Genomic DNA, 60,948 nt, shown 5'->3' with positions numbered 1-60,948 from the left:
AATCTGCCCCCAGGGTCAACCACTGATTTAGTACATGAGAAGGGGATGGACCTGTGCACCAGCACACTGACACCCCGCGCATGGGTCGAGTACGTGGAATGATATTCATGTGAAACCCATCCCTTTCTTAGCCAATGAATATTATCTTTCACCATGTGGGTCTCAGACATACACAGGATAGCCGGGAGAAATTTCTGCATATTAGTAAATATAGCACATCTCTTATTTGCATCCCCGAGCCCCCTAACATTCCACGCTACAATATTAAGTGATATCGCCATAAGAGCAGACTAAAAAATGAGAAATCGGAACATACTCCACTCCCGAGGGAGAGAGGCAATCTCCACCATCCCTCAGTACAATGAATTGGGCGACACGGCTGACGCACCTCACATCCCACAGAACAATTAGGGAATACAACAACAAACGAAAAAAACAAAGGAGGGAGAGGGAGCACTGCACACCAGTGCACAGCGCCCCTACCCCCAAACACAAGTGTAACTTGCACATTTCTCTCAAATAGAGAGAATCAGGGCTAGAAAACTCGCCCAGAGTCCATGCAGGGAGAAGGGTCCACAGCTTGTCACTGTAACGAGTGTCCACAGCAATCCGGTCAGCTCCCGCCCTGAATCCGAAATGGAATGAACAGTAGTAATTATACCAGCATAGCGTCCTAGACAAAAAGGAGTAACAACACCTGGTGGCGAAAAAAGGGAGAACTTCAAGTATTCTTCCTCCTCATGGACCTCTCATTAATATCCAGCCAGGACAGCGCCATTCCCGCCGTATCAAAAAAGTGCGTTTCTCCATTCACATCAATCCGCAGTCTAGCAGGGTACATCATGGAATATGTCACCTGTAAGTCACGTAGGCGTTTTTTAATCTCAATAAATTGCGCCCTTTTACGCTGCACCTCCAGGGAAAAATCAGGGAAAATGGAGACTTTCCTCCCATTAATAGCAAGTTCCTTAATGTCTCTGGATCTGCGCAGGATAGCATCTCTATCTTTAAAGTGTAGGAGCTTAAGCAAGATGGGACGCGGGGGTGCTCCCGGCGGGGGGGCACGCGTAGGGACCCTGTGTGCTCTCTCAATAGTAAAGAATGGGGACAAAACATCTTTACCAAAGGTGTCCATTAGTCATTTTTCAAAAAAGCCAAGTGAGTCAGTCCCCTCCGTCCTCTCCGGAACCCCCACCAGTCGCAGATTACTTCTACGGGAGCGGTTCTCTAAATCATCCACCTTGTTCAGCAGTATTGTAATATTTTGCGTGGCTTTTCCCAGCTCCCGTGTTATTGGTGGCAATTTATCCTCCGTCGCACCAACACGCTCCTCCAGTTCCCCCACCCTGGCAGTCACCCCTCGCAGCTCTTGTTTAATACAGGCCATGTCCTTGGTGACAATCTCCATTTGATTACTTAGAGTGGCCAGTGTGGTATTGCAGGAGTTAATTGCTGCAAGGATTTCTCCCAGTGTGGGCTCAGCAGTCACAGACTCCGGCTGCTCCCCATCCCCCACTCCTTCCTCCTCCAGCACAGGCCCCTGTGTCTGCACATGTTGGGCTGAAGGGGGGCCCAGTTTACTCACTGTTCCCTCCCTGGAGAGATGATCCTCCAGCTCCATGCTGCATCCAGCGTCTGCCTCAGTCTGTGCACTGGGCGATCGAGCAGCAGCAGGAGGCACCCTTGCATATCGTTCCAGCCTGCCAGCAGCTCCCATCGCTCCACTACCAGCCGACTTGTTGTTTGCTGGTGCCATCCTGGATGTAGCAGAGGCGCGCCCCGGCGTCTCCTTATCTTTTTTACTGCTGCGGTTCGACATGGCCCAAGGATCCTCCGCCGTCTAAACGCCCAGGGAGATATTGCAGCCCTCCAGGTCAGTGGGACTCGTCAGCAGTGCCGGTAATCAGGATTTATTGTCGGATCCGGGCAGGAGCTCTCTCACTCCACGTCCTCCCTACATGAGGTCCAGGCCACGCCCCCAGAGACGCACATTTCTAACAAATAGGATCAATTTCAGTATCCGTCAGATTGATCTTTGTGTTTGCTCCCACTGCTTTTTTTATTTTAATTTTGTTTCCTCTTCTTTTGTCTTGGTAAAATAAGGATACTTTCCCAAGAGACCTTTCTTTTCCAATAAATTTTTATTGGGTTTTATGAAATTTTTAGGGTTCGGGTAAATATAGGAAACAATAGGTAGGAAGGAAAGGTATAAAGGGAGAGGAACAAGAATAACTAGGAAAAAAGAGGGAAAAGGGGAAAATTAAAAAAAAACCCTATGAAGATAGAGAGACAGGCCCCAAGAGACCTTTCTGCAGGTAAGAATCCACAACAAAATGTGTTGCAGAAATGGCGCTGAATTTGCTGCACGTTTTGCCTATTGCGGTGGGTGATATCAGTAGCATATTTTGACATGATACAGATTTTATATCCACTGGGGCAGGATTGATGAAATGTAATTCAGAACACTACTACTGTAATAGGCAGTGGATTTCCAGCAAGCAAATAATCCACAAAGAGAGATCCTCTACATAATATCCCTGTAGGCCGCATGGAAACAACACTCATTTCCTATAGTTGAGTTTTCTTCCAGAAAAATGTTGCATATTGAACTAATGGCGTCTAACCATAAAGCCTTTACAGGGAAAGATTTTATAACTTGATTTTTAAAGTTTATCATGTTATCTTCCCAATATGCCTTAATATGGCATTACAGGAGGAGGTTGCGGCAGAACTTTGATTACCCCAGTGTGATCACCCCCTTCCTTCTCAGGGCTTTGTTCTCAGTAATTCTATAACTCAACTGTCTGCTTCAGTCCACACGATCACATACAATCCAGGATGTTCCATTGGACTGCAGCTGATTATAATGAATCAGTGCTATAAAAAGTGTGGGTATAGGCCGAGCCTTATTCACGTCAGTGTTTGTAAGCCAAAATCAGCTGTGGCTCCAAAACACAAGAGGTGTAAATCTTGCAATTATAGTTTTTCTCTCTGTAGGTTCCTGTTTATGGTTTATAAACATTAATGGGAGAATACTAAATACTGGTCTCTGAATGATGCACCAAGTGCCTGAACTTGATTTACACAGTCACTCTGTGCTGGTAGACGCCCTTTAACTCCAGATGTTGTGAAGTGTGATCACATTAATTGTGAAACATTTGTAGTAGTCATTCCTTGCAATGAAAATTAACTTGATACCCCAAATTTCAGCTTTGCTACAGGAAGACCTGCTCAAACCATTTCAGTGATCATCTTGTTTTCTACGGAGAAAGTGTTAACAAGGACAAGGCAGCTGATATCATTCTGTTATGCTGATTGAATTACAATATCAGACTTGATGTCTTTAAAAGGGAACTGGTGCTTGTATCCATTGTTTTCTTCTCTTAACCATGGTTACTTTCAGAGGAACACATGTAGTTATCGATGCTTTGCTCCTAAATCAACTATTGGATCTTCAAAGTGAGAATTCAACTGCTGTGAATAAAGCTTCAGGGTACCTAAGAAAATCTAGAATGTGCTAGGACCATTTCCTAAAGAGGATTCAGCTATGGTATCTGTTTTGCACCAGTGCAGAGCTTACTCAGAGCAGAGACAGATGTCAGTGCATCTGCACTCACAGTGAGATGGAGGCTGACCTGGTGTCAAGAAGGGCAGCAAAGAAGCCACTTCTCTCCAGGAAAACTATCAAGGACTCACATTCTGGGATTGGATGTTGGTAAAGTTATTTTCTCTGTTAAAGCCCCTTTCAGACTGGGACATCATGAAGAATGATCGAAGAAGAAAAGGTGATTGCTACCGTGAGCCTTGTATGTTGTGCCAACAGTAAAGCATCCTGAGGCCATTCATGTGTGGGGGCTTTTCATCCAGTGGCGTGGGATCACAATTTTGGCTAAGAACACTGCCATAAATAAATAATGTTCGCTAAACATCCTCTAAAAACAACTTATACCAACAATTCAGGAGAAATTTGGTGATGAACAATGGTTTTCCAGCCTGATGTAGACTGTGTCACAAGGCAAAAGGGATAGCTAAGTGCCTTAGTGATCAAGGTATTGAAATGTTGGGTCCATGCCCACGATACTCACCAAATCTCTATCCCTTTGAGAACCTGCGGACAATCCTCTAAAAGTGGGTGAACAGACAAAAGCAGAGAAATTGTGATAAATTCTAAGCACTGAGTAGACAAGAGTGGGACCTCATCAGTGATGATTTGTCCCAGAAGTTGGTATCTCGCATGGCAGGGCACATTGCAGAAGTCTGGAAAACGAAGGGGCAACAATGTAAATAATGAGACTTTTCACAAACTTGATGTATTTGGCAATAAAAGTGTAAAAACTTATGAAATGCTTATAATTGATAAAGACCTGATCAGAAAACATTTGCACACTAAGTAAACAGATGTTTCTCTACGTAGTTTCGTAACAGCCTTTATTGGAAATGTTAGGACATAAAGGGACAGAGTATTGAGATGCTGGACATTAAATGTTTACAGTTCATATATATATATATATATATAAAAAAAAAAAAAACTTGAGATAAAAATTACAATCTGAAAAAAAAGGCCACAAGGAAAGGGTTTTATCCTGATTGCCATTTCCCGAGCTCTGGCATTTAAGGCAGAGTCTGGTTACCTGAAGAATTTCATTATTCAGGACAGCATAAACCAAGGTTGGTTACTCATCACAGGTTTACTGTACATGCAGATAGAGGGTTAGAAATGTATTTACATCTCTACATAGTCATATTGCATTATGCGACCATTTCTTCTTTAGTAAGGAGAAGCTTGATTACAGAGGCACCAACAGGCCCATCACTGCTTTGTGTGCTTCACATGCAGAACAATTGCTTATAACCTATACGACTAGACATGATGGCCAGATCTTGACCTCCATAATGATTGCATCTGTTCCTATAATGGGGCTGCAAGTTAGAGCCCATATTACACATCATCTGGGTCTCATGCAGTTTTACTGAACCATATATATCAATACGGGCATTATGCACCATGGATAGCATCTGAATGAAACTTAAGCCGGGGTCATCTGAGCGTATGTTCTCTCGTGCGAGAGAATCGGGGTCGATTATGCAAATTACACTCAGCTCACACTCTGTCAGAATTTGAGTCGAGGGTCCGTGTGCATGAGAAAATCACAACACAGGTGCAGAGGAGACTGAGAGAGTAATTTCTCAATCTCCTCCATGGCTGACGTCCGCAGTAATCAGACTGCACTCTGATAACATCCGAGTGCCATCCTCTGTGTCATCAGAATGTCGAACATCCTCTGATAAGGAGTTATCCGAGCATGCTCGTGTGGTAATGGAGTGTCTTCAGCGTGCTCGAAAAATATGTTCCAGTCCCCAACGTGGCGGCATGTGTTTTGGATGTTCAACAGCTGCAACACATGCAGGGATTGCCTGTTTGTTAGACAGTCCACAAGTGTTGCAGCTGTCGAACAGCCATGAGATATGCAGCTGCAGGGACTAGAACATATTTTTCGAGCACGCCGAAGACTCTGTTAGCACACGAGCATGCTCGCCCATCACTATATGTCGTCTGTGTGTCTGTTTTTATCTTCACTGGGTCTTCAGTGTTTTTCACGGATATAGAAAGAAAGAAATGACAAAGCTTCTAAACTTTTAAGAGCTCCTTTTCCTTCTAATTCAGGTGTAAGAAAATGCATCAGAGTTCAGGTGACACTGTTATATTGCAAAAAATATTGGTATCAGCAGTAACATAAAATTTGGGGCCAAATAATACCTAATAACTCACCGCACCGTAGTGCTGCACAGCGAGCTGTCCGACTGCTTCTCTTGTGTTAGAAATGATCACATAACATGGCATTATCATTAAACCTCAGTGAACAAATCAAAACTGCCCCAAAGGAAAAGTAATCTGTTACCTGTGGTAGTAATGATGACTTCAACTTACTGATGGCTATTACAGGTCTAATAAACTGCGATGTGTTCTTTCATATTTGGCTTACATAAGGTCCTATAGTCGGTGAACATCTTGCCTTTTTACCTTTGCGCTGATTACATTTTGTGATTATAACGCTCTACAATATAGAGAGGAAGTTGTTGCTTCCTGTACTGCGTCAACAAGCAGAATAGCCGGTGCTGACGGACCGAACATCTGATGTTCATCTATCATTGCGGTCCTTTTTTATTTAAAAAAAATATATATTTACATAAAGACTTGTAAGCTGTCACGACCGATAGGTATTATCCCATATTGCAATTATAGGACCTTTCATTTTACTTTAACCCTCCATTGACCAGGCCTGATAGGGGTTGTCTTGTTACACATTTTATTGGCCCAAAGGCTTGCAGACTTATAACAAACTGAGCTTTTACTCATGCTCCCAGGGTCGCCCCTCCATTTCGATATGGACTAATAAATAGGATTTCCTTTATCCTTCCTTAGTTGTCCAATAGTAGCATCCATTACAGCTGTGAAAAAGAGGAGACAGAAGTGGTGATAATTCTCTGCTGTCGTCTCCTCTGTGACCTCTCTATTACTTCACTACTTCTTGTCTTGGGGCGAGCAGAAAACATTTAACGGGAATCTGTCAGGTCCCCTGTGCCCCCAGCAGTTGTATCTACATACCCGGTATACCCTGTATACCCTGCCTAACAGTCCCTTTATTACACTACACACACAAAAAGATCTTTAGAAATAGTATTTGTAAAATCCATCAATGATATGTAAATGAGGCATTTGACAACTTGATGAGGCATTAGTGTCCCCAGATTAGTCGGCACACTTAGCGTGTTATCATGCCCCTATAGGTGTAACGTGACTTACAAGCACCGGTGTCATCGCCAGCGCTATACATATCTCTTTCCCTCACGGCACTGATCCTCTGAAGCCTGGTGTACGCGTGCCAGCCTCAGAAGAGTTGTACTGCGCATGATTGGAAGAGCAGAAGACTTCCGGATGCCTTCTGTTTCTTTTTTCTCGCACCCATTGGCTTGCGTAAACGAGTCTCGCCCGATATACGCTGCCACTCTCTGTATGCTGCAATTTTTTTCCCATCCAGATTCTAGCCGAGTAAAAAAAAATCACAGATGAGCACTGAATTAGTGAATAACATTAGTCGGAGTGCAAAGCGATTATATTTTTTTTTTTTAGCAGATTGCACTTATCCGATTTTTATACAAATGATTGAGTCCTTTAGAAGTATTTCTGAGGTTAGGTAGTCAGTGATTTCTTTATGTTCAGATACCCGAGCTAGTTTCTATCATGATAATAATGATAATGATGGCACACAATATTATCACACTGGCATGCCTTCATCCTGCAAACTGAAAGTAGAACATTTCTCCGAATCACTTATTTTTACAGATAAATAATACAGATTTGCATTTGTCAGAATGGCTGCTATGCATGACTTTAGAGTAGGTCTGTCACCAGATTTAAAAATATAATAAATATATATACACACACACACACGTGCTTCTCACAAAATTAGAATAACAAAAGTCATTATCTCAGTAAATTAGAATACTTTATAACACCAGCTTGAAAAATGATTTTAAATTCCAAAATGTTGGCCTACTGAAATGTATGATCAGTAAATACACTCAGTACTTGGTCGGGCTCCTTTTGCATTAATTACTGCATCAATGCGGCGTGGCATGGAGGCGATCAGTCTGTGGCAGTGCTGAGATGTTATGGAAGCCCAGGTTGCTTTGATAGCAGCCTTCAGCTCGTCTGCCTGCATTGTTGGGTCTGGTGTCTCTCATCTTCCTCTTGACAATACCCCATAGATTCTCTATGTGGCTAAGGTTAGGTGAGTTTTCTGTCCAATCAATCACAGTGATACTGTTGTTTTTAAACCAGGTATTGGTACTTTTGTCAGTGTGGACAGGTGCCAAGTCCTGCTGGAGAATGAAATTTCCATCTCCAAAAAGCTTGTCGGCAGAGGGAAGCATAAAGTGCCCTAAAATTTCCTGGTAGATGGCTGCGCTGACTTTGGTCTTGATAAAACTCAGTGCATCTACGGCCTGTTTCACACATCCGTTTATCCCCATCAGTCAAAATCCGCCATTTTGCAAAAAAAACAGATCCGCCATTTTGATTGGCGTATCCGCTTTTTTTCCCATTGAGTTGCATTACCGGCGGATCTTGACGGATGGCCATCAGTTGGATCCGTTTTTTTGCGGATCCGCCAAAATTTTGGCGTCCGCCGACATGCCTGGACGGACAATGCAACGTTTTTTCGGGCGGCAGGATCCACATTTTACATTGCGCATGCCCGGAGGATTTGCCTCGGCCACAAATTTAACCCTAAACCCTGTTCTGGCGGCTGATAAAAAATTCTCTCTCTCTTTAAAATTCTTCCGTTAAAACTGTCCGGTGCCAAACGTTGTGGTCAGGACAGGAACGGATCCGTTGTCCACCATTTTAGCGGATTTTAACTGACAAAAAAAACTGTGAAACAGGCCTACACCAGAAGATGACATGGCTCCCCAAACCATCACTGATTGTGGAAACTTCACACTAGACCTCAAGCAGCTTGGATTGTGGCCTCTCCACTCTTCCTCCAGACTCTGGGACCTCCAATGACTCCAGCAGCAGTCCACTCCTTGTGAATCTCCCAAAAACTTTTGAATGGCCTTTTCTAAACAATCCTTTCAAGGCTGTGGTTATCCCGGTTTCTTATGCATCTTTTTCTACCACACTTTTTCTTTCCACTCAGCTTTCCGTTAATATGCTTGGATACAGCACTCTGTGAACAGCCAGCTTCTTTAGCACTGACCTTTTGTGGCTTACCGTCCTTGTGGAGTGTGTCAATGACTGCCTTCTGGACATCTGTCAAGTCAGCAGTCTTCCCCATGACTGTGGAGTCTACTGAAACAGACTAAGGGACATTTTTAAATGCTTAAGAAGCCTTTGCAGGGTTTTTTTTTTGTAAATTATCTAATTTACTGAGATGATGACTTTTGGGTTTTCATTGGCTGTAAGCCATAATCATCAACATTAACAGAAATAAACACTTGAAAGAGATCACCCTGTTTGTAATGACGCTATAAAATTTGAGTTTCACTTTCTCTTCCCATCTTAATAAATGAGAATTATCAGATAGTGCTTGTAAATACAAGCCATTTTGCAATATACTGCTTATTAAAGTTTTATGCCGTTCTTGAGACACGAACAATTTTCTCTTCTTTTGTTCACAGCTCATTGCCTTGGAGACTGCTCTTTGATGCTAGACAGTAGAACACACACAGTGCTTACAAGCTCTTTTCTATTGAGATTGTAAGTGCTGTTGTGAAGCACAATACTTAAAATCGAGGCAGCAGTGGTGGTCAGTCTCTTAGGCAACGAGACTGTAAACAAAATAAATTTTTTCACATCTCAAGAATGACTTAAACTTTTAATAAGCAGTAAATTGTAAACGTGCATGTATTTACAAGCACTATCTGACAATACCCATATATGAAATTTAGAATAATCCTTTAAGTATGTATTACAAGTGGATCTGTCACCAGATTTCACAATATAAAGTGCAATATATTATTAAACATACTGTCATTCATGTCAGAATGGCTGTATAACCCTTTTTGATTAGTTTTATGCTGAGGATGTTATGAGTCCAAGTCTTTGTGAATCCAAGTCTAGATGAGTCATAAAATGCTCATGTAATATGACATGGGGTTTATAATAAGTTCATCAGGTTTATTTAATATCGTATGTAGGCTGTATTGTGAAATCTGATGTCAGATGTTGTAAAGTAGAGGAGCAGCACATGCATGAATCCATAAAATTCATATTATTCTGACACTCATGATCAATTTGTTACTGCATAGCTAGTGAATGTGGCATAACAGTCTAGTGAGAGAACATACTTTTACTTTCATATGTATAGAGAAGTAAAGACAAAAGGGGGAAAAGATAAAGATATAGGATCAGAATCCCTTGGCACCCTATCTGGGTCGTTTTAATCGGTCTAACTATTGTTCTTGAAAATTTATCACATTTAGGGTAGTTTCACATTTACGTTTAAGGCCGCAGCGTCGGGCTGCGCACGGCCGCCGCTAAGCCCCGCCCCCTGCAGCACCTCCTCCGGTAGCTCCGCCTACGGGCGCATGACGCTGCATGCGTCCTGCGTCCCCTATCTTTAGCACTGGGGATGCAGGCTGTGCGCAGGTATGCGTTTGGCGGTGCATGCGTCCTTTTGACGCTGCGCCGACCAGCGCCAAACGCAACCTGTTGCAATTTGGTGCGGTCGGCGCTTCAAAAGGACGCATGCGCCGCCAAACGCATACCTGCGAACGGCCTGTGTCCCCAGTGGTAAAGATAGAGGACGCATGCAGCGTCATCCGCCCGTAGGCGGAGCTACTGGCGGAGGTGTGGCAGGGGCGGGGCTTAGCGGCGGTCATGCGCAGGCCGTCGCTGCGGCCTTAAACGCAAATGTGAAACTACCCTTAAAGGGGTTGTCCGGCTTTAGGGCACAAGCCTGCAGTCACTTCTATGTAACTGCAGACTTGTGAATCTTCACAGCGCATGCACTGCTCGTTATGAGGATTCCCTGGCGCCAGAAGCGGGTGGTCATGTGACCGCAGTTATGTGATTTACCATGATTTATTACATGATCTTGATTTTTCTAGAAATAGATGACAACGGATGCTGCATTAATTAATGGATCTGTTGCTCATTGACTCCAATGTAAAAGAAAAACAGATCTGGCAGAGATCAGTAAGTGAATAACGACTAAAAGGTTATCAGTACAACTTTTTTCTAACGAAATTCCGCTGGATCTGTTCTAACGAATCATTACTGGACATACAAACATGAGCCTAATGCTGGACATCCCCTTTAAAATGACATCTAGTCTAGTTTAACAAGAGTACCTGGAAATGTACTGATTGCATTAGTGCCTACTGTCTGATGAATGCTCCGAGCAAGACGGAAACGGATAACGGTCAGTGCTGCAAGATAACACTGGGATGTGAAGTTCTGGATACTGAAGATGATGCTTTTCTAATATTCTTCCAAAGTCTGATAACGTTTAGTGGCTCGATGCCATTTCACATTTGTTTTGCTTTCATTTTGCTGGGTGTTCATGTAGAAGAGGCGTCAGCCTGTGTAATCCAGTCTAGGTCCTTACACATTAAAGCTGTGAATGCATCTCATCCCTGGGTAATGTGGTTTCCCTATTCTGAATATAGTTAGAAGAAAATGCCAAAGCAGAAAAAGGACGTTTCTAAGGAGGACAATGGAGATCCAATAGGCCAAGGGACACAAGGAAGCGCAGAATTCTCCTGCTGGTACTACTGTCCACAAATCATTGCTAGTAAGATCTTCGTCTGGACCTTACTATTTGTCCCCTAGTGGAGGAGTGCCATCTAAGCTGGTCTCAGACCCCACTGAAGAATCCCGAGAGGAGCGCCCTTGCAAGAAGCGGATAATCTTCTCAATGGTTGCATCCTGGTACTCATGTGACCACCTGAGGGGAGAAGAAAGATACTTCTAGATGAATTAGGGATAGCAGAACACAACCATTATTTTGACTTCTTTTTTCTTATTTATGTAAAGCCACCTCCCCGATGCCAGGTGATAGGAAGCAGTAACACAATGGTGAAGTTATACTAAGGAGGTTTTCTCTGTGAGACGCTGTATGTTTATATGGAGATGCTTTCGCACCATGACCAGATGCTCTGTGGTCCTGCTTTAATATATCAAATTTAAGAAATTAAATTTCCGTACATTGATCCATGTCTCCATACCTTATATGTGTATTTTGTGAGAAACACGAGGAGACTAAAGCAAAAAAAAAGTGTTAAAAGATCACACGTTACTGCTAAAACATGGCGTCTCAATCTTTTTTTTTAACTCGGACCTCACCAGCCAGTAGGGATGCCAGGGCCTCTCTATTAGCTGTAGCCATGCCAAATTTTCTCTTAAATAACAATGATTTGGCTTAAATGTGTCTGCTGGGTACTAAAATAAGCACACAAGGAATCCCTTATGTTGCTAAACCAGAGACTGATGAAGTTGGAGGTGGAAAAATTGCATCAATATGCATGAATCCATTGGAAACTGTTATATGTGTGCCCTATAAGACTTTTTCTCCCCCCTACACTACTGACAAGGGGGAGACATTAAGAGGACCTGTCACTTGTGATAATATGCAATTACTTTATCTCATCTAAGGGTCCCATTTCACATAGCGACGCACCAGCGATCCCGACAACGATACGACCTGGTAGGGATCGCTGGTGCGTCGCTAAATGGTCGCTAGTAAGATGTCAAACAGGCAGATCTCTTCAACGATGCACCAGTGATCCCGACAACGATACGACCTGGCAAGGATCGCTGGTGCGTTGTCACATAGCAGCTATTCTGATGATTCCCGCCTGCGTCCCTGAGTTCTGCGTCGCCAACGAGGTCGCTTGTCGGCGTCAAACACAGCGATGCATGCTGGCCAGCGGGACGCCGACAATGAAAAAAGGGCCCAGGACATTCGAGCACGATCAGCGATATCCAGCGGTGGGGCCGGTCGCCGCTATGTGTCACACAGTGGCGGATTAAAATGAGGTCATTCTGGGTGCTAGCCCAGGGCCCAGTGGTGTGGGGGGGCCCAACAGCCCAAGGAAAATTGCCCCATTATAATCCACCATCATAGCTCCACGCCCCCCCATGTACCGACCCCTTCCTCCCCCTCCCAGACCCACCGGCCACCGCAGCGCCAGCCCCTCACTAATAAATCCCTGCTCTGTGCGCACAGGAACTGTGATGAGGTCACAGGAGGGGAGGAGTCAGGGGTTACATGATCAGGGGCCTTTCAGTGGAAGCCCCTGATCATGTGACACCTGACTCCTCCCCTCCTGTGACCTCATCACAGGTCCTGTGCACGCAGCCCTCAATGTATTGTATGTGGGACTGCTCTGCTGTGCTGGTTGTCATGGTGCTGGATGAGGAAATTATGTGTGGGGTCAGGAGGGGTTTACAGGGTAAATGTGTGTGCGAGGTGTACAGAGCAGAGCCACGTGTGTGCAAGATGTATGGAGCAGAGCCGCGAATGTGCGAGGTGTACGGAGCGGAGCTGCACGTGGGCGAGGTGTACAGAGCAGAGCCGCAAATGTGCGAGATGTTTGGAGCAGAGCTGAGCTGAGCATGTGCGGAGCAGAGCCGCGAATGTGCGAGGTGTATGGAGCAGAGCTGCGCGCGTGCGAGGTGTATGGAGCGGAGCCGCGTGTGTGTACGAGGTGTACGGAGCGAAGCTGCGTTTGTGTACGAGGTGTACGGAGCGAAGCTGCGTGTGTGTACGAGGTGTACGGAGCAAAGCTGCGCGCGTTCGAGGTGTATGGAGCGGAGCTGTGTGTGTATGAGGTGTACGGAGCGGAGCTGTGCGCGTGCAAGGTGTACGGAGCGGAGCCGTGTGTGTGCGAGGTGTATAGAGCAGAGCCGTGTGTGTGCGAGGTGTACAGAGCAGAGCCGCATGTGTGCAAGGTGTACAGAGCAGAGCCACATGTGTGTACGAGGTGTACGGAGCAAAGCTGCGTGTGTGTACGAGGTTTATGGAGCGAAGCCGCATGTGTGTACGAAGTGTTCGGAGCGAAGCCGCGTGCGTGTACGTGGTGTATGGAGCAAAGCCGCATGTGTACAAGGTTTACGGAGCAGAGTCATGTGTGTAAAAGGTGTACAGAGCGTGGCCGCGTGTGTATAAGGTGTATGGAGCAGAGCCGCTTGTGTACGAGGTTTACGGAGTGGAGCCATGTGTGTGCGAGGTTTACTGAGCGAAGCCGTGTGTACGAGGCATACAAAGCGGAACCGTGTGTATGAGGTGTGTGGAGCCATGAGTGTACAAGGTGTATGATGTGGAGCATTCATACCTCCCAACCGTCCCAGATTTTGAGAGTCTGCCCCACTGCCCCGACCGGGAGCTTACTTTTCCCGCGGACACAGGAGTATACGGCGGAGCCTCGAGGAGCACTTGAAAACTCGCACGTGACATTCCATCGGAAGTGACGTGCTGGAAGCTGACCGGATGAGATTGTGACAGAACCATGGAGGCACTTTAGGGAATGCTTCAGATCATCACCATGTCCTATGTCCTCTTCCGACAGCACGGACAGCAGGATCGCCTTGGACTCGGGGATGTCGGCCATGTGAGTGGATCATGATATGTCCTGCACCAGGAGGCTCAGGTGAGCACTACAATGTGAGCCGGGCTGGTATAGTATCTTTATAGAATCTTTCCCCTCTTTCCTTGTCTTTCTTTCTCTCTGTTCTTTCCTAAATTCTTTCACTTTCTGTTCTTTCTTTCCCCTCTTTCTTTCTCTCTGTTCTTTATTTCCCCTTTCTTTCTTTTTTTCTCTCTTTGTTCTTTCTTTCAACTCTTTCTTTCTCTCTTTGCTCCTTCTTTCCCCTCTTTCTTTCTCTCTCCCTCTCTGTTCTTTCTTTCCCCTTTCTTTCTTTCTCTGTTCTTTCTTTCCCCTTTCTTTCTTTCTCTCTCCCTCTCTGTTCTTTCTTTCCCCTCTTTCTTTTTTCTCTCTCTGTTCCTTTTTCTGTCCCCTCTTTCTTTCTCTCTGTTCTTACTTCCTTTCTCTCTGTTTCTCTCTTTCTTTCTCTCTGTTCTTTCTTTCTCTCTCCTTCCTTTCTCTCTTTTTTCTTTCTCTCTCTGTTCTTTCTTTCTTTTCCTCAGTACCAGTCAGTGTGCCCACAGTACCAGCCACTGTGCCAACAATGCCAGCCACTGTGCCCTCAGTACCAGTCAGTGTGATCAGCAGTGCTAAATGGGTGTGGTTGGGGCGTGGACATGGGTGTGACTAGTTGTGAAATGGGTGTGGTTGGGCGGCCGGTAACCAATCATCATAGTGGAAGTCATCTGTTTCCATCAACTTTGTTATATGTGGGCAGTGGGCACATCTAGTAAGGTGGGCACGAGATGGCGGGTCTTGTCACCTCTGCCTCACACATATGTTACTATGAGGTGTACTTTATTCCTGCCACATTTCTTTCTTAGCCTACCGAGAGAAATGTTTTGACCAGTTGAAAGTTATACAACCTGAGGATTGTGCATGTGTGCGCTGCCCGCATATATATATATTTACTTACTCCGACCCCTATATAAACCCTGCCCCTCCGACCGCCGTCCACTTTTCCATGCTCCTGTTCCAATCCTGGGGTCTTTTTTGGTCCCCCTTTGGTCCTCCACATGCTGAACATCTGGGACATGACTAATGTGCGCTTGTTCGTCGCCAGATGCAGCGTCGTGTCCAGTGTGTGAGGAGACGGCGATTTGTCTCTGGCGTTAACCCCTCTGCTGACATGTTGGGCACAGCCTGTGACGAGGAGCGTCTCTTCCTGTGTATCCGGCCACAGGCTGCACATTGTAGGCTGCTTCTTCTATCTTGGGAAGTTCATGAAGCAAAAGCCTCTGTGTGACTCATGTGAAGTAACTTGTCTGACAGGTCATGGGTCCAGGTCAGCAGGTGATTGCAGACTATTAGGGTGAGTGCACACGCTGCGGATTCTGCTGCTGGTTTTTTCCCGCGGAAACGCAGGTAAAACCGCAGGTAAAGTGACCTGCGGTTTTGCTGCGGTTTGGCCTGCGGTTTTGCCCTGCGCTTTCACACCTCTACTATGTTAAAGGTGTTAAACCGCAGCAGAATCCGCAGAAACAATTGACATGCTGCGGAAAAAAAAATGCAGCTTTTCCGCAGGTAAAAAACGTGAGCACTGCGGTTTTGAAAACCCATAGGCTAACATGGTGAAGTACCATGTCTGCGGAACTGCTGCAGTTCTGCAGGGCCAAAACCGCAGCGTGTGCACATACCCTTAGCTGGTTTCGATGTTAGGTACAGGTGAGTCAGGACTAGATGTTAGATGGAAACCTTCCAGTATTTGTAAGGCCTTGTGCACACGCTGAGTATTTGGTGAGTTTTTACTTCAGTATTTATAAGGCCTCGTGCACACGCTGAGTATTTGGTGAGTTTTTACCTCAGTATTTATAAGGCCTCGTGCACACGCTGAGTATTTGGTGAGTTTTTACCTCAGTATTTATAAGGCCTCGTGCACATGCTGAGTATTTGGTGAGTTTTTCACTCAGTATTTGTAAGGCCTCATGGACACACTAAGCATTTGGTGTTTTTTATCTCAGTATTTGTGAGGCCTCGTGCACACGTTGCGTATTTGCAGAGGTTTTTTTTTACCTCAGTATTTAACCCCTTCCCGCACCGTATGTGTCTTGAAAACTAGTGACTTCCCGACCCCGTCACATGACCGGGGGGTCAACAGAGTCTGAACAGCCTGGGGCCCTGGCTTCCCTTAATCCACCCCTGGTGTCAGATGTAGCGAGATCGCTGTTGCGTCACAAAATCGGTGACGCATTAGCGATCTCGCTATGTGACAAGGGGCCTTAAGCACCACTGTTCTCCTGAATCCGGTGTTTTTCTTTTGTTCCTGTTCCTCTCTGTTCCTGAGATATGGCCTCCTATTCCCTGCATATAAATCTAGGCTTGTTATCCAAGGCAGTGTGGTCATCTAGAAGATGCACACAGAAGAATTTAGTGCCACGCCTCGGTGGCTAAATAGATTAGCGTTATATGCAGGGAAGAAGAACGGAGGGGCGCAGGAGTAAAAGAGAAACAACACCAGATTTAGAAGGACAGTATCACTTAGACCAGGGAAAACAATTACATATTTATGGCAAATGACAGGTTCTCATTAAGCAAGAAATACGTCAAAATATCATATGGTGCTGATATACAATGTAATGGGGAGACAGAGTAGAAAATATGTTAACCATAGCAATCACTTTACACCCATAAAGCAAAATTGTCTATAAATGCTCAGAAGGAATTGCTTTGTCCACCACTTTAGCACAAAAGATCTAAAAAAAAAAAAAAGGTTAAAATAGGTTTCCCGTTTTTGGAAAACCCAACTCCCCTGGCTGCAGTTTGTTTTGAGAAGACTCACTGTGCTTTACTGCCCTTCCACAGATCCAGGCTGTCTCTGCCACTGCTCCAGGTGTCTGATTGTCTGCAGCGCTGACTGTCATGCCATCTGCCATCAACACTGCAGACAATAACAGACACCGAGAGCAGCATTGGAGACTCAGCGCTGGATCTAGGGAAGGTGAGTAAAGCATTTCATTTGTTTTCAAGCAAAATGTAGCCATGAGAGAGGAGTTTTCTGAAATTAGAACACTCCTTTAGGCCAAGTGCACTTGGCGTCTTTTAAATACCAGCGCAGTCGCCACATTTTCCCATGTGAAGCCGCCACCAGCGGTTGTTTTATTGGAGGGCTCTGCCGATGTCTTTTACTTTCTATTGGAAGGTGCCCAAAGAATGAGCATATCAGTTCTTTTAACTGCTGAACCCTGTTTTCTGAACCCTGAAGCCTTTAAAAGAAGTGTTATAAGAAGAATATGTGCACAACAATGTCGTTTTGAGATTTCTGTGCATTATATTCATTTTATGGAGCGCTTTTGCTTTTTCGCCACTTTTGGAGAGGATTCCGGGTGCAATCTACCTGAAAGGACATTGTGTGTGCAAATAACCTTAGGCTCTGTGCTCACAGAGTTCTTGAAGAGTTTTTGCAGCAGAAACTGAGTGGGAGCTCTACAAAAGCCTCCTCACAAATCTGAGTTTCCTCTAAACTTCCTCTCAGAAAATTCAACAAAAAGACTCTGCTCACATAGTCTTAAGGCAGATGTTTATGCTTGTGTGTCCGGCTTTATTATATGGAGTCGCTATGAATTATTTTCTATTTTTAATAATGTCTTGGAAATCTTTAGTGTGGGAAAGATTAATAGTAACACTTACTTGATGCCATTGAATTTTAACACGGCTCTCATATCCTCAGGGAGGTCCATTGGATTCGGCCATTCGAAGTGATCCGTGACCGGCACGATGTTCTTCCCACAGTTGAGTGCTGTGACAATCTCCTAAAACACACGTGTACATAATTCACATGGTATAAAGACAAAACAAGACAAGATGGGTCAAGACAAGATGGCGGCAATCCTGGTTCTCATTCTTGAGGACTTTTTCTTAGGCTAGGTGCACACTGCATCTTTGTACCTAGCCTACAGTGTTTGTCGGGAGTTTTTCATAATGTACAATGTAACCTCACTATAGGCAACCATTCACGAGGCAGAGGATGAAAGTGTGTTTTTCAACCTCTATCAGATATGCATCAAATAATTGTGTTTAGCTAAAAAGGAAAAGGCAACAGATTGTGCATTGTTATACAGAGGGCCACTGTGGTATACATGATGGACGTATGCCTCGGCATTAGAGTTGAGCGACTTTGGTCGGATCGGGTTTCATGAAACAAAATTTGAGTCGGATGAAACTGGTCCGACTAGGGCAAAAAAAAAGTTGGCGTTTCGTCCGAAACCCGACCCCAATGCAAGTCAATGGGAAATAAAAGTTGGCATTGAGCGGATGACATTCATCCACTCAATGCCGACTTTTATTCCCCATTGACTTGCATTGGGGTCGGGTTTCGGACGAAATTCCGACTTTTTTTGCCCTAGTCGGACCAGTTTCATCTGTCTCAAATTTTGTTTCATGAAACCCGATCCGGCCAAAGTCACTCAACTCTACTCGGCATCTATTCTGACTGTGACCAATGTTGGGCGTTTACCTCCTGAGCGTATGAGGCTGATGGAGCGTATGAAGGACTCAGCATTACATGCACATAGCAGATTTCGGACATAACTTTGATCCCTTATTTTCTGCTGCACTTTGTACAATATGTCTACGATACAGCCACGTGGGCTCATCCTGGACGGCATTTCCGTCATTAGAAGAGTGCAGTGAACCAGCGCTCCCATAAGGGCTCACAATGAGACTGAACATCCTCTCCATTAGCAACTCCGCAACATTAAGATTTCATCTGCAAATACCCAATATAATATTCTAAACCCCACTAGCAACAATAAGTAAAACATCGGCAGTATGTTACAGATGTCGCCATGTTCGGCGTAGCTCCAGTGAAATGTAAAAATGTCACCTTCCTCGCAGATCTCGGGGCCTTTCAGTTGTTCCTTCTGCAGATCACTCTGCCTTCCTAGTTCACTAAATAGGAAGTTATTATTGTCTGCATGTTACAGATGAGGTCTGTCTATAAGCCTTCTAGCTCACATTACATTAGCTGCTCCCCTGGCTCAGTGCTGATGCTGCTGTGATCCCTGGCAGTATCTTTCTACAGACATCTTGTTGGTCCATACTTGGGTAAAACCCTCTTCACTCCATTGACCTATGCTTAGGGTGTACATGCTTGGTGCATCCATAAGGCTTCATTCACCCAACAGAGGCCGACAGAATGAAGTAGACCACATTAATCTATGAAAAGAGGTGTAGAAAGAAACATACACCACGCAATAAAAGTTTCTTTAAAATGTAACCCTATGGGGTGTATCTGCCGTTATAAAGGCATTCGGTTAGCGGTGTATGCAGTCTACAACTGTTCCTATGAGAGATGGAACAATTTTTAAAGCAAACAGTTGACGGTAATGCTCAGCTTTATTTTCGGAGGTTCATGTTGGGAGATGTTTCCAGCATACGAGCCCAGCTGAGGCTGAAACATAACACTTACTTTGTGCACCCAGTCCTTGCACTCATTGTCTCCCATGCATTTATCCAAAGATCCGGCAGAGAGGACTAGGACAAAGTTTCTAGCGCTGATAACACTTTGTATCAATTTGTCCTCAAATTTTCCCGCTTCCAACTTCTCCACATCAATAAAGGCACTGAAGCCATGGAGGTACAAATGTACTTTCAGGAGACTGTAAGGATGAAAGACAGTTAGTAATAGATGCATTACAGTTCTTTACCATCCAACGCAAAATCCCACAGGCAGATACCGTCCTAATTGCTGGAAATATTACACTACTATTATGTATGATGTTTATTGGCTACTATTGACACTATTGTATATCTACAGCTATGAGTAGGAGAATTCATAAAAGCCCATCAGTCTTCTGAGTAAAAGTCATCTACCTACTCGTAGTTAAAAACTTGTTCAGACGTTGAATTTTTCCCATGTTTTTTTCCATGTGTTTTTGCAGAGAAAAAAAACGCTACAGTTTACAGTAGCAGTAAAGTGAGTGAGATTTTTGAAACCTCACACTGCTTGTTTTTTCCTTGCAGATTTGAACTTCCAAAGCAATTTTTTACATTTTCAGCATGTTAATTCTTTCATTGTTTTTGCAACATTTTTCACCCCTTCAGATGAATGGGTTAGATACTGAGTAGCAGTGGAATCGTACCCCTACTGATCTAGTAATGGCAGCCGAACCAAAAGGCCATCAATTTTAAAGGACTGAAAAGCACCTTGGACCAGATTCATTAACGTTTTCACGCCAGAATTCTGCTGTAAAACATTTTAAAATAAATTGCTAAAATTTTCCAAATCTTCACGGGGGAATGGTGGGTGCAGGAAACCACAGCTTGTCTAATTCATAACGAGCTGTGGCGTTCCCTACTCCAAAAATCTTACTCCAGTACCTGCACGGAGGCGCACACCACTTGCCAGATGCTCAATATTCATGAAGAGGCGTCCGATTCCAGCAAGCCCCCTCATCTAGATTGGCGTGAACAACTCCAGTCTTTATGAATCTGTCACCTTGAATCTATACATTTAACTACAAATATAGCACCTGATTGCAATATCTATTTTCAATGCTAATGCAAAGGAGATACTGTCAGAATCCCCCCAAAAACCCTGTTTCGACGGGAACCCCTAGAGAGCCATTCTCTCAGATATGGCCAAAGGAGTTGCTGTAGACAGTCTCTGACTTCTATCCTGGCAGTATTCGTCATATCTAGGCATGCACAAAAGTGTGACTATGTTTTTGTGAATGTCTCAAAAAGATGAATACTGCCAGATTTGAGTTCAGAAAGTGTCCATAGTGACTTCTTCCTCTTAATTTACGTGAATGGCTCCATCCGGGTATCCTTGGAATACATTTTCTCACAGATTCCAATGGAAAGCCCAATGTAGTGCTTAGCGGAGAGAACTGTGTAAGCATGCACGTGGCCTAATAACTAATATATGACGTACCTGGCCAGCTGAGATCCTGTACTCCTCCGATAACTGATGAAAACATCCGGGCCATCATAGCTAGATTTACCCACACTACATGGTAGTGGCGAGTGCAGCATCTCTGAGATACACAAGAAAGATATGTCAGCTTATCAATCAGCGTATCTGCACCAGTGTTTATAGTGATTGCTCTAGACGTACATGTGTCCACCTTTAGTTAAACTGTCATTTTGGTGACTTTTCACAGTAAGCCTACACAAACGTGTCGTGTGTGTACATCAGAAGTAATACTATTGCATTGTATTTTTTTTTATATTAGTGAGTACGTGGTGGCCATAATATTGCAGAATTGTGGGGCTGAAATATTTTCTATTAGGGAGCTGCATTATACGCAGAGGGGCCTGCATTATAATCTGAGGGGTGGCTGCATCATACTCTATAGGATAGCTGCATTATACTCTACCAAGGACTATGGGTGCATTATACTATATGGGGCCTGCATTATACTCTATCGGACTGCGGGCAGTGCATTATACTATTTGTATTATATGGGACCTGCATTATACTGTATTGCGGACTATGGGGAATGCATTATACTATATAAAGAACTATGGGGTGCATTATACTATATGGATGACTATGGGGAGTGTATTATATGGAAGACTATGTGGAGTGTGTTATACTGTATGGAGGACTATGAGGAGTGTATTATACTATATGGAGGACTATGGAGCACATTACACTATATGGAGGACTATGGTGCACATTATACTATATGGAGTACTATGAGGAGTGATTTATTCTATATGGAGAACTATAGGGCACATTATTCTATATGGAGGACTATGAGACTCACTGTACTATATGGAGGACTATGGGGTGTGCACCATACAATATAGATGACTATGGTGCACCTTATAGTATACGGAGGATTAAGGGCTGCATTATACTATGTGGAAGACTATGGGATGGATTACACTAAACAAGCAAAATGCTGCTTATTCATCGAGTGATTTGATTTTTGTCCTGGCATAAACAATCATTGTTCTCAGGAGCACTTTGCCCGGTGAAAACTGCAGATATGCTGCTGATACTGTATGTGGATATACTGAGTTCTGTCTCCATCATTGTTCCTTAGTCGATGTAAAGAGATCCTGGAATAAGCATCAAATGACTTAAATATTGTCGATCGCGCTTGTTTAGAGGCCTGTAAATGCAAACAAAATGTTTCTGTGTGATGGTGTAGTGCAATATGTAAGCATTAGGAGCCCCACTTCAAACTTGTGCCCAGAGCCCCACTTTGTCTAAAAAAAAAAAGCCCTGCTGTACAATGTATATGTGAATCCAGCTCTGGGGTGAAATAGAAAATTATTATAAAGAAGTAGCCTTTTCCTTGTGCCTTTCTGCCTTCTAACTGCTCCTCCTCTCTCCATAGATTTAAAATGATAGAAACTGTAACTGTATCCCTCACTGATCTGGAAACTTCTCCTCACTGGATATGGATTTCAACAGAATATGCAGAGTGAGTACAAGAGACGGAGGAGGGAGGGTGGTAAAGTGGCGGATAAGTGGAAAAATTGTTTTTTTTTTTTCTTTTATTAAGATATACTACAAAGTCTCTCATCTTCTCTTAATTGATTTTATTCTAAGTAAATTGAAATAGGGGCACGCTTTCACAAATTGTACAAACATACACAATTTGTTATGATACCAATTCAATGCAATCTCATGCCCATCCAGTATAAAAAAACATACTGCAATTCTGTAACAAACATGAAAAAAAAGACTACCGGAAGCTTTGACTGATGCCATCCTTGTGTCATCCATCACCTGAAGGTTATCGTGAAAAAACGTACAATAGTGGTTCGCGCCATATATCCCAGTATAGACATCTGTGAACATCTGGCCAAAAGTACTGGGCAATATAGTACAGCATGCTGCGCCGTCATACCCACTAAGTTGATGGACAACAGGACAAAACCAACACACCCCATTATGGTTAGTTGGGTCTTTCTGACTATGCTGGTGGACGCATGATGGGCAATTATGCCAAGTAAATTAATGGACACATAATCTGCCCCCCCCAAAAAAAAAAAACAGCAAAAAAGGCAGGAAAAATACAAAAGCAGGAAAAACACAGCAAAATCTACCTTTTTGGAAGCAGCTTCTTTACTGCCAAGAAAGCAGATTTTGCCTGCAGAATAAAATGCCGCAACAACGCAATGTGTGAACATAGCCTAATAGAAGCAGACAACCCCTTTAACTACAGTAAAAATTATATACAACCTACAAAAATAGACAGAATTGAATAACAGCGCTGATTATGCGAATGCTGATAATGTGTCTAAAGAGCTATGAAATATAAGTGACTGCATCCTGCTGAAGCACAATGTCATGAATAATTACCTAACTGCACAAGAGGAGATATCTCCCGAGATCGCTGGCTTCAGGTAATCGGATGTGATGCTACCCGGCAGACCATAATAGGTACATCTTGTACAATAACCAGACAAGCAGAAAAGCTTGAATGTAGACGATACATGCCGACAAGGCTTATACTGACCAATATACACATGTGGAAAAACTGATGGAAACATTCTGCTCCGAAAATCAGCTTTTTTTTATTATTATTATTTGCATGAAGTCCATAATTTTTTATTGGCTAAGCCCCCAAAAGCAGCGTTTATGAAAGGGTAGACCACTGATATGGGCCCACCATCTGTAGACGTTCTGCACTCTAAGCTAATAAATCCAAATCAGAAGCTCCTTCTCTCTTACCTTCCACAGGACCAGTGGTGACGATGGTGCTTATTTTTGATATGGTGCCACTCATACCGGCTGGTAAGGCTAACCCATATATGCAAAGAGGAAAGAGAGCAACAAGGGGTGGGGGTTCTCTGAGGAAAACTCGCATATGGGTTGCAGTAGGCTTCAGGGATTGCAGCTGGTGGCAGAGGGTACACTCCAGCTGGGTGTTTCTTTTTCGGCTTGCTTTATTACTATCATATTGCAGTGTACTCGCCTGTTATATACGCTAATAATTTCTGATACAAGTGAACAAGCATTATGTTAATATTCTATTTGGGCAGCATGGTGGCTCAGTGGTTAGCACTGCAGCCTGGGGACCTGGGTTCAAATCCGACCAAGGACAACATCTGAATGGAGTTGTGTGGGTTTTTTTCTGGTTTTCCCCCACACTCCAAAGACATACTGATAGGGAATTTAGATTGTGAACCCCAATGGGGACAGCAATGATAATGTCTGTAAAGCGCTACAGAATTAAAGGTGCTGTATAAGTGAGTAAAATAAATAAATATTTCTATTTACTGCTGAAACAGGCGACCCTTTTGGCATGTAAATATCAAGACACTCCTTGATTAGGATGGCTGGGGATGCCAATCTCTGTGCTAAACTTATTAAAAAAATACAGTTTATGAGCAATAAATAAAGATGATATCAATGAATATTATAGTATAAACATAGCGGCTGGTGAAGAACTCACCTCTGGCTGCTGTGAGAATACGGACACGGTGAAAGCCCGTTGTGATGTGACAATCCTCCTCGAGCTGCTGCTCCGTCACGTGATGAAGGAAATTGCGATCGATGCCACAAGTGACCAGATTGTAAGTATACTGCCTGAAGCGGGGCTCCACACTGCCGAGCCAATCGGCCAGGTTACTGCGATCACACGTCGAGTAGTTGGCATATGTTTTTAGCTCTACCAGCTCCCTCAGAAATCTATAAAAAAAAAAAAAAAAAAAAAAAAAGGTAAGGAACGGGATTTCAGCGTTTCATACATAAGTCTCAAAAGTTCATTCAGCCGGTGGTGGGGAGAACGGGATCGGGCACCAAAATGTCAGCATGTCCAATCCTTTGATATCAAAGTATATAAGCTACAGCCCACAGTCCCCTCACAACTGAGAAGACATATAAATAAAGCTTGTATGTGTACGAGATTGAGTAAAATAGCTGTTACATAGTTCAGTTGAAAAAAAGACATATAGCCATCTTTGACCAAAAAGCTAATTTTTTGTGTACTTGTTACAAGAGTCCATTGACGAGAAGCTATTCACAAATGGGACCCCTAGTAATCAGCTATAGTCTCTGGGCAAATGTGGCAGCAAGTGGTCAGTTCATCTTGCAGCTCTACCACAGGAAAAACAAGGCATAACACAGACACCGATCAAAGTGAGTACATCGTCTGCGTAATGTAGGACAAGAGCAGCATGGCGGAAGGGCAGAGATCCTAGGTGCAGCGTTGTGCCACTTAGGCTGGTTTCACATTTGCGTTAAAACAACGCTGCGCCCTGCGTCGTTAAGCCCCGCCCCGAGCCGGCTCCCTGCCCGCCCCATCCGGGATCACCGCCTACTTTCGCATTTGCACGCATGCGATCGGCGCACCCTATCTTTAGCATAGGGTGCGCAGATCATGCGCTGCCAGTGTGAAAGTAGTGTGCTGCGCACTTTTGACGGTGCGCCGTGCGCGCCGAAATGCAGCATGTTGCATTTCGGCGCGCACGGCGCACCGTCAAAAGTGCGCAGCATGCTACTTTCACACTGGCAGCGCATGATCTGCGCACCCTATGCTAAAGATAGGGTGCGCCGATCGCATGCGTGCAAATGCGAAAGTAGGCGGTGATCCCGGATGGGGCGGGCAGGGAGCCGGCTCGGGGCGGGGCTTAACGACGCAGGGCGCAGCGTTGTTTTAACGCAAATGTGAAACCAGCCTTATCTACCAGTTCTCTGAATGCTGAGCTCTTTATAACCGACTGATTGGTAGCTTTCTGTGTTCACTGTGCATAGGCAGAATGCTGCCAATCAGAGGTGGGTTATATACAGCTCATGAACATGGAGGATTATATGGCAGCAGTTTTAATAATCCTCTAGCGATAATCTCTCAGATTTGTTGGCAAAAACCTAGTGACAGATTCCCTTTCTCTATCACGATGTACGATAGTTAGTTCTCTAAAGTACGGTACGGTAGTTTGCAATCTAAGATTTTTAAGTCATTTTCTGAAGAGTCAGTGGTATTGACTGTAGTTATGGGGCCTGAACGACGCAGAAGCAGCTGCTTTTCTATGGTGAATAACAAGAAGGATAATTTAAGGCATCTCACCATAGACGCTCGAGGCATGCAGGGGCACACAACTCCGTTCTGACCAAACAGGTAAGTATCCAAAAGAATCAAGAAGAGTGACTCCAGCTTCTTATAAAATGTGACATGTTATCTAGGCAAAAATTTTAAAAAAATGGATTCCCTGTTACTCGCGGGAAAAAACTGCAGCGCGTTTCAAATGCACTCTGGCGTTCTTTGTGTGAGCTGAATTTCAGCATATCCCATTTTTTTCCCTTGAGTAATATGGAATCCATTTTATTGTTTTTGTATAAAGTTTCACATTTTATAAGATGCTGGAAGCACTCTTCCTGATAATTCTGGCTTTTTATAGTGTGGTCTCCTCATTTACACCAAAAGACAACATATGATAGAGGTGATGGATGCAGCCGGCCGGACACTCACCTCTTGCGCGTGATACTGGAGGTCATGCCCAAGTCTTCTCTTAGATCTATTTCACTTAACCTCAGAAGTAGATCACCATCAATCTGATGGTCCTGTTGTCACCAAGCACAATGTTAGTTAAAAACTTTTCTACATAAAGTACAAGTATATCTGTTATATTCCCACAACTTACTAAAAATGTCTGTGAAAACTTGTTGAAGCCAATCTGCTGCAGCCAGTGTTGTACTTCCAATGGTTTCCAGTTGGGTACGGAACGTGCAATGCGAGAAGGGACCTCTTCACCAATCATCTGGAGGGCTTTTTTGGCCAAGGTGGAAACGGTACAATCAACAGAGTAGCATACGATTCGCCTTAAGCTTTGTGCTGCTCCAATTTCACTGAATATCTAAAAAGTGAGACAATAAATCCAGTGTGGACCACGGCTATTAGTTTCTAAGGAAATAATTGCACATTACATTGTGTTATTCACATTTTTGATTATTATTTAATTTTAACAAGTTATAATTTCTAAGGCTATGTTCACACGTGTTTTTGCTGCATTTTTTTTTTCTGCAGGAAAACTTGCTCTCTTGGCACTAAAGAAGCTGCTTACAAAAAGTAGGTTTTGCTGTGTTTTTCAGGATCTCAAAATGCAGCTTTGCTTCCACCACAGAAGCAAGGACACAGGTCACCAATGCAAGACATATGTGAAACCCAAAACCATTTTTGGAAAATATAACAGTAGGGCAAGGTGAATTGGTCAGGAATAGTTTACCTAAAGGGGGTTTTACACATAGCGATATCGCTAGCAATATCACTAAAGCGTCACCGATTTTTTGACGCAGCAGCGATATTGCTAGCGATATCGCTATGTGTGATACTTACCTCTGACCGGCTCCCCCACTGTCTGTCGCTGATCGCGCGAGATCGGCCGGGTCCATTTCTCGTCGGGCGCTTCATGCTGGCGCCGACGAGCGACGCGTGGACGCGGGCGGGAGGACGTCAACATCGCTGCGTGTGAAAGGTAAGTAACGACCGCTGCTGCGCCGCTACATCGCTGGAGAGATCTGCCTGTTTGGCAGTTCACTAGCGACCATTTAGCGATGCACCAGCGATCCTGACCGGGTCGTATCGTGGTCGGATCGCTGGTGCATCGCTAAATGTAAAGGGGCCTTAAGACACTGACAGGGAATGGAGTTTGTAGGACACTGTTTACTTTCACACTTTGGTTGGCCACAGGCATTGTTCAATTTCACACCTTGATCAGCCAATGTATACAGTCATGGCCAAAAGTATTGACACCTCTGCAATTCTGTCAGATAATACTCAGTTTCTTCCTGAAAATGATTGCAAACACAAATTCTTTGGTATTATTATCTTCATTTAATTTGTCTTAAATGAAAAAACACAAAAAGAATTGTCCTAAAGCCAAATTGGAAATAATTCCACACCAAACATAACAAAGAGGGTGGACAAAAGTATTGGCACTGTTCGAAAAATCATGTGATGCTTCTCTAATTTGTGTAATTAACAGCACCTATAACTTACCTGTGGCACCTAACAGGTGTTGGCAATAACTAAATCACACTTGCAGCCAGTTGACATGGATTAAAGTTGACTCAACCTCTGTCCTGTGTCCTTGTGTGTACCACATTGAGCACGGAGAAAAGAAAGAAGACCAAAGAACTGTCTGAGGACTTGAGAAACCAAATTGTGAGGAAGCATGAGCAATCTCAAGGCTACAAGTCCATCTCCAAAGATCTGAATGTTCCTGTGTCTACCGTGCGCAGTGTCATCAAGAAGTTTAAAGCCCATGGCACTGTGGCTAACCTCCCTAGATGTGGACGGGAAAGAAAAATTGACAAGAGATTTCAACGCAAGATTGTGCGGATGTTGGATAAAGAACCGCCACTAACATCCAAACAAGTTCAAGCTGCCCTGCAGTCCGAGGGTACAACAGTGTCAACCCGTACTATCCGTCGGCTTCTGAATGAAAAGGGACTGTATGGTAGGAGACCCAGGAAGACTCCACTTCTTACCCCGAGACATAAAAAAGCCAGGCTGGAGTTTGCCAAAACTTACCTGAAAAAGCCTAAAACATTTTGGAAGAATGTTCTCTGGTCAGATGAGACAAAAGTAGAGCTTTTAGGGCAAAAGCATCAACATAGAGTTTACAGGAGAAAAAAGAGGCATTCAAAGAAAAGTACACAGTCCCTACAGTCAAACATGGCGGAAGTTCCCTGATGTTTTGGGGTTGCTTTGCTGCCTCTGGCACTGGACTGCTTGACCGTGTGCATGGCATTATGAAGTCAGAAGACTACCAACAAATTTTGCAGCATAATTTAGGGCCCAGTGTGAGACAGCTGGGTCTACCTCAGAGGTCATGGGTCTTCCAGCAGGACAATAACCCAAAACACACTTCAAAAAGCACTAGAAAATGGTTTGAGAGAAAGCACTGGAGACTTCTAAGGTGGCCAGCAATGAGTCCAGACCTGAATCCCATAGAACACCTGTGGAGAGATCTAAAAATGGCAGTTTGGAGAAGGCACCCTTCAAATATCAGGGACCTGGAGTAGTTTGCCAAAGAAGAATGGTCTAAAATTCCAGCAGAGCATTGTAAGAAACTCATTGATGGTTACCGGAAGCGGTTGGTCGCAGTTATTTTGGCTAAAGGTTGTGCAACCAAGTATTAGGCTGAGGGTGCCAATACTTTTGTCCGGCCCATTTTTGGAGTTTTGTGTGAAATGATCAATGTTTTGCTTTTTGCTTCATTCTCTTTTGTGTTTTTTCATTTAAGACAAATTAAATGAAGATAATAATACCAAAGAATTTGTGTTTGCAATCATTTTCAGGAAGAAACTGAATATTATCTGACAGAATTGCAGGGGTGTCAATACTTTTGGCCATGACTGTACTTTGTACACTATTCTAATTTAATTAAACTGTACTAATCCTATTAAATTGTACTAATCCTAAACTGCCAGTCTCATCTGACATGAACATCAAGATATTATGATTTAAAGTTAAGAAAAATCACTAAAATAAATGGGTTTCACATACTGCTGTACCTGCTTTTTTTCACTAAAAACACCGCAAAATGTGATACCTGCGTTTTTTGCTGCGATTTTGCAGTTAGCGATTGCTTTCTATGGGTGAAAAAACGCTGAAAGAAGTGATATGCTGCATTTTGCAAAAACCATGGTATTGCACAAAATACTGAGGACAAAAAAAAACAAACTGTGTGCATGAGATTTCTACAATCTCATAGACTTTGCTGGTGCTGTCAAACATGTTGCATGTCTGTGCGGTCAGCGGGCACGTCAAAATGCCGCATGCGGACGCATCCGCATACAACGCATGTCCCTGGGTACCCAATGTTAAAGATCGGTATGCAGGACAATGCAGGACGCATGCAGAAGTAGTCAGAGCGTAGGCAGAGCTTAAGGGAGGACATACGCAGCCATCCGCAGAGCAGCCATATGCAAGTGTGAACTTAGCCTGACTTACAGCCGGAGGTGCGGTTACAGCCACCGCTCTGTATAGTCAGCGGTGACTCAGAGTGGTGTCTGAACCCACATGACTGAAACCCGAACGATGTCGGGGGAATAAAGTTAATTTTCTCCCCGAGCAGGTTAAGAATGCCATTAACCTGCAGATTAACCCCATATCTGCAGGTTAATAGCGTTTTTGTGACAGGTTAATTTTAAGGCCCCCATATATACTAGAAAGTTGTCAGCCAAACGATTGACTCCCCCTCACGCAGTCTCCATTGTTCTCTATGAAAGTCATGGCCAGACTCCTCTTTCAGCAGGCTATTCCCACAGGAACAAAATCAGCCGTTAAAATTCCAAAGGTCGGATTCCCATACACATTAAACTCATTAAACTGGCCCATTGATATCAGCGGTTTCGGCTGACTTTAGTCTAATGTGTATGTAAGAATTTTCCCTCCTGCACCCTTTGAAAACACACGAACACTTGCTCAACCCAAGCATGCACGTTTACGGGGCGTTCGGAAGTAGTACATGTTAGCCAAACAAGCTGTCAATCAAAAGCTATCTAAGACGATTGGACAACTTTTAGGCTGGGTTCAGACAAGCGTATTTTTGGTCTGTGAGCTGCCCATGTGTAATCCACTGCAGGGATTATTTAATTTTTTTCCATTTATTACTTAGTCAGATGAGCAGTGAGGAGGTTTTCTAAACATGTAGGTAGGAGATCAGTAAAAACTACAACCAGGATAGCTGATAAATGTCTGATTGCTGATGCTGAGCCTTGGTTCCTTCTCTTTGAACGGAGCTGAGGTTGAGCATGCGCGATGCGCCCCACCACTTTATTTTAAAGGTTTGTGACCCTGACAAGACAGCAGTGCCCAGCGTTTGGTGGCCTTTGTATTTGAAATGGTGCATCACCTCGCACGCTCAACTGCCATTGTAGTGATTAGTAGGGGTTGTCAAAGTAGGACCCCAAAATGACGGATCTTATCTCACTCAACAATTATCATCCAGAATTGTCTGTAAGCAGAACCCAACGATATCAACGGGTTCGGCCAGCTAATTTGTATGGGGGCTTTATCTGCATTACTTTTATGTAACTCTTGGTATCATTGATTCAATGGTTCTGGTAAACATAAACTAAATTCACCTTTGTATTCTTGTGCTGGGATTTAATAGCAGCTTCGACACATAAGTAGAAGGCAGCAATGCACTGAGCTTCCAGCCGTGTGCTGTCCAGCAGTGGCACCAGACGCTGAAGGTCGCCAGCCGTCCTTCCTTGTGTGTTATCACTATTGCTCAGAATACAATGGGCATACTCCTCAGGATCCAAGGAAGAAATAAAGGGTTCAACCAATGCCAGTGTGCCAGACCTTTCTACCTCCTTCTCAATTTCTTTGTTCGTTGCTAATACGGTGATTGCCAGACAAGCGTGAAAACGAATCTGCTCATCTTCTTTTGAGAACACTAAAGGGAACAACCACTCAGCCGTCTTTCTCTCAGTCATCAGCCTCTGATTAGAAGGTCCACCATACATAGCACAGTTGGCCAGAGCCATAGCACAATGTCTCAGCACTACTGGATCAGTCCATCGACACCAAAAAAGGATTGAGTCCAGACCCCCATCATTTATCAGCTCTTTGCAGGTTTCTTCGGAGTGTTTGAACATGTGCTCAAGGACGCCGGAGAGGTGTCGGGCAAGTCTTGGGTCATCTCTTTCTTTTGAAATGTTTAAGATAACGCCCAATCCAACACGTGCAATGCGATCTCTGCAAATAGAGTAACATAAAACACATTGTATACAAGAACTTCATCTTCATGTGCTATGAAAGGGACATTAAATGCCTAAGTGGACTGTAAAAGTGTCAAAGCAAAACAACACAAGACTGCAGGATTGCGATAAGTAACATACAAGGGTGGACTATAGACATAGCTGCCCGAGATCTCAGGGGGAACCAGGATGCTGGGCAGGCAAGAAGTGCAAGTGTTCACATGTCACTATGGGGCTCTACAGCAGTGCTGCCTGCTCTGCCACCTGCTTTTACATCCACCCCCCCACTCATCACCACTGGGACCCCCTGCAGTGCTGCCTCCCTATACATGCAGAGGTGCTGTCAAAGTGGATTGATGCCTCATGGGTGAATTAGCCAGAATATTGGCTTCACAACAGGGGTACCAGGAGGTGATAATCGTGGGGGAGGAGAGGGTGGCCGATTCAATAGTTTGCTATGGGGACCTGGCTTATCACACACATGGTTTGTTTGGAGGTACAGATTAGGCAGCATTTAGGGTACGACAATCTAATATGTTTGGGGACACTGGCTGACTGATGGTTGGGAGAGATCTCGATAACATATGTCTTATGTCACGACAATGGCTTACCCATAGAGAACACAGGGGCGCATAGACGAGCGAGCACTCCTGTGTATGGGAATTTCGCCTGAGATTGCTGTCAGCCAGACGATCGGCAGAAGCATCTTTCGGCCAGCAGCCATTTAATGTGTATAGCCAGCCTTACAAACACAGATTTCTGTCAAATTAGGCCAATTTTACAGATGATGAAATTAGTCTGAGTTGTGTTGTCTTTACTTGTACAAAAGTCTGTCCAATTTATGTTCAATCAGATCAAAATTGGTCTGTGTAAATGACCAATTGATCTGATTCGAGTGTGCCTTACCTGCCATAAAATTCATGTGGTGTGCTTAAAAACCTGTCTGCCAAAGATAACAATTGCAACATGTAAGCAGATATTTGAAAGACAGCTGACAAGCAAGAAGGTTTACTTCTAGGACAATCTGAACAGACGAAAAAAATCTGTTCTTGTGTAGGGGACCCTATACACAACAGACAGCTGTAGGCCGAAGGATGGTCCCAGCGTTCAGCTAGCTTTATGTTCTCTATGAGAGCTGCTGGCAGACTACTTCTTTGGCAGTTTATCTCCCCCCGAAAACAATGGGATTGCTGGTCCAAAACCAGACATGCCAGATCTTTATATTCCACAACATCATCTGCTGTGGAGAGTCAGAAGGTCTCCGTGAACTTTAGATTGTCAGTCAAGTCAGCAGGTACCGGTGAGACTGGACAATGTTAGTCTATTGTGTACATATGGCGGTTTTAACGGTGCACATAACAATGGCCGGTTACCCTGAACAAGCATTTGTAAGCACCCGTTTCCCAATAATAGTCCCATGTAAACAGGCTGTCAGTCACTGACAAAAGATTTAAATAGTTGTTCATTGGGTGAAATGATTTGTAAGCTTGCTTAAAAATCCTAGTCCTGTGTAAACATGTGCCGCCGGGAACAGTGAGAGTCTATGTTCACAGAAGGGATCGGCTCGTCTAAACAGGCTAATAAATTACCAACTGGCAAATATGTAGCTGATCAGAAGTCATTTAACGGTCACAGGTTGTGCAGTGTGAACGCACCCTAACTCAAGCCAATTAGATCATCTGTAAGATTGGTCTGATTTTTCCGAAAAATATAAGTAAAAGTAACTTTAGCCATTTACATAAACAGATCTTTTCGTCTTCCTCATATATTGTATTCGACATAAAATAAAACTTCCAATTCCTGATAATGGAGTTGCCTTTCAGAGATCTCTTTATGCACAACCATCATTGTCTTTGACAAATTTTTAAGCATTTGAAATTTCTGTTTTAATAGATACAACAGAACTCAATCCGATCAAATAGTCACCCAATTTTGGTTTGATTGGACGTAAATTGGTCAGATATTTTTACGTGTAACGGGAGGTTTTAGTCACCTGACTTGCGGCAATAAACGAATGCTGATAAACTACTTGTTTGCTAATTGTCAGTAGTTTAATAGCTGCTTAGGCTGGTTTCACACTTGCATATGGCAGAGCTGAGGAGGCCTGCGTAGTTCCTCCGTTAAGCCCCGTCCACTGCTGCACCTCTTCCATTCAGCTCCGCCTACGTCGGCATGCGTCCTGCGTACCTATCTTTAACACTGGGTACTCAGGCCATGCAAATGTATGCGGATGCCTCCGCATGCATCGTTTTGACGCTGCGCAGACCGCAACAAAATGCAACATGTTGCGTTCGACGGGCAGAACTCATTTACTTGCAGGCAGAACAATCAGTAATAACTCGTCCACTGCGCATAGGCTGCCATTGTTCTTGGCAGAACATGTCCTGTTTACACACGATGATGCACTGCTAAGAACAATAATCTTTTATGCAAAAGATAATTTCACCAAAAAACGGGAGTCTTACTTGTTTGCTGGGTGATCGGCAGCCTGTTTACATCGCATGAATATGGGAAAATAAGTGTTTTTGGGAATGCTCACTCCCGATAACACCCTTTTTTTTACATTTTAGAAGAATTGCAAAAATTAATGTTGGTTGGAAAAGCCCATACAGGCCTTAATTCGCACAGTTGGGGTGAGTATAAATGAAAGAAAAAAAAACAGTCAACAAGCTCTGGGCACTGATCTGCTCAGGATCCCAGCACAGAGAGTTCTGAGTGCATTGAAAAAAAGTAATTATCGCACTTCTAAAATTAGCATGATTAATGAGAGATACCTTAGTGATTAGGGGAGAGCAGAACCTATACTGGTGATGACGGGAAAGGAAGTGAGACTGTCTGTCGCAGAGCTCAGTACACATTGTACAGCACCTTTGAACACGCTACATCCTGGCACAGAATAACAAATCAATACAGAAGGTTGCGCCATAATACAGCACACATAATACAGTGTTTGCATGCCCTCACTTATGTTTACATGCCCTTTAAAAACAATTGCTGTGCACAGCTTTGTAGGCTTGTTTGCAGGAATGTAAGTGTAATGTCTGTATATTGGTTTCTTTGTATGTTGTGCAGTCACTGTCAGGTTTGCAATCTAGTCATTACAATATTGAGTGAATGTGACCACGTTGGGTGCCCAGGCCAGGATGGGAGTGTTTGCTAGAGGTTAGGACAAAGCCCCAGCAAACTAAATCAGCACCAGGATATGATGTCACAGCAATGTGATTTAATAGTAACAGAAAACATCCCTGGAGCTAGACGATGATGTCACAGCACCAGCTAATGAAATCAGAGATAGAAAATAATGTCACAGCACCAGCTAATGACATCAGAGCTAAACAATAATGTCACAGCACCAGCTAATGACATCAGACCCAGACAATGATGTCACAGCACCAGCTAATGACATCAGACCCAGACAAGGAAATGACATCACAGCACCAGTTAATGACATCAGAGCTAAACAATGATGTCACAGCACCAGCTAATGACATCAGACCCAGACAATGATGTCACAGCACCAGCTAATGACATCAGACCCAGACAATGATGTCACAGCACCAGCTAATGAAATCAGAGCTAGACAAGGAAATGACATCACAGCACCAGTTAATGACATCAGAACTAAACAATGATGTCACCGCACCCAGAAATGACATCAGACCCAGACAATGATGTCACAGCACCAGCTAAAGACATCAGAGCTAGACAAGGAAATGACATCACAGCACCAGTTAATGACATCAGAGCTAAACAATGATGTCACAGTACCCGGAAATGACATCAGACCCAGACAATGATGTCACAGCACCAGCTAAAGACATCAGAGCTAGACAAGGAAATGACATTACAGCACCAGTTAATGACATCAGAGCTAAACAATGATGTCACAGTACCCGGAAATGACATCAGACCCAGACAATGATGTCACAGAACCAGCTAAAGACATCAGAGCTAGACAATTATATCACAGCTCCAGCTAATGACATCAGTGCCAGGCAATAGTGTGACAGCACCAGAAAATATCACTAGCACCAGGCAGTGATGTCACAGCACCAGCAAATGACATCAGCACCAGAGAGTAATGTCACTGATTATGACAAGTTCTGGTTATTGACAACCAAAGGTGAAGAGCTGCGAGTACAGTGGGAAATATAGACAATAGCACTCTATGTGGGGTTTGCTGTTAGACCTCATTAAGTGTATATTCACATGTATTAGATTAGATTAGATTAGATAAACTTTATTGATCCCGGAGGAAATTACAGTATTACAGTATCAGATTTGTTGCAGAGCTTTCCATGACCATGACAGCACCATGTCAGCTGGGTTTATTCAGTGCCACTGCCATCTTGTGACTGCAACTTCTGACTGGCTGGAAGTCAGACGTTACGTCACAGGCTCTCAAAACAAGTGAGAGACAGAACATGGCAAATCTGGTTTTTACCCGTGGGCATGAGATTTCCATAAGGCCATGTTCGGTATTTGTAAGCCAGGAATGGGTGATAAATACTGAAATGGTGACGAGTTTCTCTCGCATTTTTCCTTTGATTGTTCCACTCCTGGTTTTGGCTTACAAACACTAAGGTAAAACCATCACCAAATACTGAATGTGTGCATGCGGCCTAAGGCTACGTTCCCACAATGTACCTTTGGTGAGTTTTTGATGCTGTGCATTTTAAAAAAATGCAAGTACCTTATTTTACTTAGTGGGTGCAGAAATGGTGCAGAAAATCTGCAACATCAAAACCTCAACAAAAAGCTCATTGTGGGATAGTAGCCTTAGGTCACATTCACACATTCACTATTTGGTGAGTTTTTTACCTCAGTATTTGTAAGCCAAAACCATGAGTGGAACAATTAGAGGAAAAGTAAAATAGAGACACGTCACCACTTCTGAATTTATCACTCACTCCTGGTTTTGGCTTACAATCACTGAGGTATTTTGATGTTGCAGATTTTTTGCAGCATTTCTGCACCCACTAAGTTACTTGCATTTTTTTTTTTGCATCATACTCTGTGGAGGTCATTGTGGGGGCATTATACTGTTTTGTGGGTCACTATGGAGGCATCATACTGTGGTGATATTATACTGTGGGGGTCTGTGGTGGCATCATTCTGTGTGAGGGTACAGTGGGAACATCACACTGTGGGGGCTTCATACTATGGTAGGGTCACTGTTGCGGCATCATAATATATTTGGGTGAACTGTGGGAACATCATAACTTGTGAGGGTACACTGTAGGAGCATCATACTATGTTACGGGGGGTTGGAGTAATATACTGTGTTGAGGGCACTAGCCCTATAATACTATGTTGTAAGCACTATAGGGGCATTATACCTTACTGGGGCAAAGCATGTGGGGGCAAAATGGGTTGGGGAATTTAATGTGGACTGTCATACTGTGTGTGTGGGCATTTTGGAGGGCAACATACTCTATGGGAGCCATAAAACGGTTATGACCACTAAACGGCTTAAGTGAAGGCACAATTACTGTGTACGCACTGTAAAACATATCGCCCCTATCGTGTCCCTTCTACTGGCCGTATGTTTTTAATAGGGAACAAAATGGAGGATTGTGATTCAGCACCGGGTCTAATGAAAATTCAAAGTTTATTCAAGACAGCATAAAAACATAAAGGTCAAAAATCCACAGGAAGAACCAGGACATGTGGCACCTTAGGCGTTTTGTACCATTCTTGTCCTTACTCATAGGTCTGTGAGTGACCACTGACGGTCAGGTGAGTCTAGAAGATCGCTTCAGCAGAGATTCACCCAGGGAGGCGCTGTTCTAGTCACCTGACTGTTGCTGCCAATGACAGGCCCCAGGAGTCCTGTTACACCTGGAGACAGCAGACATCCCTTCCAGAGTTGGTACAGCCAAAGCTGGATGCACAATGGTGCGGAAGGCGACTACTCCTCCGTGTGCTATTTTGAAGAGAAAAATAATCTCTGTATGAGCTGTGTGCACAGGGATCGATGTATGCAGCTCTTCCTGCAGGCTGCCGTGTAGACAATGGGCAGTCAGCTTGGTCTCGGTCAGTGTTGTTATAAAGGGTTACAATCAGTAAAATGTCATGACCTCTCCGTTGGGTTATATGGAGGTCATATTGTCCCCCCTCCATTCAGCAGCTCAGCTCCCCCTGACAGATGTGGCCTGCTCACATGGTTCCGCTCCCCGTGTAACATGCAGACACCGTGCCCAGTGCAGACCTCACCTTACCTGTTCTCTAGCACCAGAACCTGCTCCAGCAGGTGACATGCCTTGTACTGCACCTCCTTCTCCGTGGACTGAAGGAAGCCGAGGAGCAGGTCCAACGCACCTTCGAGTCTGATTGTCTCACACAACCCTTGGGCAACCTCTCGTCCCACCGCTGGCATCACCCAAGCCTCTTCCACCATTTGAAAAATCTCGGAGATGGTGTCACATACACTCTCCTCACACATGGCTTGCTTCAGCTTAGAGATAGCAACATGGAGATCAGGCAAGACTCGATCCAAAGCCACCTGAACATCAGCACCGACTCCCGGAGACCTCTGCTCGCCCTTGTCTGTGCCCCCTGAACCCTGCCACCAGCAGATAGTGTTCATGTACCCCGGCATGACGAGGCGCTCGCTGTTACACATGGTGATGTATCTGCAGAGTTTATAAGCTGAGATCAGGAGGGTGAGGACCATGGAGCCCCCTACAGCATTTCTCCTGGCACACAACTGTTATGGATGAGACCACGTAACCTGGATGGAAAGAAAGCAGATGAGTCAGCGACGCACAGAGGCAGCACACATATGTCACCTACAAGAAGGTGGAGGACACTGGAAATCAGAGGGTTAATTCACAGAGCAGCAGCGCGGCCCCGACCCCAGCACAACCCACTCATGCTTTCCTGGCCTGGCTGGGAAGCTTAGCAGGGAGCACTACCCAGATTTAGGGACTGTCACCTTCCAGCACCACAGTGCTCCTGTTACTATGACAACACTGACTATGCAGGACACTTACACACGTTACCTACTACTACTCCTCAGATACCTGCACTGATGGGAGTAGTTAAAGGACAGTGAGGTGCAGGTAATGGAGCTCCTCATCTATGGACTGCTACAGCCCTGACACAGAAGAGATAAAGGCAGCCATAAAACGTACAGACAAGTCCTGTAAGGCGGCACCGGCCGAGAGCAGTCGCCCGATGAACACCGCCTCCACCTGTCCGGCTCTTCTGTTGTCTGGATCCCAGCATCTCGCCGAGACGAGCAGCCGCAGAGTGACGTCACCGCATCCTCGCCCCACCCCTTGGCAACAGTCAGATCCCGTCTCCTTGGCGACAACATCCTCTTCTAACAGCTACAGCCTTAGCAAGGCGGGGCGTTATACACGTCGTCCAATAATCAGCACGGGGGTGTGGCTTGTAACCGGCTGTATCCAGTCAGCACGCAGTTGTGGCGCTCGTGGCCGGTAGCAGACTGGAGGGCGGGGCGGAGGTGCTGCTGTATAAAAACTATATGCAGGTTCTGGAACAAAGAGCGCGGAGTCAGAGTCTCCGGGTCCGGGAGTCCTGGGTTATAATGGCCGAGCGCGGATTCAGCACACACCCAGAGCAGAGACCAAGAACAGAGACAGAGCAGAGAACCATGGCTGAGACACAGAACAGAGACTCAGAACACGGACTGACCGCAAAGACCCATAACAGAGACACAGAGCAGAGACTCAGAACAAGGACTGACCGCAAAGACCCATAACAGAGACTCAGGGCAGAGACACAGAGCAGAGACTCAGAACAAGGACTGACCGCTAAGACCCATAACAGAGACACAGAGCAGAGACTCAGAACAAGGACTGACCGCAAAGACCCATAACAGAGACACAGAGCAGAGACTCAGAACAAGGACTGACCGCAAAGACCCATAACAGAGAGACAGAGCAGAGACTCAGAACAAGGACTGACCGCAAAGACCCATAACAGAGACACAGAGCAGAGACTCAGAACAAGGACTGACCGCAAAGACCCATAACAGAGACTCAGGGCAGAGACACAGAGCAGAGACTCAGAACAAGGACTGACCGCTAAGACCCATAACAGAGACACAGAGCAGAGACTCAGAACAAGGACTGACCGCTAAGACCCATAACAGAGACACAGAGCAGAGACTCAGAACAAGGACTGACCGCAAAGACCCATAACAGAGAGACAGAGCAGAGACTCAGAACAAGGACTGACCGCAAAGACCCATAACAGAGACACAGAGCAGAGACTCAGAACAAGGACTGACCGCAAAGACCCATAACAGAGACTCAGGGCAGAGACACAGAGCAGAGACTCAGAACAAGGACTGACCGCTAAGACCCATAACAGAGACACAGAGCAGAGACTCAGAACAAGGACTGACCGCAAAGACCCATAACAGAGAGACAGAGCAGAGACTCAGAACAAGGACTGACCGCAAAGACCCATAACAGAGACTCAGGGCAGAGACACAGAGCAGAGACTCAGAACAAGGACTGACCTCTAAGACCCATAACAGAGACTCAGGGCAGAGACTCAGAACAAGGACTGACCGCAAAGACCCATAACAGAGACTCAGGGCAGAGACTCAGAACAAGGACTGACCGCAAAGACCCATAACAGAGACTCAGGGCAGAAACTCAGAACAAGGACTGACCGCAAAGACCCATAACAGAGACTCAGGGCAGAGACACAGAGCAGAGACTCAGAACAAGGACTGACCGCTAAGACCCATAACAGAGACACAGAGCAGAGACTCAGAACAAGGACTGACCGCAAAGACCCATAACAGAGACTCAGGGCAGAGACTCAGAACAAGGACTGACCGCAAAGACCCATAACAGAGACTCAGGGCAGAAACTCAGAACAAAGACTGACCGCAAAGACCCATAACAGAGACTCAGGGCAGAGACTCAGAACAAGGACTGACCGCAAAGACCCATAACAGAGACTCAGGGCAGAGACACAGAGCAGAGACCCAGAACAGAGAGAAGAGACTCAGAGAATGAACTGGCCACAAACACCCAGAACAGAGACTCAGGGCAAAGAAGAGACACAGAGCAGAGGCCTAGTGAAGAGACTCCGAGGGCAGACTGACCGCAGAGACACAGAGCAGAGTTGCCAAATGTCCAGAAATTCCAGGACAGCCGTAAAACTTGGTCACTCTTTTGATCTGTCCGTAAAAGTAAGGTGTCCGTGATTATTTTCAAGCTGAATATGCAAATAAAGTCCGTGGAGCAACACGGGACTAGCCAGATCTTCCTCCAGGGAAGGACCCAGCCAAGGGGTGGCTCCTTGCGGAAACCACCATTACCACTATATTTAGTGGCCCTTTAAGTCAATATCCAGCGCTTTACGAGTTTACAGATATGACAAGGGAAATACCAAGGGCAGGTATCCATCCACAGACAGCTGTTTCGGGGTGTTGCCCCTCATCATTGTGGAGTAGGATTAATATGGTGGTAATGGTGGTTTCCGAAAGGAGCCACTCCTTGGCTGGGTCCTTGCCTTGAGGAAGATCTGGCTAGTCGTGTGTTTGAGACTCTTAAATGAGGCTCCATGGACTTTATTTGCATATTCGTATTTCCCAGGGAGCAATGCACCTAGGATTTCACTGATTGAGCGCCTTTGCCGGCTGCCGCAGTGTTTTCTTTGACTGGTCTCCCTGAGGTCAGTGATTGGTGATGTTGGTCTCCTAGGCATTGCTCCCACCTAGCCAGACACTTGTGCAGATTATTTTGCTGTAATTATTATCCTGTTACAGTGATTGCAGCTGATGTCTCCATACCATATTATGGGCTGTAGACTTGTATCGCTTATAATCATGATTTATGGTTTTCCAATGTGTCCGCAAGAAATATTTAGTGCACATGATTTTTTGATAAACTGTCCAGAAAAACGAAAAGGTCAAGTTGGCAACCGATCGCTTCATGAAACGTATATATGTAAATTGCTGGCAGGTAACATAATAATAATGCATTGTGAGCAATGGTCTAATATCCATTTCTAATAATCACCAGATTCACCATCCATGTGTTATAGCTGCGGATCCCACCTCTAGGACACCCAGCCAGGGCAGTTTGTAGGAAATTGTGACAACAGGGTGAACATCAGAGATCCTTCATTTCCTTACAATCAAGCACTATGCGCCTGCCGAAATAGCTCTATGCTTGGTCATGCTCCTCATGTCAGTCCATACAAGACTAAAAACACAAGAATTAAAACAAAAGTGGATTGTACAAATAAGTCAAACAGGGACAGGTGTATACTACTGGTATACAAAGACCAATGCCCCCAGTAATCCCACCATACAGTGACCATGTAAGAGTCAGACACCAGTGTGACACTGGCAGGCTGCACAATATTATAAAGCTGCAGATTATACAAGGAAATTCACAAGTAACAGGCCACACTCCATGCCAGAGCTGTAAGTCTGTCCGGACCCCAGATAGAAGATCACAGCAGGATATTGTTACTACAATAATAATCTTATTAATCTTCAATCAGCTAAAGAGAAGACTTTCACCTCAATATTCTTCACAGCCTAAAGGGGGTTTTACACTAAGCAATATCGCTAAAATGTCACTGGTTTTGTGACGTTATAGCGATATTGCTAGCGATATCGCTATGTGTGATACTTACCAACGACCGGCTCCCCCGCTGCTCATCGCTGATCGTGCGAGAATGTCCGGCTCCATTTCTCGTCGTCTGCTTCCTGCTGAGGCTTCCTGCTGTGACGTCCAGCGACGCTGGAGGCGGGCGGGAGGACGCCAGGATCGCTGTGTGTGAATGGTAAGTATCGTGCGCTGCGTCGCTGCTGCATCGCTGTGAGATCTTTCTGTATGAAAGCTCACTAGCGATCATTTAGCGATGCACCAGCGATCCTGACCGGGTCGGATCGCTGGTTGGATCGCTGGTGCATCGCTAAATGTAAAAGGGCCTTTAGTCTCCATATTTCATAGTCCACAGTTTCATTTACTACCATTGTGCATCAACCAGAAGCCAAGAGTGCCAACCACAATATTGTGTCCTGTAAATTGAGTCAGCTGGAAACCATAGAAAAAGACGTGTGTGTATATATATGTGCACACCTACAATATATGCATCGTGTGTAAAAAAGCATCTTTACTGATAACAGGACAACATGATAAAAACATATACTATATAGGGGGTGATGTGATTTTTTGGTTTTAACTGTTTTTATCATGTTGTCCTGTTATCAGTAAAGATGCTTTTTTACACACGATGCATATATTGTAGGTGTGCACATATATACACTCACTGGCCACTTTATTAGGTACACCTGTCCAACTGTGTGCTAAGACTTAATTTCTAATCAGCCAATCACATGGCGGCAACTCAGTGCATTTAGGCATGTAGACATGGTCAAGACAATCTCCTGCAGTTCAAACCGAGCATCAGTATGGGGAAGAAAGGTGATTTGAGTGCCTTTGAACGTGGCATGATTGTTGGTGCCAGAAGGGCTGGTCTGAGTATTTCAGAAACTGCTGATCTACTGGGATTTTCATGCACAACCATCTCTAGGGTTTACAGAGAATGGTCCGAAAAAGAAAAAAAATCCAGTGAGCGGCAGTTCTGTGGCCGGAAATGCCTTGTTGATGCCAGAGGTCAGAGGAGAATGGGCAGACTGGTTCGAGCTGATAGAAAGGCAACAGTGACTCAAATTGCCACCCGTTACAACCAAGGTAGGCAGAAGAGCATCTCTGAACGCACAGTGCGTCGAACTTTGAGGCAGATGGGCTACAGCAGCAGAAGACCACACTGGGTACCACTCCTCTCAGCTAAGAACAGGCATCTGATGGCTACTTTCAGCAGGATAATGCGCCATGTCATAAAGCTCGAATCATCTCAGATTGGTTTCTTGAACATGACAATGAGTTCACTGTACTCAAATGGCCTCCTCAGTCACCAGATCTCAATCCAATAGAGCATCTTTGGGATGTGGTGGAACGGGAGATTCGCATCAGGGATGTGCAGCCGACAAATCTGCGCCAACTGTGTGATGCCATCATGTCAATATGGTCCAAAATCTCTGAGGAATGCTTCCAGCACCTTGTTGAATCTCTGCCACGAAGAATTGAGGCAGTTCTGAAGGCAAAAGGGGGTCCAACCCGTTACTAGCATGGTGTACCTAATAAAGTGGCCAGTGAGTGTATATATATATATATATATACGCATGTCTTTTTCTATGGTTTCCAGCTGTTAGTCTTTCCATGCGTATTGTAGCACCCTACCCTGATTTTCTTAAATATACTGTGTAGTGCACCCTATCTCATTTTGTCCTGTAAATTAAGTCAGACCCTAGCGCCCCTCACTGGCTGCAGCACTGTCCACCTAACCACATCTGTCCACAATGAAGAAACAAAGAACACAAGCGGTAGCTCACCAGCTGCGGGGGGCTGCTCGGAGGACGCTCCCACTTCTTTAAGACTTAGGGCTCATACTCACTGGCGAAGAATACAGACAAGTGCAATCCGATAAAAAAACAGATTGCACTCGACCAATGTTATTCAATGGGTGATATCTCATTTGCGATTTTTTTTTTTCAGCTGAAGACTCACTGGGCCATTCAGGGTATTTATAATCCTTATTACACCTTCTATGCACTTTATCTTAGACTTTATGTCTGTTTACCACTGCACTTTATATAGATTATGTTAGGATTATATATGGTCTAGTTATTTAACTATGGTCTCAGTGTATACTGAGTCGTTATTATTACCTCCTTACACTATGGTATTTTACTATGTCCTATTTATGCTGGTTCTCTTTTGTTCTTTTAATATTTCGTGTTATGAATAAAATTATTTTAAAGTCTTTATATTCTTGGACTTGGACAGTATCACGGACCTGCCTGTTGTGTTCCTTGGTCTTTATGATGCTGTCTGTGCATCAACAGAACCCTGAGACTATCGCAGAGCAGGTGCAGTTATACGGAGACTTGATTACACACAGGTGGATTATATTTATCGTCATTAATCATTTAGGGCAACATTGGATCATTCAGAGATCCGCAATGAACTTCTGGAGTGAATTTGCTGCACTGAAAGTAAAGGGGACGAATAATATTGCACGCCCCACTTTTCAGTTTTTGAATTTCCACAAAAATTTAAAATAACCAATAAATTTCGTTCAACTTCACAATTGTGTCCCACTTGTTGTTGATTCTTCACCAAAAATTTACATTTGGTATCTTTATGTTTGAAGCATAATATGTGGGAAAAGGTTGAAAAGTTCCCGGAGGCCGAATACTTTTTCAAGGCACTGTAGCGTGGGATACCTGGGGCAAGGCAAGTGTTGCGCTGACTTTGTCAGAGAATAACAGTTTAGACCAAGTAAAGGCGCTCAGTGCATCTTGGCCAAACATTTAACTGTTTTCCATATACCTCCGCCCTTCTCTTGCTCTTTGAAGCCAGAGCTGTCAATCAAACAAGAGGAGGGGAGGCTACAAGAATCTCTTTAAAATATAAAAGTTTTACCAAAGTTTAGTTACACTTTAAATTCAACAGCGGCTCCCTGTCTGGTCAGTTCCCGGCCCTTGCTCTCCTGCACTCTCAACTAAGATCAAACTAAAATGTAATCAATTCAGTCTTAAATTGAGACTAGATGAGAGAGAAGCAGAGAGGGGTCAGAGACTGACCCAACAAGAAGCGGTGGTGGATTGGTTCTCAACAGTTTTGAAGGGATTGTCCAGGAATATTTCTTTTTATTACAAGGTTGCAGACATAGAAAATAACAAACACGCTATTGCTCACTCTGGCTTCATCAATGACGTCACAATTACTGCACAAATGACTACTGCAGGTAATCACTGGGATTAGCTGTGCCAAGTAATTGGCTGTAGCGGTCTCTTGAGCTGTAGTTGTAAGGCTAAGTGCACACGTACCGGAACTCTCGCGGAAATTACCGCGAGAATTCCGGAATTCCAGTCCGCGGGAAAATCGCATTTTAAATTCCCGCGATTTTACCGCGGAAAAACTAGCATTTTGCAAGCGTAATTAGCTTGCAGAATGCTAGCGTTTTCCAAGCGATCTGTAGCATCGCTTGGAGAACTGATTGACAGGTTGGTCACACTCGTCAAACATAGTGTTTGACAAGTGTGACCAACTTTTTACTACTGAGGCCGCCTATGCAGCATCAGTAGTAAACGATAAAATGTAAAAAAAAATGGTGTTATTCTTACCCTCCGACGTCCCGCGCATCCGTTCCCAGTAATCCTTTGCGAAAATTCCCGTGATGACATCCGTTCTCGCGGGATCGCGATGTCTCGCGGTAATTCGCGATGACGTCGCGCGAATGACCGCGAGACTTCGCAATCCCGCGAGAACGGATGTCATCGCGGGCATTTTCGCAAAGGACTACTGGGAACGAGAGCGTGAAGAGAAGCGGGAAGGCTGCGCGGGACGTCGGAGGGTGAGAATAACAATATTTTTTATTTTAAATTCTTTTTTTTACAGGGATATGGTACCCAAAGCCCGGAGGACAGTCTCCTCTCCTCCGGACCGTGGGTACCATCCGCAATTGTTCTGCTTACTTTCCGCATGGTGTGCACAGCCACATGCGGGAAGTAAGCGGAACAATGCATTCCTATGGGTGCAGGATCGCCGCGATTCCGCAAATTAATGAGCATGCTGCGGTTTTTACCGCGAAGCGATTCCGCCGCGGTAAAAAACGCAGCATTGCGGAATCCCATAGCAATGCATGGGATGCTTATTTTTCGCAGCAAAATCACGCGGTTAAAACCGCCGCGGAAACGCGAAAAAAACGCCACGTGTGAACTCAGCCTAAGGGCGATGAACTGTTCTGCTGCGTTCCTACCTCTGAAGACAGCAGTCGTGCTATGTGTACAATGTTATGCAGTTTCTCTATGTAATATGAACAGTGGTGTGCATCTTTCACATTGTATGACAGTAATGTACAGTGTATAAGACTGTAAAGTGGTAATGTATAATGTGAGTAGTGCATAGTGTAGAGTAAGTTCAGGGTTAGGCTTGGAATAGAAAGAGTACTGTTCATTTAGTTGAGTGGTCCAGGAGTGGCTTAGCCAGTCTCCAGATCTCAACCCCATAGAAAACCTTTGGACGGTTGTGAATGTCCTCATTGCCTAGCAACAGGCCCAAACCATCACTGCTCTAGAGGAGATCTGCATGGAGGAATGGGCCAACATACCACCAATAGTGTGTGCCAACCTTGTGAAGACTTACAGAAAATGGTTGACCTCTGTCATTGCCAACAAAGGATATAACAAATGATTGAGATGAACTTTTGTTAATGACCAAATACTTATTTTCCACCATAATTTACAAAATAAGTCTTGCCAGATCAGACATGGTGATTTTCTGGATTTGTTTTCTCATTTTGACTCTCCATAGTTGTGGTCTACCTATGATGTCAATTACAGGCCTCTCTCATCTTTTTAAGTGGGAGAACTTGTACAATTGGTGGCTGACTAAATACTTTTTTTCCCCACTGTACATGTAAAAAGACAGGATAATTAGTGAAAAAAGACTCAAGTATAATGGTATGGGGTCAATACATGACTATGAGGCCGGGGCAAAAAGTGACCTGGGAACGCTAGTACTTAGATCATACTTGGCATATATTATAGACCTAGATTAGTCACACAAGTGCAAGGACGAAAGAAAACCAGTCAGCATATCTATAATCATTATACATGTATCACTCCTGCAGACTGCCATTGTGAACACTTAGGGTACCGTTACACCTAGCGATGCACCAGCGATCCCGACTAGCGATATGACGCGGTCAGGATCGCTGGTGCATCACTAAGTGGTCGCTAGTGAGCTGCCACACAGGCAGATCTCACCAGCGACATCGCAGGGGTTGGGGATCGCTACTTAGGCCTCTTTCACACTTCAGTTTTTTACAATCAGTCACAATCCGCCAGGTTTTGAAAAAAAACGGATCCGCAATTTTCTTTTGAGGATCCATTTTTTTCCCCATTGACTTCCATTATTGGCGGATTGTGACGGATTGCCGTCCGTTGCATCCGTTTTTTTTGTGGATCCGCCAAAAGTTGCTGTCCGTCACCATCCTCAAAGATTTCAAAACGGAGCTTGCAACGTTTTTTTCTCTGGCGGATCCTCAAGACACTCATTTAACCCGAAATTCTTTCTGGGTGCCGGACAAAAAAAAATTCTCTCTCTCTCTCTCTCTCTCTCCTCTCCTCTCCTCTCCTCTCTCCCCTTTTCCAGGCTGCGATTCCTTTAAAATTGTTCATTTGTCGGATCCGTCTAAAAAACGGACGGGTGGCATCCGTTCTCATCAGTACTAAAACGGATCCGCCATCCGTCCTTTTGGCGGATTTTGACTGATGCAAAAAACTGAAGTGTGAAAGAGGCCTTACCTGTCAGACGCGGCGATCCTGCGTCCTCCCGCCCAGCTCCACGCGTCGCTCGTCGTCACAGCAGGAAGCGCCGCAGGAAGTGACCGATGAGGAATGGTCCAGCAGCTTCTCGCGCGATCAGCGATAACCAGCGGGGGAGCCGGTCGGAGGTAAGTATCACATGCAGCGATATCGCTAGCAATATCGCTGCAACGTCACAAAATCGGTGACTTTACAGCGATATTGCTAGCGATATCGCAGTGTGTAACGGGGGCTTTATTCTAGATAGCAGTCTCACTAATTACATACTCAGATAAGCCACTGTTACCCATATTTTCCCCTGTTCAATGCCAGACTGGCAGCCCCAACGCATGTTTCACGTGAGCTTACCCGGGGGGCTCTCTGTTTGTTTTACACACATTTGTGTATCACCCCTAGCAGTTCTTGGGAAGGAGAGATTGCTAGTTTTGTGTATTTTATGTAGGTTTTATATGCTGCTTGTGTGTTGTCTTCCAGGTGCCCAAATGGTAGAGGACAACCATGTCCAAAGCGGAAGGAACGCAAGAGTGATGGACTGTTCTGCTGTGTTCCTACCCCTGAAGACAGCAGTCGTGCTATGTGTACAATGTTATGTAGTTTCTCTATGTACAGTTGTGGCCAAAAGTATTGACACCCCTGCAATTCTGTCAGATAATACTCAGTTTCTTCCTAAAAATGATTCTTTAGTATTATTATCTTCATTTAATTTGTCTTAAATGAAAAAACACAAAAAGAATTGTCCTAAAGCCAAATTGGATATAATTCCACACCAAACATAAAAAAGAGGGTGGACAAAAGTATTGGCACTGTTCTAAAAATCATGAAAAATCATGTGATGCTTCTCTAATTTGTGTAATTAACAGCACCTGTAACTTACCTGTGGCACCTAACAGGTGTTGGCAATAACTAAATCACACTTGCAGCCAGTTGACATGGATTAAAGTTGACTCAACCTCTGTCCTGTGTCCTTGTGTGTACCACATTGAGCATGGAGAAAAGAAAGAAGACCAAAGAACTGTCTGAGGACTTGAGAAACCAAATTGTGAGGAAGCATGAGCAATCTCAAGGCTACAAGTCCATCTCCATAGACCTGAATGTTCCTGTGTCTACCGTGCGCAGTGTCATCAAGAAGTTTAAAGCCCATGGCACTGTGACTAACCTCCCTAGATGTGGACGGGAAAGAAAAATTGACAAGAGACTTCAACACAAGATTGTGCGTATGTTGGATAAAGAACCTCGACTAACATCCAAACAAGTTCAAGCTGCCCTGCAGTCCGAGGGTACAACAGTGTCAACCCGTACTATCCGTCGGCGTCTGAATGAAAAGGGACTGTATGGTAGGAGACCCAGGAAGACCCCACTTCTTACCCCGAGACATAAAAAAGCCAGGCTGGAGTTTGCCAAAACTTACCTGAAAAAGCCTAAAACGTTTTGGAAAAATGTTCTCTGGTCACATGAGACAAAAGTAGAGCTTTTTGGCCAAAGGCATCAACATAGAGTTTACAGGAGAAAAAAAGAGGCATTCAAAGAAAAGAACACGGTCCCTACAGTCAAACATGGCGGAGGTTCCCTGATGTTTTGGGGTTGCTTTGTCTGGCACTGGACTGCTTGACCGTGTGCATTGCATTATGAAGTCTGAAGACTACCAACAAATTTTGCAGCATAATGTAGGGCCCAGTGTGAGAAAACTGGGTCTCCCTCAGAGGTCATGGGTCTTCCAGCAGGACAATGACCCAAAACACACTTCAAAAAGCACTAGAAAATGGTTTGAGAGAAAGCACTGGAGACTTCTAAGGTGGCCAGCAATGAGTCCCGACCTGAATCCCATAGAACACCTGTGGAGAGATCTAAAAATGGCAGTTTGGAGAAGGCACCCTTCAAATATCAGGGACCTGGAGTAGTTTGCCAAAGAAGAATGGTCTAAAATTCCAGCAGAGCATTGTAAGAAACTCATTGATGGTTACCGGAAGCGGTTGGTCGCAGTTATTTTGGCTAAAGGCTGTACAACCAAGTATTAGGCTGAGGGTGCCAATACTTTTGTCTGGCCCATTTTTGGAGTTTTGTGTGAAATTATCAATGTTTTGCTTTTTGCTTCATTCTCTTTTGTGTTTTTTCATTTAAGACAAATTAAATGAAGATAATAATACCAAAGAATTTGTGTTTGCAATCATTTTCAGGAAGAAACTGAGTATTATCTGACAGAATTGCAGGGGTGTCAATACTTTTGGCTACAACTGTAATATGAATAGTGATGTGCGTCTTTCTTATTGTATGAGGGTAATGTACAGTGTTTAAGAATGTAAAGTGTTAATGTATAATGTGAGTAGTGCATAGTGTAAGGTAAGCACAGGGTTAGGCTTGGAATAGTTAGTATGAGTACTGTTCATTTTGTTAAGTGGCTTAGCAATGACAGGACATAAGGTAAGAACAATAGGTTTAGTATATAGGATAGAGTATAGTTAATGGATAGAAACAGCCCAGTGGGCGGGACTAGTGTTAGTGAAGAGTGGCCACTTCCTGGTAGTGAGATAGATAGGGAAGTACCATGACAAATTCAAGTTCAGGCGCAGTGGGCTGCTAGGGCCAGCATGGGCCACTCGTTCAAGGTAGTTTGAAGCCGTATTGATATTCCTCATGGACATTTGTGCAATGTCTGAAGCCTAGGGCTCTGTCCCAGTACTAGGGAGAGTGCCAGCTCTTCTGACATTTTGAGGTTGGTGGACAAGGAATCGCATGAAGGGCAGGTCCCGGGATCACTGCTGAAGTGGACAGGAAATTCCTGAGGCTGAAGGAGTCAGTGGGCTTAGTGAAAGTCCAGGACGAAGGAGTGGTAGGGCTGAAGATTCATTATACTAAGGAATTAAGATACATGAAATGTTGAGCCCTACCCCACATGTCACAACCTGATGAACTGAACAGACCAGTAAACATTTGCTTGTTGGAAAGAACTTAAAGTCCCCTGAACTGTGTCCTGAGGATGGCAGCCTAAAGGCAGCGGAAGCCTGCGGCCTACAAGTGAATGTGATGCACCCCACACCTGACAGCACACTGGGACTGGGATACTGTTTTCTTGTAAAGTGCCAGTGTGTCACCAGACAGCCATTCGGTCATGACCAGGGTCGGTCTGGCCTGGCGGGGTAGCGGGCAAATGCCTGGTGGCCCCCGAGGGCCGCTGGGCCCTTTAAAAACGTGGCCCCTTTAAATGCGTGGGCCCTATAAAAGCACGTCCCAGGATTTGCAGTGACGTGCGCGCACATAGCATAGCGTACCCACTCTGACGCGGCGTCGGGTGGCCCTGGCTGGCTCTGGCTCCACTCTCCAGATAAGGACCTTGCATCGCTGTTCTTTATGGGTGGTGACACGCACCGCACTCTGCTTTCTGGCTCTGTTGCTGGCTCCTGGCTGGCTAATAGCGTTCACACGAAACTGGCCAGTAGGAGCAATGCCTAGTAGAAGACTGTGAAAAATGAGGATGAATGAACTCATGGAGATCAACATCCAACACTGCGGAGACACCATCACGTTTCTCAACGCAGTGATTCTAGAGCAATGCCCCCATCCCTTATGGGAAATACATAAAAACATGCAAAACACAAGCCGCGGAGACCCCATCACATGTTTCTCAATGCAAGCAAGACCTGGCTAGTCATTGCTTGCATTGAGAAACATGTGATGGTGTCTCCGCAGTGTTGGATGTTGATCTCCATGAGTTCATTCATCCTCATTTTTCACAGTCTTCTACTAAGCATTGCTCCTACTGGCCAGTTTCCTACTCCACACTGATGAGGAGCAATACCCTGAAACAGCTGTCTGTGGATGGATACCATGTTTTGGCATAGGTGGTTTCCTTCATTGGAGACTGCCCTTCCCGTGGTTGTTCCTTCCCGGGGAAAGACCTGGCTAGTCATTGCTTGCATTGAGAAACGTGATGGTGTCTCCGCAGTGTTGGATCTTGATCTCCATGAGTTCATTCATCCTCATTTTTCACAGTCTTCTACTAGGCATTGCTCCTACTGGCCAGTTTCCTACTCCACACTGATGAGGGGCAATACCCCGAAACAGGTGTCTGTGGATGGATACCATGTTTTGGCATAGGTGGTTTCCTTCATTGGGGACTGACCTGGCTAGTCATTGCTTGCATTGAGAAACATGTGATGGTGTCTCCGCGGCTTGTGTTTTGCATGGTGTGAGTGAGTGACACTCTCACACTCTCTGCTCTCTGCCGGGCTCCCTCTGTCTGACTCCGGTGGCCTGCCCTGTGTAGAGCTGGCTAGCCTGTCTGTGTGGTGAGCTGCTCTGCAGTCTTCAGTGCTAACAGTCACCAGTGTGGATGAGGGGAAGTTTATGTGTGGGGTCAGGAGGGGTTTACTGTGTGGATGCAGCAGAGCTGTGTGTGTACAAGGTGTATGGAGCGGTTCCATGTGTGTACGAGGTGTACGGAGCGGAGCCATGTGTGTACGAAGTGTATGGAGTGGAGCCATGTGTGTATGAGGTGTACAGAGCGGAGCCGTGTGTGTACGAGGTGTACGGAGTGGAGCCGTGTGTTTACGAGGTGTACGAAGCGGAGCCGCATGTGTATGACGTGGACAGAGAAGAGCCACGTGTGTACGGAGCGGAGCCGCGTGTTTACGAGGTGTACGGAGAGGAGCCGCGTGTGTACGAGGTGTATGGAGCAGAGCCGGATGTGTTTGAGGTGTACGGAGAGGTGCCGTGTGTGTGCGAGGTGTAAGGAGCAGAGGCGCATGTGCATGAGGTGTACGGAGAGGAGCCGTGTGTGTAGGAAGTGTACAGAGCGGAGCCGCATGTGTATGAGGTGGATAGAGAGGAGCTGCGTGTGTACGGAGCGGAGCCTTGTATGTACGAGGTGTATGGAGAGGAGCCGTGTGTGTACGAAATGTACGGAGCAGAGCCGCATGTGTATGAAGTGGACAGAGAGGAGCCGCGCGTGTACGGAGCGGAGCCGTGTGTGTACGAGGTGTACGGAGTGGAGATGTGCGTGTACAAGATGTACGGAGCGGAGCCACGTGTGTACGAGGTGTGCGGAGTGGAGCCACGTGTGTACGAGGTGTGCGGAGCTGTGCGTGTACAAGGTGTACGGAGATGTGCATGTAATTTGGCATGGGGGGCCTCATTTGAAAGTTCGCTCCGGGGCCCATTACTTTGTAGTTATGCCACTGCATGTGGGGCTGTGCTGTATACAATGTGGGGCTGTGCTGTATACCAATGGGGGGCTATGCTGTATACCATGTGGGGCTGTGCTGTATATCAATGGGGGGCTGTGCTGTATACTATGTGGGTGTGCTGTATACCATGTGGGGCTGTGCTGTATACCATGGTGCTGTGCTGTATACCATAGCACTGTGCTGTATACTAATGGGGGGCTGTGCTGTATACCAATGGGCTGTGCTGTATACCAATGGGGGGCTGTGCTTTATACCATGTGGGCCTGTGCTGTATACCATGTGGGGCTGTGCTGTATACCATGGTGCTGTGCTGTATACCAATGGGGGGCTGTGCTGTATACCAATGGGGGGTCTGTGCTGTATAACATGTTGAGCTGTGCTGTTTACCATGTGGTGCTGTGCTGTATACCATGTGGGTCTGTGCTAAATACCATGGTGCTGTGCTATATACCATGTGGTGCTGCGCTGTATACCATGGGCCTGTGCCGTATATCATGTGGGGCTGTGCTGTATATCATGGTGCTGTATACCATGTGGTGCTGTGCTGTATACCATGTGGGGCTGTGCTATATACCATCTGATGCTGTGCTATATACCATGTGGGCCTGTGCTGTATACGATGGTGCTGTGCTGTATATCATGTGGGGCTGTGTTATTTACTATGTGGGGCTGTGTTATATACTATGTGGGTCTGTGTTATATACTATGTGGGGCTGTGTTATATACTATGTGGCTGTGCTATATACTATGTGGCTGTGTTATATACCATGGGGGGTACATTATACAATATTGTTGTGAGTTCATTTTCCCCTTCATTACTGAGGCCCGAGGAACTCCCTCTTCTGGTGAAGAAAGGTAGTGAGCCTGATTATCAAACACCTGAGGCTGATCATGATGACTGGCTGAGTGGAGTTACTGACTGGATATAAGGCTGCCGACGCCCTTCTGCCCTGCGGGTGATTTCTCCGTGGGATCCTTGGAGACCAGTCTGAATTCCTGCTCCTCTAAAGCTAAGTTTGCTGCTCGGCCTTTTGCATTGGTGCTTTGACTTTGTTTTGCTTTGTTTTTCTGGATTTCTGCCATTCCCTGCTGGGGTGTGCTGAATTCCTTTAGCTCTGTCTTCTGAAAATACCTGAGTGCTGATTTAGTTTTTGAAGCCTAGCTGCTTCAGGGCCTTTTTCATATCAGCTTGTTGGCTTATGTCTTTGATAGGGTTTTGGCAGATTGCAGACAGCAGCCTTCCTGTCCTTTCCTATCTAGGTAGTTTTGGGCCCCGTCTTTGCTCAGTCTATCTTTCTGTCTGTGTTAGTGTTTTCATCTTGCTTCACCGTCATTATATGTTGAGGGCTGCCTATTGCTTTGGGGTCTGCTCTGGGGCAGTTTAGATTTCCCCTTTCTTTCTTTAGGCCTATTTAATTCTCCGGCTGTGATCGAGGGGTCTAGGGCATCGTAGGAACCCCCCACGGCTACTGCTAGTTGTGTTGATAGGTTCAGGGGTCTGCAATCTGATAGTTGCCAACTTCTCTGGTTTTCTGGACTTAGCTTGTATTTCTGCTTTTGCCTCCTACGGTGACTCATTCATAACAGAATCACCCGCCATACCGCAGATCCTAGGGTACTCAATAGCAGGAAAGAATTGTAAAAAAAAAAAAAAAAAAAGTGTGTATATTTTTTCCTCTATATCTCTGACGCCGTAGGGGGAATTTTTTTTTCTCTCAATGGAGATAAAGCAATTGTCTGATCGTGTGGAGCAGCTCGCTGCGGAAGTGCGGGGAATTTCCGCCTACCTTGCTCATTCACATGCTGCTGAACCAAAGATTCCTACACCTGATGTATTTATTGGGGATCGGTCTAAATTTTTGAATTTCAAAAATAATTGTAAATTATTTTTTGCCTTGAAGCCTAACTCGTCAGGGAGCTCTGCGCAGCAGGTTAAAATTGTCATCTCTTTGCTGCGTGGCGATCCCCAGGATTGGGCGTTTTCTTTGAAACCAGATGATCCTATTCTGACTAATGTGATCGCATTTTTTCAGGCCTTGGGGTTGTTGTATGACGAACCTAATGCCATTGATCAGGCTGAAAAGACCCTGCTGGCATTGAACCAGGGTCGTGATTCTGTAGAATTGTACTGTCAAAAATTCCGAAAGTGGGCAGTACTTACTACCTGGAATGATAATGCCTTGGCTGCTCTCTTTCGGAAGGGGTTGTCAGAAGCCGTAAAAGATACTATGGTGGGATTTCCTGTTCCCTCTGGTCTTGACGATTCTATGTCATTAGCCATTCAGGTTGATCGGCGTTTGCGCGAACGCAGAGCTGCACGAGAGGTGTTGCCACCTGTTGAACAAATGTCTGAACCTATGCAATGTGATAGAGTTTTTTCCAGAGAGCAGCGTCAGGAGTTCAGAAGGCGTAATAAGTTGTGTTTTTTCTGTGGAGATGCCTCGCATATTATTTCTGTCTGTCCTAAACGAGAGAAACGCTTTGCACACACGTTTTCTGTTGGGGGTGTTCAACATAAGTTTCTTCTGGCTATTACTCTGATCTGCTCCCTGTCCACATTTTCCGCCAAGGCTTTTGTGGATTCGGGAGCAGCCCTAAACCTAATGGACTTGGATTTTGCTAAACGTTGTGGATTTCCGATGACACCTCTGCAGACGCCTATCCCTTTGAGGGGGATTGATGCTACTCCTTTGGCTAAAAATAAACCTCAGTTTTGGACCCAGGTGGTAATGCGGGTCGCCCCAGACCATCAAGAAAATTGCAGATTTTTGGTGTTGCATAATCTGCATGATATTATTGTTGTTCTGGGGTTTCCCTGGTTACAAATTCATAATCCAGTTTTGGATTGGAAATCTGTGTCTGTGGTGAGTTGGGGTTGTCGGTGTGCCTTTAGTGAGGCTCCGGTGTTTTCCACCTCTCCTCAGTCGCATGATGTTCCTGATTATTTGGCGGACTTTTATGATGTATTTAGTGAGAATGAGTCTGCGTCTCTGCCTCCTCATAGGAGTTATGACTGTGCAATTGAACTGAGCCCGGGGTGTAAATTTCCCATGGGTCGGCTCTTCAATTTATCTGTACCCGAGCACGAGGCTATGCGATCCTATATTAAGGAGGCGTTGGAGAAGGGTCATATTAGACCATCCTCGTCACCCTTAGGTGCCGTTTTTTTTTTTGTAGCCAAAAAGGATGGATCATTAAGACCTTGTATTGATTATCGTGCCCTCAACAAAATTACTGTTAAATATCAGTATCCGTTACCCCTGATTTCTGATCTATTCTCCAGAGTTAAAGGTGCTTGCTGGTTTACCAAGCTTGACCTCAGGGGGGCGTATAATCTTATTCGTATTAAGCATGGGGATGAATGGAAGACGGCGTTTAATACTCCGGAGGGACATTTTGAGTACCTGGTGATGCCTTTTGGGCTCACTAATGCCCCTTCTGTCTTCCAGTGCTTCATGAACGATATTTTCCGAGATTTTGTCGATAAATTTTTGATTATCTATCTGGATGATATTTTGATCTTCTCCAAGGATTGGGATTCTCATGTGGAACATATTCGGACTGTGTTCCGGATCTTGAGGGAGAATTCCCTGTATGTCAAAGGATCTAAATGCCTATTTGGAGTACAGAGGATTTCTTTTTTGGGATTTATTTTGTCCCTGTCAACTATTGAAATGGACCCAGCCAAGGTACAGGCCATTTACGATTGGGTTCAGCCCACTTCTTTGAAGGCCCTCCAGAAGTTTTTGGGTTTTGCTAATTTTTATCGGAAATTTATAGCAAAATTTTCTAGTATTGCCAAGCCATTGACTGATTTGACTAAGAAGGGTGCTGATGTGTTAAATTGGTCTCCGGAGGCTGTTTCTTCCTTTCAGGAGCTGAAGCGAAGATTAACCTCCGCCCCGGTTTTGCGGCAACCTGATGTCTCACTTCCATTCCAGGTAGAGGTGGATGCTTCTGAGATTGGTGCAGGAGCTGTTTTGTCCCAAAAGGATCCTGTAACATCTAAAATGAATCCCTGTGCTTTCTTTTCCCGAAAGTTCTCTCCATCTGAACGTAACTATGATGTGGGGAATAGGGAACTGTTGGCCATGAAATGGGCATTTGAGGAGTGGAGACATTGGTTGGAGGGAGCTAAGCATCAAGTCGTGGTCCTCACTGACCACAAGAATTTGATTTACCTAGAGTCGGCTAAGTGCTTGAACCCTAGACAGGCTAGGTGGGCCTTGTTTTATACACTTTTTTCATTTTTTGGTTTCTTTTCTTCCTGGAACGAAGAATGTCAAGGCAGACGCCCTCTCTAGGAGCTTCTTTGCTGATTCTCCTGTGGTGACCAAGCCTGCTACCATCTTAGGCAAAGGGGTAGTTCTTTCTGCCATCTCGCCCGATTTGAGACGTGCTCTGGAAGAGTTCCAGGAGGACAAACCTGAGCGTTGTCCCAGTGGAAAGTTGTATGTTCCTGACCAGTGGAAGAAGAGAGTGATGTCTGAAGTTCATTGCTCTGCTTTGGGTGGTCATCCAGGTATTTTTGGTAATAGAGATCTGGTGAGTCGTTTTTTTTTGGTGGCCCTCCTTGTCTCGTGATGTCAGGAATTTTGTGCAGTCCTGTGGGACGTGCTCCCGGTCTAAATCGTGTTCTCGCTCTAGTGGGTTGTTGATGCCTTTGCCTGTCCCCAAGAGGCCATGGACCCATATTTCAATGGATTTCATCTCTGATATGCCTGTCTCTCAAAGGATGACTGTTATTTGGGTGATTTGTGATAGGTTCTCTAAGATGGTTCATCTTGTACCACTCCCTAAGTTGCCGTCTTCCTCTGAGTTGGTGCCCCTGTTTTTACAACAGGTGGTTCGTTTGCATGGGATTCCTGAGAACATTGTATCTGACAGAGGAGTCCAGTTTGTGTCTAGATTTTGGAGAACTTTCTGTTCCAGGCTGGGAATTCAGTTGTCCTTCTCCTCTGCTTTTCACCCTCAGACCAATGGGCAGACAGAGAGAACAAACCAGACCTTGGAGTCATATTTGAGATGTTTTATTTCTGCTGATCAGGATGATTGGGTTTCATTTTTGCCCTTGGCCGAATTTTTTTTAAATAATAGAGCTAGTTCTGCCACTTTGATGTCACTTTTTTTTGTAACTTTGGGTTTCATCCTCGATTTTCTTCAGGGCAGGTGGAGCCCTCTGCCTGCCCAGGTGTTGACACTGTGGTGGAGAGAATGCACCAGATCTGGGACCAAGTGGTGGATAAGTTATATCTCTCCCAGGAAAAGGCCCAGCGGTTTTTCAACCGACATAGGACCATTGGTCCCCAGTTTAAGGTTGGTGATATGGTGTGGTTATCATAAAAAAATATTGCTATGAAGGTGGCTTCTCCTAAGTTTAAGCCTAGATTTATTGGACCTTACAAGATTGTGGAGATTATTAATCCGGTCTCTTTTCGTTTGGCTCTTCCTGTCACATTTAAAATCCATAATGTGTTCCATAAATCTTTGTTGAAGAGGTTTGTTGAACCTGTTGTTCCGGGGGTGGCACCTCCAGACCCTGTATTGGTTGAAGGTAACATGGAATATGAGGTAGAGAAAGTACTGGATTCCCATCTGGCTAGATGGAGACTCCAGTATTTGGTTAAGTGGAAGGGTTATAGTCAGGAGGATAATTCCTGGGTCTCTGCCTCTGATATTCATGCCAAAAGATTGGTGCGTGCCTTTCATCGGGCTCACCCTGGTCGCCCTGGTGGCGTAGTTGAGGGTTCGGTGACCCCTCCTCAAGGGGGAGGTACTGTTGTGAGTTCATTTTCCCCTTCATTACTGAGGCCCGAGGAACTCCCTCTTCTGGTGAAGAAAGGTAGTGAGCCTGATTATCAAACACCTGAGGCTGATCATGATGACTGGCTGAGTGGAGTTACTGACTGGATATAAGGCTGCCGACGCCCTTCTGCCCTGCGGGTGATTTCTCTGTGGGATCCTTGGAGACCAGTCTGAATTCCTGCTCCTCTAAAGCTAAGTTTGCTGCTCGGCCTTTGGCATTGGAGCTTTGACTTTGTTTTGCTTTGTTTTTCTGGATTTCTGCCATTCCCTGCTGGGGTGTGCTGAATTCCTTTAGCTCTGTCTTCTGAAAATACCTGAGTGCTGATTTAGTTTTTGAAGCCAAGCTGCTTCAGGGCCTTTTTCATATCAGCTTGTTGGCTTATGTCTTTGATAGGGTTTTGGCAGATTGCAGACAGCAGCCTTCCTGTCCTTTCCTATCTAGGTAGTTTTGGGCCCCGTCTTTGCTCAGTCTATCTTTCTGTCTGTGTTAGTGTTTTCATCTTGCTTCACCGTCATTATATGTTGGGGGCTGCCTATTGCTTTGGGGTCTGCTCTGGGGCAGTTTAAATTTCCCCTTTCTTTCTTTAGGCCTATTTAATTCTCCGGCTGTGATCGAGGGGTCTAGGGCATCATAGGAACCCCCCACGGCTACTGCTAGTTGTGTTGATAGGTTCAGGAGACTGCAATCTGATAGTTGCCAACTTCTCTGGTTTTCTGGACTTAGCTTGTATTTCTGCTTTTGCCTCCTACGGTGACTCATTCATAACAGAATCACCTGCCATACCGCAGATCCTAGGGTACTCAATAGCAGGAAAGAATTGTTAAAAAAAAAAAAAAAAAAGTGTGTATATTTTTTCCTCTATATCTCTGAGGCCATAGGGGGAATTTTTTTTTCTCTCAATGGAGATAAAGCAATTGTCTGATCGTGTGGAGCAGCTCGCTGCGGAAGTGCGGGGAATTTCCGCCTACCTTGCTCATTCACATGCTGCTGAACCAAAGATTCCTACACCTGATGTATTTTTTGGGGATCGGTCTAAATTTTTGAATTTCAAAAATAATTGTAAATTATTTTTTGCCTTGAAGCCTAACTCGTCAGGGAGCTCCGCGCAGCAGGTTAAAATTGTCATCTCTTTGCTGCGTGGCGATCCCCAGGATTGGGCGTTTTCTTTGAAACCAGATGATCCTATTCTGACTAATGTGAACGCATTTTTTCAGGCCTTGGGGTTGTTGTATGACGAACCTAATGCCCTTGATCAGGCTGAAAAGACCCTGCTAGCATTGAACCAGGGTCGTGATTCTGTAGAATTGTACTGTCAAAAATTCCGAAAGTGGGCAGTACTTACTACCTGGAATGATAATGCCTTGGCTGCTCTCTTTCGGAAGGGGTTGTCAGAAGCCGTAAAAGATACTATGGTGGGATTTCCTGTTCCCTCTGGTCTTGACGATTCTATGTCATTAGCCATTCAGGTTGATCGGCGTTTGCGCGAACGCAGAGCTGCACGAGAGGTGTTGCCACCTGTTGAACAAATGTCTGAACCTATGCAATGTGATAGAGTTTTTTCCAGAGAGCAGCGTCAGGAGTTCAGAAGGCGTAATAAGTTGTGTTTTTTCTGTGGAGATGCCTCGCATATTATTTCTGTCTGTCCTAAACGAGAGAAACGCTTTGCACACACGTTTTCTGTTGGGGGTGTTCAACCTAAGTTTCTTCTGGCTATTACTCTGATCTGCTCCCTGTCCACATTTTCTGCCAAGGCTTTTGTGGATTCGGGAGCAGCCCTAAACCTAATGGACTT

The 60,948-nt window shown here is 44.9% G+C and overlaps 1 protein-coding gene across 1 annotated transcript; it reads right to left on the bottom strand.

Moving 5' to 3' along the window:
• Positions 1 to 10,381: 10,381 nt before the first annotated feature.
• Positions 10,382 to 39,013, bottom strand: SARM1 (sterile alpha and TIR motif containing 1). The gene is made up of 10 exons (XM_073565707.1): positions 38,905 to 39,013; positions 37,990 to 38,501; positions 31,148 to 31,766; positions 26,698 to 26,910; positions 26,526 to 26,617; positions 24,510 to 24,745; positions 21,026 to 21,128; positions 19,559 to 19,748; positions 17,779 to 17,900; positions 10,382 to 11,453 (listed from the first exon to the last, which is right to left on the bottom strand). The coding sequence occupies exons 2-10, from the start codon at positions 38,442 to 38,444 to the stop codon at positions 11,324 to 11,326; spliced, it is 2,160 nt and encodes a 719-aa protein (XP_073421808.1). The 5' UTR covers positions 38,445 to 38,501; positions 38,905 to 39,013; the 3' UTR covers positions 10,382 to 11,323.
• Between the last annotated feature and the right edge of the window lie 21,935 nt (positions 39,014 to 60,948).

Source organism: Dendrobates tinctorius, unplaced genomic scaffold (assembly GCF_039654945.1).
Source record: "Dendrobates tinctorius isolate UK_male_01 unplaced genomic scaffold, ASM3965494v1 ptg000016l, whole genome shotgun sequence".
Classification (NCBI taxonomy): Eukaryota; Metazoa; Chordata; class Amphibia; order Anura; family Dendrobatidae; genus Dendrobates; species Dendrobates tinctorius.
The sequence above is the reverse complement of the archived record's forward strand: the minus strand, read 5'-3'. Positions and strand labels throughout refer to the sequence as shown.

Bases quoted from the DNA above. Each gene is read 5' to 3' on its own strand.
- SARM1 (XM_073565707.1), bottom strand. From the start codon at position 38,444: ATGGTCCTCACCCTCCTGATCTCAGCTTATAAACTCTGCAGATACATC. The intron at 19,749-21,025 runs GTACGTCATATA...TCATCCTTACAG, and splicing joins ACAGGATCTCAGCTGGCCAG to TCTCCTGAAAGTACATTTGT. The intron at 17,901-19,558 runs GTAAGTGTTATG...CGTGTGTTTTAG, and splicing joins GCAAGGACTGGGTGCACAAA to GAGATTGTCACAGCACTCAA.